The sequence below is a fragment of the Borostomias antarcticus genome (genome assembly GCF_949987555.1).
Source record: "Borostomias antarcticus genome assembly, contig: scaffold_318, whole genome shotgun sequence".
NCBI lineage: Eukaryota > Metazoa > Chordata > Actinopteri > Stomiiformes > Stomiidae > Borostomias > Borostomias antarcticus.
In genome coordinates this window covers 1-65000 of record NW_028176832.1, presented here as the reverse complement: position 1 = coordinate 65000, position 65000 = coordinate 1, and the positions used below count along the sequence as shown (strand labels likewise).

The following is a 65000-nucleotide window of genomic DNA, read 5'->3' as shown; positions in this document are numbered from 1 at the left end:
GGGTCTCAACCGGGTCCTCCTCGTTCGCGGCGGTGGCCGTGAGGTCATCACCATCTATTCTTAAGAGAGCTGCTCCCCTACGCCCCCCCCCCCCCCCACACACACACACACACCTTCACATGCACTCAAAACTGAACTCACCTGTCTTGTCTTATCACTCTCTCCACTAACAAACATATCCACACACACACAAGAATACTTACACACCAATTTGCGCACACACACATACACACACACATACATACAAACACAGACACTCCCACAGAAACCTCCCACCTTATTCTCTACCAGCCCAATCAGATTTCATTACCAGCCTCCTAGCTCCTTACCTTACATGTGTGTGTGTGTGTGTGTCAGAGAGAGAGAGAGAGAGAGAGAGAGAGAGAGAGAGAGAGAGAATGTGTGTTTTATGTGTGGGATTAGTCCCAGAGTGCCCCGATGGAGGGATGGATGGAGGGATGGATGGAGGGATGGATGGATGGATGGATGGATGGATGGATGGATGGATGGATGGATGGATGGATGGATGGATGGATGGATGGATGGATGGATGGAGGGAGGGATGGATGGATGGATGGATGGATGGAGGGATGGTGAGCGGTGCTATGTACTCTTCTTCTTGGTTCTTGGTTGTGTGTTGAGATCCATCATCATCGTCATCATCATCATCGTCATCATCATCATCGTCATCATCATCATCGTCATCATTATCACCACACTGAGAAGGACTTCCCAGGTCCAGGTCAGTGGTTGAGGGACCGTGTGGTTCTGGTCTGCTGTGGTTCTGGTCCTGCTGTGGTTCTACCGTGTGGTTCTGGTCCTGCTGTGGTTCTACTGTGTGGTTCTGGTCTGCTGTGGTTCTGGTCCTGCTGTGGTTCTACCGTGTGGTTCTGGTCCTGCTGTGGTTCTACTGTGTGGTTCTGGTCTGCTGTGGTTCTGCTGTGGCCGGAGGAAGAGGGAACAGGTCTCCATGACAGCACAGATCACACTGTACGAACTTTAACCTCCGACATTGTGACCTCCCACATGTCTCTCTCACGCCCCCATGCTGTGGTCTCTCTCTCGCCAGCCCCTGTCCTTCTCCTGTCATCATGTTTTTACTGATCTCATGTAAGTGGCTCCCCCCCCCCCCCCAGCCACTCTTAGTGCCAAAACAACAAGACTAGCTTGGTTGGTTGCAGAGATAAACACGTCGCTAAACTGTGAAAAGAGCGTTTCTAAACGTCGTGATCGCACAGCTGAGGAGCAGCTGAGAGAGTTTGGTCAGTGACATCGTAACCTTTGACCTTAGTGCGGATCACACTGTAAATAGTGTACCAGCCCTGACGCATTGTTCAGTATGAGTGTTCAGTATTTTTGTGACTTTACTAAATGCTCCTTCTCTCAAAACACTTAGGCTCCCGTCACCATGGTAACTGTCGCTGTAGCCTTGCGACCGCTCCGGCCTCCACTGAGCAACCAGTGACATCATATTTAATATTCATCTGCTCATCAAATTAACATATTTTTCCATTTAGAGAACAAAATTCTGTGTTATTTTAATAAACAAAGGTTGATCTGATAGATTTATATTATTTACTAGACTATCACTCAATATATATATTGTTTTGCCAAATTTAAATGGTATATGTGCCATATAAAAGTATTTTTAATGAAAAATAGTCAAAGTATAATCAATATTAAGTTATATGATTAAACAAGAGAAATTAGAGTTTAAGTTGTTGTAAAAGTTGAGAGGTTTACATGGAATTGAAATAGGATCAAAGCTTTAGCTGGATAGTAGATGGCCAATAGATATTCAGATCACTATGAAGGTATTGTTGACCCTTATAGCGGGTGACCCCTTCCAAACTGCAGGACAGAAGAACTAGAGCTGCCTGTTTGAGTCCCTGTTGGTCATCTACACACTGTATCCCTTCTCTCCTCTCCTCCCTCACCTCCTCTCCTCCTCCCTCTCTCTCCTCCCCTCCCTCCCTCCTCTCCTCCCTCGCCTGTTTGAGTACCTGTTGGTCATCTACACACTGTATCCATGCCCGGTGGTCAGATAAAGAATAGAATAAATAGCTGGAATGAAAGCCGGTTTCACAGCTGTGAAACTCCTTCTATAATGTTGAACTCTATGCAGTAGAATCTAACCCTGGGATGTGCGTTCCCTGGATTGGCTGTCCCTGACCATGAATGAACTGTTAGCCAATTAGAACTTGAAACATATAAAGTGCAACTTGCAAGGAATGTGCAATAGCTGGAATTTGGACTCACATTGTCATGTTATTTATTTTTGTATACATATATTTATTAGATTATAATACATATGTCTAATGGAGCCTCATCTATCTGTTTGACCGATGACTGGGGTGGTTCTGTTTCTGTTCTGAAAGAAACACGTTTGGTCAATTGCACTTGTAGTAGAACCAGGACTATAGACATGCATATACTGAATACAGTCCACTAGAGGGAAGAAAATGATTAGTTTATAGAGCTATCAAAACCAGTATTAATGTTTTAGTGTTGTTTGACAGTCAGAATCATATGTTGTGAATGCTGCTAGTATTAATAGATGTATTTGTATTGTACATAGTCATCTAAAGGAACAAGCGAACTATACCAGATATAAGGGTACTAGACATACTGTATAGAGGTGATATAATCTCCATCTCTAGAGGTATATCAGATATAAGGGTAGTAGTCATATAGAGGTGATATTATCTTGACCTCTATAAGGCATATAGACATACATATCAGTACTGGTGGTCTCCATGGAGATATGGGGCTGTTGAGGATGAGAACTCTCTGGAATATCTTGAGGCAATACGGTCAGGGGTCAGGGGTCAGTCGCCCACCCCTCGGGATCCTAGCTCTTTATACAAATGTCCCTCTTGATTATGAGTTATGGATTACTCCCCATCCATGTGCATTGAGTTATTGATTACTCCCCATCCATGTGCATTGAGTTATTGATTACTCCCCATCCATGTGCATTGAGTTATTGATTACTCCCCATCCATGTGCATTGAGTTATTGATTACTCCCCATCCATGTGGACTGCAGAATAACACAGGAAAAGTATTTGAATATTCTATTGAATTGAACTGAAATGAGTAGCAAGTAAACAAGAGTCCAGCTCTGAGTTGTGGAATCAGTTCATTCAAACAAGCTCTCAGTCACTCTTGAATAAAGCTGTCATTCTTGCTTTCATAAACAGAAAATGATTATCAGGACAGTCTTTCTGTTTACAAGTTCATTCACTCTCACATGCAGTAGTTGGTATGTGAGTAAATAAAAAAATATAAATAACGTTGTAAAATGTCCTTGATTACAGTAAACGTATATTAACTTCAGAAGAGCATCATTACCTTGGGATCTCAGAACATTGCCTGCATTGACTGAGCCTTTGAATCTATTTTAAAGAAAAGATCTCTCGTTAGGTTGAAAAAATGTTTATTGGAGATTAATTTATTTGGATTGCCGGTGTGTTTCATATAATTACTGTTTGCATGGTCTTCTGTGGCTAGATTTGTCTCTGTGGTTTCTATAGTGCAATATGTTCAAGGGAGGTTCTTAGTAAGGTTTGGTCGCGCTACATCGCCACCTGGGGGCCAGCCATCACCCTGCACCAGTGGATGGTTAAATACTACCCATCTTTCCTTCCAACATTATTTGAGATCATCTCTGACCAAACATGATTGGATTGGTGAAAGCATTTGATCCTCTGCACAGCAGTTAGGGTTAGGGTTAATCCATCCTGTCAGATCAGGGATTTCCCAAGGACGGCAGGACAGGAAGTTGGGCTGAACCTACTCACTGAGAGTCCTGGCTGCCTATTGGCTATGAGGTCATAGATGTTGAAAACAAGTCTTTTGCAAAAAAAAAAGAAAAAAAAAGTATGAGTTCACAATATTGTTACCTGTCCATGAATGTGGCGTCATGTACTGTATTAGGGGAGATGAGTGAATGGATGGTCCTTTGGGAGAGCTCCCTGTATATACAGACACTGTAACCTACAATGTTGTCTTTTGTTGTACACTGTTCTATCACTGTGGAGTTTTGTAAGATTATGTGCAATATTTGGTTTTACATGGGGGAATCACATTTTTTTCCTTCACTTTGTTGTACTGTGTTGTTTTATTTTCATTGGAGCGTTCAGCTACTCGTTAGTGAGCAGGTCTATTGGACCATGCAGGGCTGACCTGGGGTCAGCTATACTTGACTGAGCTGTGGGGCTCAGACCTGGTGCTCCACCCGGATACTCTGAAAACGCACCCTTCCTGTTTGAGGGCTTCTGGGATGTCGAGAGCCAGGATGGGTGACCGCTCCCCTCTCCACAGCTGCCACCAGATCCTGTCATCAGATCAGGGAGGCATGGAGGCTCCAGCGGGGCCAAGCTGTGCTCCAGGTGGACACCAGCTCAGTGAGGCGCTAGCTCTAATCTGCAGCGCCATCTTCTGGTGAGAGGCAGTATTGTTGCCCGTCTGAGGCAGTCTGAGTTCAGCGGGATCAGTCAGCTGGTGCAGTTTTCCACTTCCAACAACATGTTCATTTTGTTTTCATGTTATCATAGTGATTGATAGGATAGTTTCGTTTTTGTTTTTGATAAATTTCATAGTAATGTTGAATTTATAGTAGCCTACCTGTCATTGAACTTGTGAGGTGAGCCTCCCCCCACCACCTCCCCACCCAACTCCCCATCTCCCACCTCCACAACCACCCCCCACCCACCTCCCCACCCCCCCACCCAACTCCCCACCTCCCCAACCCCCCACCCCTCCCCCCACCTCCCGACCCATCCCATCCCACAGTACTATACTTGTATGTAACTGCAGTATAATTCTGAATATTGATCAAAGAAAACAAGCGCTTCCACTTCTGGCTCAGACTCTGCTTGGACTGAACGCAAACCCACACAGAACAAAACAGAGTTTGATTTATTAAACTGTGGAAATATCGATACACCGATCGCCTCCTGACACATCTGGCGTCATACGTGCACCTGCACAATTGTAGCATGAGACAAAGCCGGCTGTGATCACCGTCTCCATCCTCCAGAGGATATCAAGGGCTCTGAAACATATCTGTCCTTGGTTTGAAGGAGTTCCTCTCCTCAAGGGACACACATATATACTTAAAGAGAATCAAATAAACAAACCACAACAGCAAACTGATTGGTGATGGTCTCTGAGGTCAGTGGGGCCCCTGTGGTGCAAGCAGAGCCTCAGTCCAGGGCCGTCTGTGTAACTCAATGCATGCATGCACATTACCCTGACCAAGGTGTAGTATTGCAAATATATTGATGTCGTGATATGGCTGATTGGTTTATTTGATTGGTTGCTTTTTATTTGGTATGATACTTATTGTGTGAGGTACATTTTATTTTAATTGGAAAATCTGTCCAAAATGGATGAATACAGGACTCTATTTTATTGTTAATATTTATTTGTCAAAGAAGCCAATTTATGTATCAAATGTTTCATATTTAGGTACCTGCAGATAAACTGATGATAACCAAAGTATATTTCAGTTAACTTGGAAATGTGTGATGTGGAATACTCCACTGAATTAAATTTTTAACTCTGATAAGTAGGTGACCACACACACACACACACACACACACAGACAGACACGCACGCACACAAGCTAGTTCGCAGCTGAGGATAGAATTGGTCAAATACTAAAATGTAACAAGCAGTTTGTCATCTCTAGAACGTAAACATCTACTGAAAAAAATGTATAGCCAGGATAGATGGCATTTGCTTATAATTATACATACATTACATGTTGACAAAAATGTGTAGCCTACTGTGTGCTTGCACACAACTCAGTTTTGTTTTTAATTCACTGGAGTTGTGAACGATACTTTTTGTATGAATGTTTTAAAAGGAATGGATGTAGATAGACATGATATAAACACAAACCTTCTATTATTAACTGTTTTGCATTCGGACTCTACCCTCTCTCTTGGTCTCTTGGTGTAGTGGTAGGGATGTACCGTGCTCCTGTGTTCCGTGTGTGTGTGTGTACCTGCTGGGGAGGGGGTGGTAACCAGGGAGGGTAGGAGGGGCTTATCTACCTGTAAATAGCGCAGATACAGTTAATGTGGAGGTGCCAGTTTTTTGTGTCAGTGTAAGTTCAATATTTTAACAAAAATAAAATATGTATTCTCTATTGTGTTTCATGGTACATTAAAAAAATAGAAAAGTACTTTTATCTTACACTTCAAATGCTTATATCTCTATGGCTTCTGGCGATTCCCGTTCCATTTTATAGATTTGTCAGCACAAAATGCAATAAACCAATCCCATTTTATTACAGCTGGGTTTGACTCTTCATTCCAGCCAGCAGTTCCTCATCCACCCTCCTGGACAGTTCTGTTCAATCACCACAACATTGGGCATTCAAAAAGAAAGTTTATTTCAGGAGCACTGCAAGTATTTATTACAGTGACAAGTATAAAAGTTTTAGCTGCAGAAACACCCCAGAGTGGACTGAGACCAGGAGGAGACCAGCAGAGTGGACTGAGACCAGGAGGAGACCAGCAGAGTGGACTGAGACCAGGAGGAGACCAGCAGAGTGGACTGAGACCAGGAGGAGACCAGCAGAGTGGACTGAGACCAGGAGGAGACCGGCACAGGAGCCAGATCTCTGTCCTCCACCTGACCCCGCCCACCTGGGTACCCAGACCACTGAGGAACACTCACACTCAAACAGGGCCAACGATTAACCAAGATCTCTCATCACAACACAGAGAGTAAAACACAAACTTGTACATTGATTAAAGCAATGTAACAATGTGGAAACAAAAACAGTCCATCTAACAAAGCCAACTACACATCTCCACCTGGTGCTAAAAATGACTTAAATAGTAGTTGCTGGTAGGCAGACGTGTGTGAGGGGGGCCCCCACATTAGGGGATCAGGAGTAGTAGTGGTGGGAGTACATAGGGGGGGGCTGCCCCATGCCCTGCCCCATGCCCTGCCCCATGCCCTGCCCTGGTCTGAGGGGGGGCGCGCTGCCAGGGCTCACCATGTGATTGAGGGTGGGGCTGCTCTGGATCAGTGTGTCCAGGGCTTTCTGCACGCTGGGGTTGTCGAAGTTGATGCCGGCACCTGAGGGCCTCTGTCCCCCCTGAGGGGCTGGCATGCGTCCTGGGGGGGGCCCGTACCCCTGGGGGGGGCCACCGGGGGGCCCTCCGCTTGGATGCATGGGGGGCCGAGCTCCCATAGGGGGCATGGGGGGGGGAGGGGCGACGGAGGAGGGGGGCTGCTGGCCCCCCAGGGAGGAGGAGTAGCTCTGGGCCTGAGGGGGCATGGAGGGGCTGGGGGAGGAGGACACGGCCCCCGCACCACTGTTGAACAGGCTGAGGATCTTAGCCTGCAGCTCCTGCTGGTGGGTGGGGTTGACAGGGGGGTTGGAAGGGGGGGGCAGGCTCATGTGGCCGGCGTGGGAGGAGGGAGTCATGATCTGGGCTGGGGGAGCTTCATGGTGGGGGGCTACTGAGGGTGGGTGGGCCACAGCTGAGAGGGGAAAAAGACAAGAGAGCACAGTTACTATGAGCACTGCTGTTGATCATCCTCTGGTCAAGAAGAAACATTTTATTTTTATTTTAATTAACCAAGCAATTAAGAACAAATTCTTATATACAAAAGCAGCCTGAGGAAGGGGGAAATGGGAGGCATCATTTACATCAACAATAATAAAATATTGGGCAGGTCTCCTGGTCCATCATACTAACATGTCTCTGGGTGGACTTGGCCTGAAGCTGTTGTGAAAGCAGCCCTTTGCGTACGACGCTGTTCATGCTGGATAAAGGAGGCGTGGCCTATGAACCCAGTGAGGGGGTTGCTGTGAGAGTGCAGGAGGAGTGTACCTGCGTGGGGGTCCGCCGCACGAATCAAACGCTCCCTCTTGTTCCTCAGGTAACTGATCAGACTGTCCAGCTCCTCTGGGGTCACAAACCTGCCGGGACACCGAGGGACAGAGACACTTAGAGAAGGAGACGGACAAAGAGGCCGAGACACACAGACGTACCAGAGAAAGACAAGACGGCGATGATGCTCAGAGACTGAGGGAGTCGGGCAGACCGCCCACAGACTGACCTGCTCTCAGACAGCAGAGTGATGGTGGGAAGCAGGTTGACGGGGTGACTCTCTCTGTCTGGCTCCCTGAGCAGAACGTCGTCCGCCATTTTGGCCGCCTTCCTGGCGGTCTCCTCCCGCTCCTTGTCACGGTTCTCCACCTTGTAGGACTCGTAGTTGTGGGCAACCAGCACCATGGCGTCCTCCATCGGCATGTTCCGATGCTCTGGGAGGGGGACGCACACACCACTAGTTGGTTAGGGCGAGCTAGGTCAGAGGTCAGAGTTCCTTTAGTCCTGTTAGTACCACTTGAAAGGATCCCCCCCCCCCACCAACCCCTCCATCCAGCTGTCCCACCTTGTGGCGTTCCAAACAGGATGTTGACGGTGCACGAGCGGTGGACCTGGTGCTGCTGGGTGATGATGATGGCGAACGGCGTGCGGGCGCGGCCCACGTCCTCCAGAGCCTGCGTCAGGGACACCTCGGTGTTGAGGAAGATCAGGTCCACCACCATGCCCAGGTCTCTGACCTTCCTCCCCACCGTCTCCGCATACTCCCTACAGCATGGACCACGCACACGGGGACAAGGGGACACGCAGGGACACGCACACGGACACACACACACACACACACACACACACAGAAAGACAGACAGACACACACACACAGCAGGATATGAAATGAAAACATTCCACATGCTAGCATGCTGCTATCTAACATGCCATCTTATATTCTACAATGAATATGTTCCTGAATGAGTTGACTGGTGTGACCCAGTGTCCTGAGCCCAAGTCTTATATGGGGGAGCACCCAGAGACCCCCCCCCCCCCTACCCGTTCTCCTACTGCTGGACCGTGTGGTCATGTTGTGTCCAGGGGGGGAGTGTAGAAAGTGGACATACTTCTGAGCCTTGTTGACCACGATGACGGAGCAGTCGACGGGCCGCTCGCTGTCGTAGCGTCGCTGCAGCTCCTGGTAGTACTGCCGGTACAACTCGTTACGCCTCCGCTCCTCTGCTCCTCCTCGCTCCTCTGGAACACAACGACCAGAGGGTTCTACACTGTTCTCCTCTGGAACACAACGCCCAGAGGGTTCTACACTGTTCTCCTCTGGAACACAACGACCAGAGGGTTCTACACTGTTCTCCTCTGGAACACAACGAGAGTTCTACACTGTTCTCCTCTGGAACACAACGCCCAGAGGGTTCTACACTGTTCTCCTCTGAAACACAACGACCACAGGGTTCTACACTGTTCTCCTCTGAAACACAACGCCCAGAGGGTTCTACACTGTTCTCCTCTGAAACACAACGCCCAGAGGGTTCTACACTGTTCTCCTCTGCATGAAGGGGTTCCACACAACACCCAGTGTTCTACACTGTTCTCCTCTGCATGAAGGGGTTCCACACTGATTCAACCTGCCCTCAATGGAAAATACACATGGATACAATATGTCTAAATGTAGCACTATCACACCAAATACACTGGTCTAGATTATCACACCAAACACCAATTTTTTTTTTACTCCGTGACATCGCAAATGAGGGCTTGGTCACCCTTAATATATTTTCCGAGTCTAAATAAAGGTTATGAATGAATGAATTATGAAGTCTATCACTACGTGATGGCCAATTACAACAATTGGTGTACTTCAAAACGCTAGCGTCTGACTCTTCCAGTGCGTCTGGGGCGTATGACATTTTATTAAAAGGCTAAGCAAAGGCCGAACTACCAGCTTCTCACTTGGCTCAAGAAAATGACCTTCCTCTGGTGTCCTTTTTCCTGTGTGTTCAAAATGTCTGTGATGAATATTTCCGACGACTGGTCTAGTCTATCACACCAAATAGACCGCTCTTCTGTTTGGTGACGAGTTGCAGTTCCAGTTTGAGTTTCAAGGACCACAAAGAACCTTAGAACCATAGAAAACTGTGCTCCTACCTTCCGGTTCTCTGCGCCCATTCCATGGGTCCCTGTAAGGGTCCTCCTTCTTGTGGTAGTAATCGTCTGGGCCAGCCCCGCGGTAGTACCGGTCATACCCCTCATCTCTGAGAACACAACATGCATTAAGCAGGTATGGGCCGGGTTGAGATGTTGACAGGATGATAACTTAGGGCGCAGGTAGACCCTGGTTTCACAGTATCACAGTATATCTGGACAAAAAATAAATCAAAATAAATAAATACATACATTTCTGGCATTGAACAAAATGTTTTCCATTTTAAAATAACATTTGGAACATTAGTCAACGTTATAAAGTAGTAAAGAAACTTCTAAAAAATGTGTAAAATAAATACAAGCTGTCTTGAGTGAGCCTAAACCTGCAGCTCAACCAGCCTAGCACTTCCTACATATCTGCTCACTTTCAGAGGCTATGATGCACAAATTCGTCATGTTCATCTTTCCTGGATTAAGTTTGGAATGCCGAGGTGAGAGCATTGCACTGCTAATGTTTTGTTTAGCATGTCATGTATTATCCCTTAAATGTTAGCTGAAGGATTGCACACAAACTCACTGCTACACCATATTTTGGGGATTGGTAACGTTACTGTGAGAACTCGAAATTCAGATTTTGAAGTTATGGAACACATACCGTCGGCACATAGTCAGAAAAGAATATTAGTGCTTTTGGAACCGTGACGTTTTCAAACTGAGGTATACCGTGAAAAAGGTAACCGGCCCATAGCTAGCATCAAGACATTTCAGAAATTCAGTAACCCCTGCACAGTTCACTCTGGGAACCAGGCATATGGTGGGACAGACCATGTTAACTGGGAACCCTGGTCTGGCGGACAGACTGGTCACTGGGAGACTGATGGACAGACCGTTCTCCATGACCTCCTGCTTCAGAACACAGTTCCATGGGACGTCCTGCTGAGAGCGCAGACTGGTCGTCCATCAGGACACACTCTCACCTGAATGAGGGATCCCGGGGGTCTCCTCTGGGGTCCTTCTCCCTGCTCTGGGAGCCACGGTAGCGCTCATAGGAGGGGCCTCGTGGTTCGTGCTCACGGGGGGGCCCCACTGGGCGAGACTCGCGGCCATCTCTGTGGTCCCGGGAATCGCGCCCGTGCATGGGAGAACGGGAACGGGGGCGTGGCTCCCGGGCTTCCCCATAACCGCCGTACGGGTTCCTAGAAGGACACACTGAACACTTAGTGAAAAGGGAAGAGCAACGGCTGGGCCACTTACAATTCCTTTGTCTATATTGTGGAAAATCATTTACAGTAGTTGTTCTATCTGTATTTTATTGGAGAGTGGGCAAACCAACCTTCTTTAAGTGATTTTGTTTGGACAAGTTTTAATGAGAGAGGTGGAATTATAAGGACAGGCCTTTGAACCTCGGTCCATAGGGGCAAGATATTTAGTTTCCAAACCGGCGGCATTACTGCCTTCACCACGGTCTCCTATATGCAACAGGCCTACTTGGGCAGCATTACTGCCTTCACCACGGTCTCCTATATGCAACAGGCCTACTTGGGCAGCATTACTGCCTTCACCACGGTCTCCTATATGCAACAGGCCTACTTGGGGCACAAGCAGCAAAACGCAACTGACAAGTTCCATCCCAATAGCACAGCAGGACTGAGACCATTCCTGAGAGAAATCACAAAGGAACACATGCTTGAAGAGTTGATTCTCATTGAGAGAGCACGGTGAGTGTGGTTTTGAGTCCATGATGGTGGGGACGACGACTATTTTTCCAATGATAGGCTATCAAGACTTACCGCGCTCTCCAGAAATGAATTATTTCATGTCACAGCCAAGATGTTTCCAAAGAAATTACCCATCACTCTATATATATGTTGTTTTTAAGGACTTTGAAGAATGTTATCGCACTTTGAGGAAGAATATCATCGGAATTAAGTCGGAAAGCTTTGAGTCATTTATTGACATGTCCGCTGTAGGAGTTTGTAAAATGTCAATACATTGAAAACATAAAGAGTATGCTTTATTGCCAATGCAAAATTAACTAAAACCACCATCGCATTTTTCTTCTGTCAAGTCCACTAAATTTAAGAAAGATATTTGTCACATACCTCTTTAAGGCAGGCCATCTTAAAAACGCAAGCAGATTTTGGTCCCCTCAATCTTTCAACACCGATATTTGTTTGTCAGTCACCGAGTCTCCCCCATTGAAAACTTTTTTTTTTCTTTTACTTTTTAGGAGACGAAAACCTGTAATCTACCGAGACCAAAGGTCTTTTTGCCGCAGATCGTAACGCAAAGAACACAAGAGAAGGAGAATAAATTGTGAAACAAAGATCTTTGAGAAACAAAGACACTTGGTTTGCATACAGTTTGTCCTTTCGGTTTTATTTCAACAAATTAAAAAGAAGCTAAATGTTTATCTGCCGACATGACCCGACCATGAAAAGCCCTGGTGGAAATGACTGTTGGGAAAAGACCTTTTTAGCAGAGAGCAGCTGAGACGTTGGTAGATCTTCACACCCACTTAGCGTTACTTTACCTGCGTGGAGGGCTCGGCCGGGATTGAGGTTTATTCTGTCGTCGCTCCGTTGCCGTATTTACTCCTGAAAATAAACCAACCCAAACGTTGAACATAACACTTATATTTACTCAATCGGCGAATGGTTGTTTTTTGAAGTGACATTAACAGTAACACCGCGCACTCTTCCATGATCCATGAAAACTGAGCTCCAGAGAAGTTATGAAAACCCAAATAGAAAATTGGCTGAGATGGCAAAATATCGCAGAATTTCTCGGCAGGGTTCTTTGGTCAATTTAATTTCCTTCTAATTGACACATTTAAGTCACAAAGGAGAGAAACTGAACAATGATTAACATTCTCATCTGAAATTAAACTAACTGGGTGAAAACGCCCCATTTCCACAATAATCCAACCACAATCGCAATTACTTACATATTGTAAGATACATTTTTAGAGGTTTTAAATTGTTTATTAGGTCCAACTTCATTTTACACAAAACTTAATTAATAATTCTCATAAAATCTCAATGACACGCTTTCAGCAAATAATTTCAGTGCAGCAATACTGGAGCAAGGATTCCTACAACAATACATTTCTTGTCTCAGAGACTGAAGAGGGGTGCCCTTCTATTGATCTGGTAATCTAATGTGCTATATGTTGCTAAATTGCCATGCTTGAACCATGATAGTGGAAACCCTAGTATGGAAACCTGAGTACAGGTAACCCTAGTACAGTAACCTAGGGTTCTAAAGATTCCTTTAGACATGCAGTAGCACCAGAAACTATGGCTACATCCACAAAAATACGTTTTCATTTTAAAACAACTTTTTCTGTTTATGCCTAGCGTCCACACTATTTTGCCGTTTCTGAACCCCTAAAATTGAGACTTTTGAAAACACTGCAGCTGACCCTGCTTTAGATGGAAAACTCTGGGATTGATGTTTTAGTCTGGATGGGTGGAAATGGAGACTTCATTTTCAGATGACAAAGACACCCTTATTCGCTTCCTGATTGGCTCATCAGTCATGACGTGTCCTTCCCTGATTCCTCACGTTGTACCCTTTTCCGGAAGAAAACCAACGACATCTGCCGTGACCCGACTAACCCACCCTCTACGATTGAGGCAGAGCCGGAAGATGATGGGAGGTCATCGTCAATTTCCCTGGAGGAGGTCACTGAGGTAGTCAAACAACTCCACAGTGACAAAGCCCCAGGGACTGATGAGATCCGTCCAGAAATGCTGAAAGCGCTGAGGGGCTGTCTTGGCTGACCCGCCCCTAACATTGCGTGGAAGTCTGGGTCAGTACCAAAGGAGTGGCAGACTGGGGTGGTGGTCCCAATATTCAAAAAAGGGGACCAGAGGGTGTGTGCCAATTACAGAGGCATCACATTACTCATCCTCCCAGGGAAAGTGTACTTTAAGGTGCTGGAAAGGAGGGTCCGGCCGATAGTCGAACCTCAGATCGAAGAGGAACAATGCAGATTTTGTCCTGGTCGCGGAACCACCGACCAGCTCTTCACTCTCGCAAGGATCTTGGAGGGGGCTTGGGAGTTTGCCCAACCTGTCTACATGTGTTTTGTGGACTTGGAGAAGGCTTACGACCGGGTCCCTCGAGAGGTCTTGTGGAGGGTTATGCGGGAGTATGGGGTGAGGGGGTCCCTACTTAGGGCCATCCAATCCCTGTACACCCAGACCGAGAGCTGTGTCCGGGTCCTCGGCAGTAAGTCGTCTTCCTTTCCGGTGGGTGTTGGCCTCCGCCAGGGCTGCGCTTTGTCACCAATCCCGTTTGTGATTTTCATGGACAGGATATCGAGGCGTAGCCGGGGGGAGGTGGGTTTGCAGTTCGGTGAGCTGGGGATCACGTCACTGCTTTTTGCAGATGATGTGGTCCTGATGGCATCAGCTGCCTGCGACCTCAAGCACTCTCTGGATAGGTTCGCAACTGAGTGTGAAGCGGCTGGGATGAGAATAAGCACTTCTAAATCTGAGGCCATGGTTCTCAGCAGGAAACCGGTGGCCTGTCCGCTCCGAGTAGGAAATGAGTCCTTACCCCAAGTGAAGGAGTTCAAGTATCTGGGGGTCTTGTTCACGAGTGAGGGAACCATGGAGAGGGAGTTTGGCCGGAGAATTGGAGCAGCTGGTGCGGTTCTGCAGTCGCTTTACCGCACTGTTGTGACGAAAAGAGAGCTGAGCCAAAAGGCAAAGCTCTCGATCTACCGGTCTATCTTCGTCCCCACCCTCACCTATGGTCATGAAGGATGGGTCATGACCGAAAGAACGAGATCACGGATACAAGCGGCCGAAATGAGTTTTCTCCGGAGGGTGGCTGGGGTCTCCCTGAGAGATCGGGTGAGAAGTTCAGTCATCCGGGAGAGACTCGGAGTAGAGCCGCTGCTCCTTTGCGTCGAAAGGAGCCAGTTGAGGTGGTTCGGGCATCTAGTGAGGATGCCTCCTGGGCGCCTCCCTAGGGAGGTGTTCCAGGCGTGTCCGGCTGGGAGGAGGCCGCGGGGTAGACCCAGGACTAGGTGGCGGGACTACATCTCCGCACTGGCCTGTGAGCGGCTAAAGATTCCCCAGGCAGAGCTGGTTGATGCTGCTAGGGAAAGGGATGTCTGGGGCCCCCTGCTGGAGCTGCTGCCTCCGCGACCCGACCCTGAATAAGCGGATGAAGATGATGATGATGATGATAAACCTATCCGTGGACCACGGATAACTAGATGTCAGAACCATCTAGCCTAGATCTGCACCCCCCCCCTCTTGTCCTCCCATCCTTTATTTCCATTCTCTCCTTCCTCATCTCTTCTTTCTCTTCCTCTTCTGTCGGTTTTTTTATTATTATTATTATTATTATTATTTTTAGACCTGTCACTTCTTTCATCCAGTCTCCTGCCGTAGAAGCGCAGCATCATAAATCAGACCTGGGCTCTTTGCTCAGCCTCTTTCCCTCTTCATCTCACTGCTCAACACACCATCTATACCCACAGACCTCCTCTATCACTGCTCAACACACCATCTATACCCACAGACCTCCTCTATCACTGCTCAACACACCATCTTACCCACCGACCCTCTCTATCACTGCTCAACACACCATCTACACCCACAGACCTCCTCTATCACTGCTCAACACACCATCTATACCCACAGACCTCCTCTATCACTGCTCAACACACCGTCTATACCCACAGACCTCCTCTATCACTGCTCAACACACCATCTATATCCACAGACCTATCACTACTGAATTGTGGTGCAACAGATCATCGGATCATCGTTGATCCGTGATTATAAGGAAAGCAGAAGCACTTTAAATTAAAAGAAAAAACTGTACACATCAGAAATGTGTTTAATAAATGCTATGGTGTTTTTTCCAAAGTACAAATCTTCTTCCTCTTTAAATTTTGTGTTTTAAAACTGTGTTTAATACCGTGATATACCGTACCGTGGACCTTGATACCGTGATATTACCGTACCGTGAGTTTTTGATACCGTTACATGCTTATACCACAGAGTAGACAATCTTCCTGTTTACACCACACGCCAAGTGTACGTGAATGATCATGTGATATGCATTTTCAGATGTACGTTAGCATGGACAGAGATAATATCTGAAACGCTGCTAAAACGCTTGTGTGGATGTAGATAGTATTCGTTTTAAAATGAAAACATCTTAGTGGACGTAGTCTAAGAGTAAGCCAAAGTAATATATAACTCTCCCAGACAGAAATGCCACTAGAGGCTATACAGCTGGGTAGTCACATCTATTGCTGTTAAACCTTACCTATTTTATAACCTTTATACATTCGACCATCTAGTCCCGCCTTTGAAGCCTCTGCATCCTCGACTCGCTCAAACTGCACAAATCCGTACCCAACGAACATGGACAGTGCTGAAAGAGTAACATTTTAGGGAGGGTTGGACCTCATGTCAACAAACAACTTCCAGACTGGATTTAGAATGTTTGATAACACCGGGCATCAGGTTACTCTCATATTTTGAGACCATAAGGCCGTGTTCACACTATACCTCTTTTTTTTCTTTTTAACTGCCAGGGCCTTTTTTAAATGCAACCCTGTGGGAAAAGGCGCACGCCTTTTTAAAAAGCGCAGCTGCCACCGCCTTTTGAATTGAATTTTGTTTAACTTTTCAGAAAAGCGCTGTATGATGTCAAGCGCCTGACAGCTGACCAAATGGACGACGAGAGTAAGTGTGCCGTCCCTAACTTAGTTACCATTGCCCCAAAAAGACGTTTCACACTACATGGAGTTATATGACGGGTCACAAACGATACATTTACGAGGTTGTGGTCGCCCCGTGGACTCCTGTACTATGCCGTACTGCTGTCGGCCGCATGTAGGCTTGCTATGCCCCGTACTGCTGTCGGCCGCATGTAGGCTACCCACAAACGGTGCCTTGGCTGGTCAGCTAGCCTACACCCTCCTCCTCCACTTCAAACGTGAAAGCCAATGCGAGTACTAATTAATTTGCCATCATTTTAGCTAATGGCATTAATTTATAGTAGGCTAGGCCCTGTATAATATGACTAATTTAGGTGACGTTAAGGATGATTTTGCTAACGGTTGAGTCAACGTTGGTTAGAAAGTAGGCTATGATTCCTGTTAAGGTGACAGAAAACTTGTGCACTAAGCGCTGAAAAGGCGCAGAAGGCAGCACATTTTCTAAAGAAAAGAAAAAAGAAAAAAAATAAGTCTAGTGTGAACACGGCCTAAGAGATTTAAAAAAAGAACTGTGAGCAATAGCTAATTTGTCATGCTAGCCACATCACATTGAATAGTGATACAAGAGTAATTACAGCATTATTATGCCGCTTATGCTTGGGTGAGGCTGATTTTTAAAGGAATTGGGGAGATTAGCTTATTTAACATCTTATCTAGAGTCAGACAAGAAGATGCATACGCTTCTCATGTCTGTGCGAGCAGTAGTCAGCATTGAGATGCATGCCGTTAGCCTAACTTAGCCGCAATCACTGGAAGTGGCTTTGAACCATTATTCTAGCTCCCTCAAAAGCGACTCAGTGTGTTGGCACACAGCACCTGTTTGTTGACAGAAGTTACCACAGGGTAATGTATCTGCTTCAAAATGTATAATGCCTAATTTATATATTTTATTTCCACACGTGATTAATACACGTGACCAGTTTTGAGTTGTTGGAAAGTGTATTTCGTCACAGGGAGCTAGGCTACTGGTTCAAGCCCACTTCCAGTAATTGCAGCTAAGCTAGGCTAACGGCGCGCGCCTCAATGCTGACTACTGCACAGACACGAGAAGGTTATGCATCTTCTTGTCTGACTGGGGAAGATGGCAAATAAGGTAATTTCCCCAAATCTTGGCCTGGTCCTTTAAAGACCCAAACACTCAGTGATCCCGGGAAACATCGTTAATGATGTGTTGAAGAGCATCAAGAGATTTTGTCAGATTAAAAGTATAAGAGTAACTTGGTGTAGCCTAAATGTTTCCAAAGGCTTCATACATCACATGTAAAGATAAGGCTCTCCTTTGACTTAACAGGCCTAAAATTTCCCAAATCCCTGATGATCAACATTGAGTGAAACCGTTCCTCCCTGGTGGATATCGTGTTGATTACTGACCATGTATCTTCCCGTAAGGACTGAACATGTCTTCAAGGTCCTTCCGCTCCATGTGAGTGGTCGGCAAATTCCCCACAAAAATCCTCCTCTCCAATTCTCTGGGGTCGTTACTGTTGGTGGTTGAGCGGTGACCGGGAGATCCGCTCTGGCTTCGTCTGTGTGACATGGCTACAGCCTCTTCCTCGTTCCTCTCTGAGCAAGTTTGGTGTCAGTTCGTTTTCACTTTTCTAGGTTTGTGTGCGTCTTGATATCTCTTATCCCAGGTCCTACAAATGTCAGTGGGTGACAGAAAAAGACAGGAGAAATCCCATGGGTAAAAACCTTCAGCAGGATAAAGATGTTAGTGATGTGGCTGCGCTGCCCTCTGCTCCTGGAGGACAGGGGCAGCCAGCTAACGTTTAGACGGAGCACTACAGTGTATTTCATAACAGTTGCCATTCCAGACAGTGGCTGTTGTGTAAGCCAGTAACTAGCCAGTAACTAAACCAGACCAGGGGCTCTGGTCTGGGAGCTGGGACACGACCGCTCTCTCTGCTCAGGCTATAGCTCTCTCACTCACTCAAATGACTGGCCTTTCTTGAAGTGTTAAAAAAAACACATCAGTAGCAAAAATAGGCCTCCTGTAGTTTCCATGTAGGTTTTTAACATAAAAACGCCACTGCTCAAGAACCCTTCCGTCCCTAGAAACTGCTTGCATGCTTTGCAAGTGCACCCCCCAAAAAATCCCTAAAAATTGCACACGCGCATTAGGTCCTCCATTCAACATGCAAAAGAAATATTATATTGTTAATCGCGATTATTTCTGAGACAAATAGCCACATGTGTAATCGTTATAGCCCTACTGTTGACACCACGTATTTGTGACACGTCTGCCCCGCGACAACACGGAGCCTGGTGACGCAAGGTTAAGATAAGTGACGGCAAGCAGAACGAATCCAGCGCTATGATTGGCAGAAACTCTGCTCTGTTCTTTTTTGGTTTCTAGGCAGGCGAGAGGCTCATTGGCGTAGACTACTGCAGTTGGTCGAACTCAGAAAATACTTTACTTTTTGTGTACTTTAGTGAAATCGCACCAGCATACTTTTATGTCAAAATGAGTACCTGCTCCTCAAAATGCGTACAAGTTAGCAGGTCTGGAACAGTGTTGTTGTTGTGGTTGTTTTGTCTAAATCTGGAAGCGGTAAGAAGAGTTCTCTGTGACTTTCAGTTCTGTTGACCTAAACAAGGAATTTTAACAGTATCTAACTCCTCTTGACATCTCCATGATGACTTAAAATCATTTTGATAAAATGTGCACATTATTGTTTTCATTGACTTTTGATCATTTGAAAATAAGGGTAGGCTACTAGATGACATGAGAAATTTCAACCCGAGAAAGGAAAACATCCAGTTTTCTGCAATACTGATCAGTCTTATTACATTACATACATTGCAACTCACAGCAATATGAAGACAGAGTATAATCCCATGCCACTGTGCTCTTGGGGATGGGCACAGATGGACTCAACCAAATGTGCTGCATTGGTACCAACATGGGTACCAACCAATATAACAACATGGATATTGCCTGATATCTACCTGGATATGACCTACATTCTTACTTGAATTTTGCACAATCTAGGCATGTTTAGTGTTACACTGTAGCTTATTTTGAATTTCTTGTAATTATTGATTTATTGTAATACTTTTAGCCTACGCTGTATTTATTGATTACTTACTCTTCTTGATCGATTACTTATTGTTAACATGCAAGCTAGCTAGCAACATTAGCTGTATTATTCTCCATAATCTTCACATAGCATGGTTATAGCTACAGTAGAACACCTAACAAATGTTTCTCTCTTCTGATGGGGAACTGATACAGCTAGCTAGGTTAGCTAGACTGTTCACTTTGTATGTTGGCTAAATTAAGTAGCTAGTTAATAATTAACTTGGGAAAACGTTAGCCACACCATGGTCTAATTATTAGCTAGCTAGCATTAGCCAGCTGGCTAGCACGCAAAATGACAATGCTAGTTTCCAGCGAGCTCGCAGGCACTAGCTAGACTCAACTAAAAACACAAACGTCCATGGTGAGCTAGCTACTATCCGAGTTCCCAGAAGCTAGCTAGCTACTATCCGAGTTCCCAGAAGCTAGCTAGCTACTATCCGAGTTCCCAGAAGCTAGCTAGCTACTATCCGAGTTCCCAGAAGCTAGCTAGCTACTATCCGAGTTCCCAGAAGCTAGCTAGCTACTATCCGAGTTCCCAGAAGCTAGCTAACTACTCAATAGTTGAACCAGCAAGCTAACGAATCGTCCGAACCTGTTTGCTAACGTTAGCACTAGGTAGCTAGCCGGATTAGCTCAGGGGATTTATCTAGGCTACATAGCCCAAGCTTGTTTGCAGTGAGTGTCTAAACTCGCCGACAAGGTCAGGGATATAATCTAATCTTATAATAGTCATAATCTACACGATTCTTTACCGTCAACATGAAGATTTTCGTGAATTGAAGTACCTTTTCTTCGTTTTGGTTCAAGTTCGCTCTTGACGTGTAGGATAAATATTTCCCGGGCGGAGAATCGGGTCGGCGAAGGCCCCCTTGTCGCATTTTTAGGTATCAAATGTTCTGCCGGCTTAAAACAAATTAAAACATATATACAAATTAAAAAAAACATGAAAAAGTATGAATACATAAATATACAAAATAACATTTTATAGATAATTAATATTTTATTCACGTTTTAAAAAGGCAGATATATTATATATTTAATAGGTTTCAAAAATATACACTGACAAATACAGCTGTCAAAAGGGGTTACAAAAGGGTTAAAAATGAACCCATGGACATTATTTCAGCCTGTTACCTGACAGAGTCTTAAAATACACACTTCAAGGATTACAAAAAAAAACGGTGGCAAAAAAAATCCACCCTATTGCATCTAGTTGGGATGAGCCTGTGGCTGAAGGAGCTCCTCATCTGTCACAGCTCGTCATGGACCCAGCTCATCCTCACCAGCTTGTTCAGTTTGTTTGGCTCCTGAGACCCTGCGTTGCTTGCGCAGAAGGCCATGGCAAAGAATAGTGTGCTGGCAACCATAGACTTATAGAACATCTGCAGCAGCCTGCTACACACATCAAAGGAACTGAGCCTCGTAAGGAAGAACAGTCTGCTCTGTCCTTTCCTATAGAGGGCCTCAGTGTTGTCCATCCAGTCCAGTTTGTTGTTCTGGTGCACTCCCAGGAACTTGTATGAGTCCACCATCTCAATTTCCTCTCCCTGGATGGTAATAGGGCTTGGGGGTCTTTCTGAAGTCCACCACCAGCTCCTTGGTTTTGCTGATGTTAAGCTGGCGCTGGTTCTCCTCAAACCATCTGACAAATCTACTGACCACATCCCTGTAGGCTCCTCCTCCTCCTCATCTGCCCTGATGCAGCTCACGATAGAACGGTCACCTGAGAACCTCTGGAGGTGGCACGCTCCAGAGTTGTGGCTGAAGTCAGTGGTTTGGGTGAACCGGAAAGGCGACAGGACGGTTCCTTGGGGGGCACTTGTGTTGCTAATCACCACCTCAGACAGACAGCCCTGCAGTCAGACACACGGTGGCCTGCTGGTGAGGTAGTCTGTGATCCACGACACCATGTCATGGTCTACCTGCATGGCTGGGAGCTTTTCTTCTAGCCAGAGAGGCAGGATGGTATTGAATGCACTGGAAAAGTCAAAGAACATGAATCTGTGCTTCCTGGACCCTCCAGGTGTGAATAAGCTCTGTGGAGCAAGTACAGGTAGATGATGGCATTGTCAACGCTGGTACGCTGGTACGCGAACTGCAGTGGGTCCAGGAAGTCATTCACAATAGGCCTAAGGTTCTGCAGAATAAAATAATAATAATAAAAATAAAACGGATCGTGTATCAGGTTTGTCCAAGTCATGTTGCCGTACATGACGGACCAGACGCGCATGCGCAGATGCTTTTGGAACCGATCGGGTACTGACGGCCACCATTGTATGAAGGCGAGAAACCAAGTGGAAACCCGTGATCCTCAGGACACAAAACCGGAGAAAAGGCACCATTATAATTCACGAAAATCTACATGTTGAAGGTAGGGAATCACGTAGATAAGATTTAAACATACATATATACTGCTAGATAAGATTAGGAAAATCGATTTGATTTTGTCGGCGAGCTCAGAAGCTCTGCAAAAAACCTTGGCCTTGAGCTGCTAGCTCTACTAGCTAATCCTGCTAGCACTAGCTAGCTAATCCTGCTAGCTCTACTAGCTAATCCTGCTAGCTCTACTAGCTAATCCTGCTAGCTCTACTAGCTAATCCTGCTAGCACCAGCTAGCTAATCCGGCTAGCTATCCCTTACGAATGATTCATACTAAATTATCCAGCTAGTTTGTTCGCTGGTGAGGGTTAGGGTTAGGGTTAGGGTTAGTATAATCTAAGGGTTAGGGTTAGGGTTAGTATAATCTAAGGAATAAGGCTAATCATGGGCAAGTGTTAGTTAACCAGCCGAACGTTACTTTTTTCAGTGTTTTCCCATTGGCTAATTTTTGTCTCGTTTATGAAGTCAATGTGCTCTACAGCCAGCTGGCTAGTGCTAATGCTAGTGCTAATGCTAGTTACTACTTGTTGGAGGAAAAGCTAATGTTTTGCTATGTGGCGATTATGGAGAATATTACAGCATGTTGCTAGCTAGCTTGCTAGCTAATGCATGCTAGCACTAGTTAGGTGTGTTGAATAATGCGGCGGTCCTTTTGTATCGGAGCTTTGGCGCCTGGGATGACGTCTAGGGGTTAGGGTCTAGGGGTTAGGGGTTAGGGTCGTCTAGGGGTTAGGGTTAGGGTTCAAATAGGTCCTAGGCTAATAGGGTTAGGGTTCAGATAGGTCCTAGGCTAATAGACCCGGGCTAGAAGCGATACATGCTGCATTCACCTGCTCCTCGGAAGCTCCTTGTGAAGTCGTTCTTCCGACTTCGGTGTGTTCATGTGCTTTTAAGTCGTAATATGGGAACAACTTGGATGCTACAAAGAACGTTGACTTCAAAACATATCTCTTACTATTGTGGGTGTGGGTCTTTTTATTTTACTTTTCAATTTTACGTGATGTTTTGTAGACCTAGGCTACATGTCTATTAATTTTGGGCTGAGTCAAATCACCTTTACATTATCACAACCCTCTCTGTTACCCTCAACACTTCTGTTCAACTTGTTGAAATCATTTCCTGTTGTGGTCATAAGCGAACTACAATATCCTACATTACTGCCTGTGATTCTTCAATTGTTTGTGATGAATCTAAAGTATTTACTCAAGAATGACAACACACATTTCTGCACCTCACAACTTTTTCCATATTCATGTTGGGAATCTCAATTCAAAGAACACTGCACCAAGATGGATGATTAATGTCATGCAGCTTTTAACTGGGGAATCATATGATTTAGGGCAACATAAATTGATGTAATTTATAACCTACATATTTTCAAACAAATCCAATTATACAATTGATTGATAACCTATACGTAAAAATATTTAAACCAAAATAAAGATAAGGCTACTTGTGCAGATAAGCAAGTCCAGCGGACTTCGCAGGAGCTCGCCTCTTAAGTCTGTGAGTCTGCAAGGGTGGACATTGGGACTGGGCCAATGTGTTCTATCGCCAGGGCGTTTAAACAAACGAAACCGGAAAAATATGGAAACCGTGTCATCTTATTGATATAAAATGGCATAAAATGATATTTTGTTATTCTGTTTATAGTATCTATCATTTGCACACTTTCGTGTATTCAGCTATTAACTGTAGCAAGCAAGAAAACTTTTTCCTATTGAAGCACTCATTCTCACTCGCTTACTTGCTTTTGGTGATCAGTCATAAAAAACAGCCTTCGTTCTGGTGTCCATGTTTGTTGATGTTTTCTCGCACTCTCCGACCAAGAGCACTTGAATGCATGTATGTCGTAATTACGACTTCACAACTGGTAAGTACGAACTTCCAAGGTGCACTTGAATGCAGCAATATCCCAGTTGAATGGGTTCCAGAAACAAAAGATGAAAAACGCCTTTTGCCCCATCTTTGTAGTTCTAACCAAGTTAGCAATACCAGTTGATAACAACGAATAATGCTATTTTGCGCATTTGAACACCATAGCAACATTGCCCACTGATAGAATTTAGACAGCACTGTGTGTACGGCTTATAGGCACAAATAAGACATAAACGCTAATCAACTGTCTTATTGCAGCTTTCACTTATTGTTAATGCGTGGAGTAGCCGTCTTGATTGACAATTTTTTTACACCAAGTAATATGCCGGAAACGTGAGTTCAGGTGACGTATTTGATGACGATTTTAACGTCGCACTCTGGAATCTCCGGTATAATTTCCGATATAAAAGGAACGCAGCGTAATGTTGTATCGGAGGTTGGGATTCGGCGCCCCTGATGATGTCACATCCCAGTTAAATGCATTCCAGAAACAAAAGGCGAAAAAACACACAAAAAAACCTTTTGCCCTATCTTTGTAGTTCTAGACAAGTTAACCATTTTTAGCGATACCATTTTGCACATACGAACGCTGTAGCAACCTTGTCCACTGATAGAAGTTGGGCAGTACTGTCTATGACTGAGATAATGAGACACAAATAAGACAAGCGCTAATAAATGGTCTTATTACAGCTTTTATTGTTGATGCACAGAGTAGCCATCTTAATTTGACATCAGCAGCTGATGTCGAAGTTGGTTGATTTTCTCCCCTGAGCAAAATGGGGGACAACCGAATTCAGGTGACGCATTTGATGATGATTTTGACGTTGACCTCTGGAAAACTCTTACGATTGCTGAGTTACAATGCATTTAGATATGATTGATATGATGTGATATAACTATTTGATGATTATTGCATAAATCTGGATGTGTTTTCCTTTCTCAGGTTGAAATTTAAAATGTTAATTTAATCTATTAGCCTACCCTAATTTTCAAATGATCTAAAGTCGATGAAAACAATTGTGCACATTTTACCACTGATTTTAAGTCAGCCAAATGTCCTGTTATTTGAGTGAACAGAACTGAGAACTCAGAACTCTTCTTACCTTCAGAAAAACTTAATTAACTTTGTCATTAGAAGACTTTAATGACAATATTTGCATTTAGATTGATTGGGGGACACAGGCAGGAGCTCCTTGGCCTTTTATCACAGCCACTTCTGGTGAAAATGTAGTGAATGTCTGTGTCTCCCTCAATTGTGTATAGTCCCCTATTTTGAAGCTGATCTGCCATGCACTGGTCATTATCAGAGACTGTCCTGCCCTCAAATCACTTGTGGCTATTTTTCACACAGTTGGTACATCATTTATCCACATTTTATAGGCCAGGACGTCTATGATAATATGGAGGACAATCTTGTATCTTTGCACCAAAATAAGTTGATTATTTATAGCTACTTATAAACCCTGTGCGTAATTAAAATAAAAAAAAAATCCTATATTTATTTTATTTGTTTTATTAATGGACCGACTTCTTCTCTTCCCCATTCTCGGATGTTTTAAATCTTCCAGGATCATCAAACCCAACAGGTTGTTTCAGATGGAAAAGCCTTTTCATCACAAGAGCATGAGATCATTAATTGATTCTTCTGAGTGCATCAAAAATACACGCGTCACATTTTCTGTTGCGTTTTGAAGAAATTTGATTCTGAACGTTTTCTCTTCTGTACAGAATCTAGCGTAACTATTTGGTAACATCTTTATCCTGCTGAAAGTTTTCACCCATGGGATTTCTCCTGTCTTTTTCTGTCACCCACTGACATTTGTAGGACCTGGGATAAGAGATATCAAGACGCACACAAACTTAGAAAAGTGCAATCGAATTTACACCAAACATTTGCACCTAGAGGAACTAGTAAGATTAGGCTGTAGCCATGTCACACAGACGAAGCCAGAGCGGATCTCCTGGTCCCCGCTCAACCACCAGCAGTAACGACCCCAGAGAATTGGAGAGGAGGATTTTTGTGGGGAATTTGCCGACCACTCACATGGAGCGGAAGGACCTTGAAGACATGTTCAGTCCTTACGGGAAGATACATGGTCAGTAATCAACGCGGTATCCATTAGGGAGGAAGCGATTTTTCACTTCTCACTCAATGTTTGCATCATCATGGTTTTGGATTTTTAAAGCCTGTTAAGTCAGATGTGATTGTATGAAGCCTTTGGTAACATTGAGGCTACAGCAAGTTACTCTTATACTTTTGATTTGACAAATGTAACTCTCGATACTCTACTATTATAGAGACAATTCATTAGTGATGTTTCCTTGGATCACTTGAGTGTTCGTGTCTTTAAATATCATAGCCTTCTCACCCATGCAACCCAGCCAAAGATTAATCAGAGTAGGCCTCGGCTATATCTTCTTGGCCAAGTAAGCAGCATAATAAATGCTGTAATTAGCCCATTCTTATACAATATATTAGTGATATGTAGCTATGACAAATTAGCTGTTGCTCACAATTGCGATTAAAGGGGTAGTGTGCTATTTTTGATATTTAGATCTGTTTTGTGTTGTCTGCCATGAACCTGAAACATAGAGACCATCATTTCACTGATGGTTCCAGTATTGAGCTAGCTGCAGTTTGTATGCAGGCTCTCACTGGGCCACAATGGAAGTCAATGGGACATACGTGAGTGTGTTGGAAAAACTACGAACGTGGTTTTCCGAGACTGGAAGCACGGTGTAATCTTACTAGTCATAGTATTCTTTCGTGTGAAATGTATCGTAATCCAAATGTTTTTACATGTTTGGCATGGCTTGGACATAAGCATTCCCCTGGCGCTTGTTTTCACTGTTCCCACTGAGGATTATGTCCAAGTCATGCCAAACACCTACAAATATTTGGATTTGGAACCTGTGCTTCCCGTCTCAGAAAAGCACATTCATCATTGCATTGAAAAACCTTTACGTATTCCCCATTGTCCTCCATAGTAGCCCAGTGAGAGCCTGCATAAAAACTGCAGCTACTGTATCTCAATACTGGAACGATCTGAAATTATGGTCTCTGTTTCAGGTTCATGGTAGACAGACCACAAAGAGAGCTAAAAGTCCAAAATGGCACACTTCCCCTTTAAAAAAATATTTTACTGTCTCAAAATATGAGAGTAACCTGATGCCCGGTGTTATCAAACATTCTAAATCCAGTCTGGAAGTTGTTTGTTGACATGAGGTCCAACCCTCCCTAAAATGTTCCTCTTTCAGCACTGTCCATCTTCCGTGGGTACGGATTTGTGCAGTTTGAGCGAGTTGAGGATGCAGAGGCTGCAAAGGCGGGACATAAGGGTCGAATGTATAAAGGTTATAAAATAGGTAAGGTTTAACTGCAATAGATGTGACTACCCAGCTGTATAGTCTCGAGTGGCATTTCTGTTTGGGAGAGAGGGCTGTGTATTAAAATTGATACAGCTGAGTATCACAATATTTTTTCCCACAATACTTTATAAATTTTCCAGCCCCTCGTATCAATACAAAAAAAAAAGAAAAAAAATCATAAATTATATTTTAGCACAAGGAAAGTATATAGAACAAGACATGGAATAGATATAGGTATACAAAATGAAGGATAAAGTTAAATCATTGATACATTGTTTTAAACAAATTCAGAAAGTCTTTAAATTTCCTCCGCCCTCAGGACCACCTCCAGGGAGCGGAGGATGGAGTTGTATTTTCAGCTCTATCTTTACATTTTCTGTGGAGTAGAGCAACGTATCGTGATATGTATTGTATTGTATCATATCACAACGTATCGTGATATGTATTGTACTGTGAGGTCCTTGCTACTGCATGACTAAAGGAATCTCTAGAACCCTTGGTTACTACACTAGTTACTATACTAGTGTTTCCATTAGGGGTGTCACGATTCTCAAATCCACAGTTCGATTCAATTTTAGATCTTAAGGTCACGATTCAATTCGATTTTTGATTATTATTTTTTTAATTGCACTGACGTTTATGCCACTGCTGTTGAGGCTGTCTTGATTTGTAAAGAAATGTATACCTTTCAACAAAGGTCCAGGTTGAAAGAAAATTCATTTTTCAGTGACCTTCAGCTGTAGTCAACTGAAAGTAACCAAAGTAACTTTGGCTAGGCAAGCTAATATTTAGCTAAAAGCTACCTTTTGAATTATACCATTAGTGTATCATGTATGAAATTATCTAAAACACAGCTAACGTAAGCTAACAAGGACCTGACTAAACTTAGTCTAGTTGCTGGGACTGAAATCGGTAACGAAGCAAAACAGCTAGCTAATGCTAGCTATAAGTGATCTATGCTGTATTCCAAATTGCAGGGCTCATCTCTATGGCCACTCTTAAGTGCATAGTTTTTTCCCCCTTAATTCTTACATTTTTCAGGGCTGTCGCATGTGTCAATCCTGTCACAAGCTGGTTAACCCTATCTAAACTTGTGCTGCTGCTTCTTATAGTTATTGGGGTTGGGAGGGTGAGAAGCATGTGTTGTGGAGGGATTATTTTTCGGGAATCAGCCGTATTCAGACATACCAGGCTGGTACTGTCCACTGACTTTCATTGTTGGTTAGTGATGAGGGGCAGGATCCCAGCCGACTTATTCCTCTCCAGCGACGGAGGGGTTATCAGCCGGGATTCTGTCTCATCGCTAGTCAGCAAGTGGGGCAACTTGAGCTAATGCTAGTTAGCGAGCTACATTGTGATTCTCAGAACTGAGTAAATAAATTACAGATTAAAACTAACAGATTTAGCTACAGTGTCTGCCAATTTTTAAGGTAAGTAGCCAAATTACTGTTGCCTCAACGTCCACTATCTTTGTTGATAAATTATTGACCGGAAACTGGTTTGACTTCGCAAGAATTGTCGGAGCATAGGGAGCAAAGTGACCATCACTTGTTCACTTCGAAAATGACCGTTACAAACGGCCCTTTGAAGGAGGAGTTTACACACTTCGGATTGGAATGCTGCTGATATAGCTAGCATAGTCTAGGATGTAGACTTACTAGCTACTAGCTCACTAGCTAACGTTAGCGGGCTGTGTTTTGCTTTGTTCCCAATTTCAGTCCCAGCAGCTAGGCTACATGTATGGTCTACCTTACGTAGGATAACGTTCTCTTGGTCGTCCGCGGATGAACCCTCCCTCCAGCAGCCTATTATCTCAATTCTCCATGCATGCACCAGTACAGTACTTCACATAAACCATCCAGTGTTTCCAATATATAAGAACCTTTTGTCTGATTGAATACAACCAGTGATAGCTTGGCTATCATTCAAATGAAAACTTTAGGTTATCTTTCTCAACTAGCTTGGCTCAAACGTAAACATAGCTACCTCTTGGGAGAGATGGGCAAGTAGTTTTGTTTTATCCGCATCGCATGATAATGTGAGGGAGGCAGGGGCAGGGAGAAAAAATAATACTGGGAGACTCGCCATCCTGCTTTTGATTTCGATCAAAATCAACCGCTGATCTTGATCAATTTTGAACCGAAAAGTGAAACCCCTAGTTTGCTTAAGCAGAGCGGCACCCACTAAGGCTAATGCTGCTGCCATCTGCCTTTGAGAACAATTTACGTTTGTAGGCTATTGGCGTCATTTGGCCTGAATGTATGTCAGGGGAAAGACTGCTGTATACTTAAACATTTTAGCAACAGATTTAGATTACCAGATCAATAGAAGGGCACCCCTCTTCAGTGTCTGAGACAAGAACTTCATTGTAGGAATCTTGTTCCCGTATTGCAATAAACTGTACTAAAGGATTAGCTCAAATCGTGACATTGAGTTTTGAGTGAAGATCTTGAAATTTAAATTATTTGGAAGTTTTTGTTGTGTGTAAAACAAGTGCACAGTGAACCTGTCTTCCCCCATCCACGATGCATGTCATCAGCATGTAGCCTGCAGTTGTTGAATGTGTAAGTGGAGTGGGCGTTTCTAGTTTAGATTTATAGAGCTGGCCCATATAAGGCCCATCATATTCTTTTTTCACTACTTTCAAATAAATGCTTACATTTCAGACCAGACAAATATAATGGGCCTATACGCCGGTTCTATAAATCTAAACTAGAAAAGCCCACTCTACTTACACATTCAACCTCTACATACTGACAAGTGTGCATCATGGGTGGTGGACGACAGGTTCACTTCTAAGCTATAGTGTTGTTAAGATTTGCATATTTGCCTATAAGGGCTTCTTACCACGGGCGGTACCCGCCGCCAGGTACTTCTCCTAAATTACATATTGGCTGACACTGTCCCTTTAAATGCAATTCACCTCAGCAAATCACTTGGCAGGAAAAGCTATCTGAACTTTAAGGACCTAACCATTACAAGATCAAATCAAACTATAATTGCACTGTAAAGCAAATATCAAGGCTAGACAAAAAGCATAACATTATTTTTACAGAGTTATAGGCATGTATCACTGTTTTCTTGTCTTGCTCTGCATATAAACGTTTGACATGACCCAAAGCGGAACACACTTCAGATTCCATTGCGGTCATTGTCATTGACTGACATTGATCAGTGTGCATCAGCCCTCAGGAAATGTTACTGTACAACTTTCACCTTTTAGGGCTACAATCAAAACATACATTCATGAATTATTGTTTCATATTTTGCACATGGTGTTTACCTTGACATGAAAATGCTAGAAATTGATCCTTAGAGTCAAGGTCATTTTGAGTCCATCTCCGTCGTGTACTGTCAATGTTTCAGCTCAGGACACACTTTTATATTCACCAGGATTCATTGCGCAGTATTGGAACACACACTTTCATATTCACCAGGATTCATTGCGCAGTATTGGAACACGCCTCGTTCTTCTGTCCATGTAGTTTTACTGCAAATCAAACCGTATTTGGCAATGGAACAAATGATCTGTGGTGAGTGCCCCCATGTGAGGGGAAATTAATACCTTCCCACACCTGAGTTCATCGGGTGGGAGACAGTTAAGACTTTGTAATTACTGAATTAAAAAACATTTACAAACCTTTCCTTAGACTATAAGTAATTGCAGGTGTGGTTACAGTAGCTATAGGCACTGAAATGGGGCTTTAATGTACTCACCCAGTTTGTTTCATTGCAGAAGAGACCATTAATCTTGCCTTGATGTTCAAGGTTGAAGCTTCCCTTCACTTCTGTCCTTTGTAATCGAACAAAATTAAATTTTCTAAAGAACACCGCGCTGCCGAGAAATTGACATCCTGCGACATTAATGAATCTCACAATTTTCTATTTGGATTCTTCTCTGGAGCTCAGTTTTCATGGATCATGGAAGAGTGCGCGGTGTTACTGTTCATGTCACTTCAAAAAACAACCATTCGCTGATTGAGTAAATGTAAGTGTTATGTTCAACGTTTGGGTTGGTTTATTTTCAGATGTAAATATGGCAGCGGAGCGACGACAGAATAAACCTCAATCCCGGCCGAGCCCTCCACGCAGGTAAAGTAACGCTAAGTGGGTGTGAAGATCTACCAACGTCTCAGCTGCTCTCTGCTAAAAAGGTCTTTTCCCAACAGTCATTTCCACCAGGGCTTTTCATGGTCGGGTCATGTCGGCAGATAAACATTTAGCTACTTTTTCCTAATATTTTGTTGAAATAAAACCAGAAGTACAATCTGTATGCGAACCAAGTGTCTTTGTCTCGCAAAGATCTTTGTTTCACAGTTTTTTTTCTCCACTTTGTGTTCTTTGATTTCCAGTCTGCATCAAAAAGACCTTTGGTCTCGGTAGATACAGTTGTTCGTCTCGTTAAAGGCTTTTTGCGACGGGGGAGACTAGGTGACTGACAAACAATATCGAATGAAAGATCGAGAAATATCGCGTAGAAAGACTGAGGCAACCAAAACCAACTTGCGTTTTTAAAATGGCCTGCCTTAAAGGGTGATGTCACTGTTTGCGTTCACAAATATCTTTATGTTCAGTGGGCTTGACAGAAGAAAATGCGATGGCAGTTTTAGGTAATTTTGCATTTGCAATAAAGGATGTTTTGATGTGCTTCCTTATGTATTGACATTTTTAATGGATTCGCAGTGAGGAATGTCAATTAAAAACTAAAACGAACTACAAACTCGACAATTCAATCCAAAGTACGCATGCGTTGTTTATAGGACAGGTCAATACATGACTAGCAAAGGTTTCCGACTTGCGATACATTTCTTCCTCAAAGTGCGATAACATTCTTCAAAGTCTTCAAAAGCAGCATATTTCTAGTGTGATGGGTAGTTTCTCTGGAAACGTCCCGGCTGTGACATGGAATAGTTTGTTTCTGAAGAGCATGGTCAGTCTTGATAGCCCATCATAGGAACAATAAGGTTAACCATCACAGACTCACAAGCACCACCTCGATGCTCGGTTAATGAGAATCAACTTGTGTTCCTTTGCGATTTCTCTCAGGAATGGTCACTCATCCTTGCTCTGCTATTGTAATGGTACTTGTCAGTTGCGTTTCGCGTCTTGCGCCCCAATTATGACGGAGACTGTGGCAAAGGCAGTAATGCCGCCGGTTCTGAAACAAATTATCAGCAGTCTTGCCCCTACGGACCGGGGTTCAAATACCTGTCCTTGTAATTCAACCTCTCTAATTCCAACTTCCAAACAAACAAAGTCAATGAAAGGAGGGTGGTGCGCCCACTCTCCAATCAAATACTGACCCAAAACGACCGCTGCGCATAAATGAGATCATCAGATTTTCCACAAAATTAAGGCAAACACAATTTGGATGTGGCCCAGCCGTTGCTCTTCCCTTTTCACTAAGTGTTCAGTGTGTCCTTCTAGGAACCCGTACGGCGGTTATGGGGAAGCCCGGGAGCCACGCCCCCGTTCCCGTTCTCCCATGCACGGGCGCGATTCCCGGGACCACAGAGATGGCCGCGAGTCTCGCCCAGTGGGGCCCCCCCGTGAGCACGAACCACGAGGCCCCTCCTATGAGCGCTACCGTGGCTCCCAGAGCAGGGAGAAGGACCCCAGAGGAGACCCCCGGGATCCCTCATTCAGGTGAGAGTGTGTCCTGATGGACGACCAGTCTGCGCTCTCAGCAGGACGTCTCATGGAACTGTGTTCTGAAGCAGGAGGTCATGGAGAACGGTCTGTCCATCAGTCTCCCAGTGACCAGTCTGTCCGCCAGACCAGGGTTCCCAGTTAACCTCTGGTGTGCTGTCTGACCCCAGTATCACGGTTTCCAGTGAACTGCGGGGCTTAGCGGGTTTTTGAAACATCTTGATGCATGTGGTTCTTACAGAGATGAGGGGTATGACCGGTACTACCGCGGTGCTGGCCCAGACGATTACTACCGCAAGAAGGAGGACCCTTACAGGGACCCGTACCGAGACCCCTGGAACGGACGCAGGGAACCAGAAGGTGGGTTAACCCTAACCCTCAGCTGGTGTTGGAGCAGAGTTGTGTTTATGCTCTGGCTGCAACTCGTCACCAAACAGAATACCAGTGTCTCTGGTGTGATAATCTAGACAAGTGTATTTGGTGTGATAATCTAGACCAGTGTATTTGGTGTGGGGCAGGTTGAATCAGTGTGGAACCCCTTTATGCAGAGGAGAACAGTGTAGAACCCTCTGGTCGTTGTGTTCCAGAGGAGAACAGTGTAGAACCCTCTGGTCGTTGTGTTTCAGAGGAGAACAGTGTAGAACCCTCTGGGCGTTGTGTTCCAGAGGAGAACAGTGTAGAACCCTCTGGGCGTTGTGTTCCAGAGGAGAACAGTGTAGAACCCTCTGGTCGTTGTGTTCCAGAGGAGAACAGTGTAGAACTCTGGGCGTTGTGTTCCAGAGGAGAACAGTGTAGAACCCTCTGGGCGTTGTGTTCCAGAGGAGAACAGTGTAGAACCCTCTGGTCGTTGTGTTCCAGAGGAGAACAGTGTAGAACCCTCTGGTTGTTGTGTTCCAGAGGAGAACAGTGTAGAACCCTCTGGTTGTTGTGTTCCAGAGGAGAACAGTGTAGAACCCTCTGGTCGTTGTGTTCCAGAGGAGAACAGTGTAGAACCCTCTGGTCGTTGTGTTCCAGAGGAGCGAGGAGGAGCAGAGGAGCGGAGGCGTAACGAGTTGTACCGGCAGTACTACCAGGAGCTGCAGCGACGCTACGACAGCGAGCGGCCCGTCGACTGCTCCGTCATCGTGGTCAACAAGGCTCAGAAGTATGTCCACTTTCTACACTCCCCCCCTGGACACAACATGACCACACGGTCCAGCAGTAGGAGAACGGGTAGGGGGGGGGGGGTCTCTGGGTGCTCCCCCATATAAGACTTGGGCTCAGGACACTGGGTCACACCAGTCAACTCATTCAGGAACATATTCATTGTAGAATATAAGATGGCATGTTAGATAGCAGCATGCTAGCATGTGGAATGTTTTCATTTCATATCCTGCTGTGTGTGTGTGTCTGTCTGTCTTTCTGTGTGTGTGTGTGTGTGTGTGTGTGTGTGTGTCCGTGTGCGTGTCCCTGCGTGTCCCCTTGTCCCCGTGTGCGTGGTCCATGCTGTAGGGAGTATGCGGAGACGGTGGGGAGGAAGGTCAGAGACCTGGGCATGGTGGTGGACCTGATCTTCCTCAACACCGAGGTGTCCCTGACGCAGGCCCTGGAGGACGTGGGCCGCGCCCGCACGCCGTTCGCCATCATCATCACCCAGCAGCACCAGGTCCACCGCTCGTGCACCGTCAACATCCTGTTTGGAACGCCACAAGGTGGGACAGCTGGATGGAGGGGTTGGTGGGGGGGGGGATCCTTTCAAGTGGTACTAACAGGACTAAAGGAACTCTGACCTCTGACCTAGCTCGCCCTAACCAACTAGTGGTGTGTGCGTCCCCCTCCCAGAGCATCGGAACATGCCGATGGAGGACGCCATGGTGCTGGTTGCCCACAACTACGAGTCCTACAAGGTGGAGAACCGTGACAAGGAGCGGGAGGAGACCGCCAGGAAGGCGGCCAAAATGGCGGACGACGTTCTGCTCAGGGAGCCAGACAGAGAGAGTCACCCCGTCAACCTGCTTCCCACCATCACTCTGCTGTCCGAGAGCAGGTCAGTCTGTGGGCGGTCTGCCCGACTCCCTCAGTCTCTGAGCATCATCGCCGTCTTGTCTTTCTCTGGTACGTCTGTGTGTCTCGGCCTCTTTGTCCGTCTCCTTCTCTAAGTGTCTCTGTCCCTCGGTGTCCCGGCAGGTTTGTGACCCCAGAGGAGCTGGACAGTCTGATCAGTTACCTGAGGAACAAGAGGGAGCGTTTGATTCGTGCGGCGGACCCCCACGCAGGTACACTCCTCCTGCACTCTCACAGCAACCCCCTCACTGGGTTCATAGGCCACGCCTCCTTTATCCAGCATGAACAGCGTCGTACGCAAAGGGCTGCTTTCACAACAGCTTCAGGCCAAGTCCACCCAGAGACATGTTAGTATGATGGACCAGGAGACCTGCCCAATATTTTATTATTGTTGATGTAAATGATGCCTCCCATTTCCCCCTTCCTCAGGCTGCTTTTGTATATAAGAATTTGTTCTTAATTGCTTGGTTAATTAAAATAAAAATAAAATGTTTCTTCTTGACCAGAGGATGATCAACAGCAGTGCTCATAGTAACTGTGCTCTCTTGTCTTTTTCCCCTCTCAGCTGTGGCCCACCCACCCTCAGTAGCCCCCCACCATGAAGCTCCCCCAGCCCAGATCATGACTCCCTCCTCCCACGCCGGCCACATGAGCCTGCCCCCCCCTTCCAACCCCCCTGTCAACCCCACCCACCAGCAGGAGCTGCAGGCTAAGATCCTCAGCCTGTTCAACAGTGGTGCGGGGGCCGTGTCCTCCTCCCCCAGCCCCTCCATGCCCCCTCAGGCCCAGAGCTACTCCTCCTCCCTGGGGGGCCAGCAGCCCCCCTCCTCCGTCGCCCCTCCCCCCCCCATGCCCCCTATGGGAGCTCGGCCCCCCATGCATCCAAGCGGAGGGCCCCCCGGTGGCCCCCCCCAGGGGTACGGGCCCCCCCCAGGACGCATGCCAGCCCCTCAGGGGGGACAGAGGCCCTCAGGTGCCGGCATCAACTTCGACAACCCCAGCGTGCAGAAAGCCCTGGACACACTGATCCAGAGCAGCCCCACCCTCAATCACATGGTGAGCCCTGGCAGCGCGCCCCCCCTCAGACCAGGGCAGGGCATGGGGCAGGGCATGGGGCAGGGCATGGGGCAGCCCCCCCCTATGTACTCCCACCACTACTACTCCTGATCCCCTAATGTGGGGGCCCCCCTCACACACGTCTGCCTACCAGCAACTACTATTTAAGTCCTTTTTAGCACCAGGTGGAGATGTGTAGTTGGCTTTGTTAGATGGACTGTTTTTGTTTCCACATTGTTACATTGCTTTAATCAATGTACAAGTTTGTGTTTTACTCTCTGTGTTGTGATGAGAGATCTTGGTTAATCGTTGGCCCTGTTTGAGTGTGAGTGTTCCTCAGTGGTCTGGGTACCCAGGTGGGCGGGGTCAGGTGGAGGACAGAGATCTGGCTCCTGTGCTGGTCTCCTCCTGGTCTCAGTCCACTCTGCTGGTCTCCTCCTGGTCTCAGTCCACTCTGCTGGTCTCCTCCTGGTCTCAGTCCACTCTGGGGTGTTTCTGCAGCTAAAACTTTTATACTTGTCACTGTAATAAATACTTGCAGTGCTCCTGAAATAAACTTTCTTTTTGAATGCCCAATGTTGTGGTGATTGAACAGAACTGTCCAGGAGGGTGGATGAGGAACTGCTGGCTGGAATGAAGAGTCAAACCCAGCTGTAATAAAATGGGATTGGTTTATTGCATTTTGTGCTGACAAATCTATAAAATGGAACGGGAATCGCCAGAAGCCATAGAGATATAAGCATTTGAAATAAAACCCAATAATATTACTTTTTCATTTTTAATGTCCCATAAAACACAAGTGTTAATGTATTTCTAATAGAACAAAATACAAAGTCCAGTGAATTAAAAACAAAAACGGTGTTGTGAACTAGCACACATTTTACATTATCATTACAGTTAAAGCAAATGCCATCTATTCTGGCTATACTATTTTTTCATTAGAAGTTAACATTTTAGAGATGACTTACAATAGCAATCATACTTAGTATTTGACCAATTCTATCCTGTCCTCAGCTTTGAACTACAGTAGGCCTGTGTGTTTGTGTGTGTGTGTGTGTGTGTGTGTGTGTGTGTGTGCGCGCGCGCATGTGTGCGTGTGATCACCTATGTACTAATCAGTTAAAATTTAATAGTTTTTTCCCCCACACATTTCCAAATGATCTGAAATATATTTTGGTTATTAATTAATCTGCAGATGTAATACCAAAGAAAAAGTAACTAATCAAATAAACCAATGAGCCATATCACGACATCAATATATTTGCAATACTACACCTTGGTCAGGGTAATGTGCATGCATGCATTGAGTTACACAGACGGCCCTGGACTGAGGCTCTGCTTGCACCACAGGGGCCCCACTGACCTCAGAGACCATCACCAATCAGTTTGCTGTTGTGGTTTGTTTATTTGATTCTCTTTTAGTATATATGTGTGTCCCTTGAGAGGAACTCCTTCAAACCAAGGACAGATATGTTTCAGAGCCCTTGATATCCACTGGTAGCCTGGTGTCACCATTATCCTTTTCACGTGAGCTCACATTCTGTTCACCTGAAGAAAGTTGTTGGACTGAAATGTCGTTATATTAAAGTGTATTTGCATGTGTAGACAGTGTGCTGGAGCTTCTCTTTTCCTAGGGGTGGGCGGCTGTATCTCAGGAGTTAGAGCGGGTCTTCCAATGATCATAGGGTCAGCGGTTTGAATCCCGGCGCCTGTCCACATGTTGAAGTGTCCTTGGGCAAGACACAACCCCAAATTGTTCCCAACGAACAGGCTAGAACCTTGCCTGGCCATCGGTGATAAAAATTCAGTCGGGTCAATTTTGACCCACGCTGTGCATCAAAGGGAGAGTTTATGTTTGATTGAACCCTCACTGGTGCTAAGATTTCTGCCCTCATTTGACCCTTTCAAGTTTTGACCATGGATGTATTAATAGAACTTTCAGGTTTTGACCCTTAACGCGACCAGTAGATCAACGCGTCAGAGGGTTAAGGGTTAAAGCCGTGTTACCATTTTCTGTGAAGGTCGCGAGGCGCATTTTCGTAAGTAATAACGTCGTTAGCCATCAAACCGATATTTATTTGTCTTACAGCGTTACATGAAAGTTATTATGTGTCAGAGTACCGTTATTTTGTATGTCTTCCAATACTTAAACTGTACGAGTCCCCGCCAGCGAGCTAGCATTGTCAATGGAGGTTAGCTAGTGCTAGCTAGCTAGTCATTTATGCTAGTAACTTTTAAGTAGTTTTAATTTAGATTGCTAGCTATAGCTTGACATCGTGTGTGCTCAGATATATATATATACACTATATATACACTATATATATATCTATCAAGCTATTCTAGCGAATGGTTCAACGGTCCTAATGGCTAGGTAGCTAGCTAGTCAGGCTAATGCTAGCCAGTGAATCTGTTATGAACCAAGCTTAGCACATAGCAGGCTAAGCAAAGGCAATTTACAAACAAGCCTGGTGCCTGTTATCCCAGCATATAGATACACGTGTAGCTAGATAATGTTGTTGCATTTCGTCTGGGAACACAGGTCTTGTTTGTGTAGCTTGCTAGTTATGGCTTCTCAAAGCGTTAACTGTCCTTCCTTGTAGGGTGACAGCCAGTTTGCATATAATCATAATTTATCAACAAAAGGGACTGCGTTTTCACCAATTTTTCTCTCTATCCACAGCTAATCGACGATGTCTCTGGCAAAGCCAGCCATGAGGGGCCTTCTGGGGAAGCGTCTGAGGTTTCACTTGCCCATCGCTTTCACCCTCTCTATCATTGCAGCTGTAGCCTTCAAGGTGAGGCCGCTGACCAGGCAGTTTAATACTCATCTTTCTCCCCTGTGGGTTTTGATGGTGGTTGGCAACGAACTTGATGGTATTGTTTATTCTCTTGGTCTCTTCTGGACCTTTAAGATTTGTATTTGAGTACCCCTGGTCTGACCATTATAATACAACAGCTAGCATACTAGGAGTGTAGTACAGGAGTATGAACCAGCCTTTTGTAATCAGTACTTTTGTAAATCACTCTGCTGCTGTAACCTCCCTGGGGATTAATGAAGTGTTATGTTATATTGTATTTGCCCTATTGATGTGTGTGCTATTATATCTTGTACTGCCCTATCTGTTGTACTGTCCTGTTACGTCTTTGCACCTTGTCTATGGTTGTCATGCAACCAAAAGAACAAAGCACATTCCTTGTGTGTGTGAACCTACCTGTCTAAATACACCTGGTTCTGATTCGGTGCTGCCATACCCCTGTTAATCCTCCACTCTGTCTGCTCTCCTCACAACAAGGTCCTCCTGGGGTAAATGTGCTTCAGACAGGAGGAGGATGTCTTTGTTACTGTATTCAAGATAATCATGAGAAATAATAATGGGACACATTTACAATACATTTTTCAAGATGCTCTTTATTCTACATTGTAGTTTGAAAACTGGTGTCTCTCTCTGCTCCTCAGTATACTGTCACAGAGCCCAGGAAACAAGCATATGCTGATTTCTACAAGAATTACGACGCCACCAAGGAGTTCAACGCTATGAGGGAGGCTGGCGTGTTCGAGAGCGTCAGGCCCACCGGCGAATGAACCCCCATGTAAGCACCCCCCCCCGAAGGCAGAAAGAGGGCTACAGTGAATGGGGTGTTTCCACAGGGCATCAGTAGAAAAACATGTTAACCCTTATCCACAGGGATGTTATAAATAAACAAGATGCCCACACGCACGCATACTTTAAAAGTGAAATCACACTCAGAACCAGTACATGACTAGTAGTTATCACAGGAAATGGCTCAAGGCTGCTCTGCTTAAGAGTCCAACACATATTCCAGAGTAGGCCGACATTTCAGCAGGTACCATCTCAAACAACTTGTTTTGCTCATGGCCGCCGGCCGCCATGTTAACTGTCCTCTCTGTCCTAGGTGTGGTCCCTCTGTGCATTCCTGGTTTGAAGTCCCTGCTCCTCCACGCTGTCCCCATGTGAACATTGCTGTTATGTTCTCATAAATAAACTATTCTCAGTGCTCCTATTGTGTGATTTTTAGTAAACTGTGTGCATCTTATTATTTCAGGATGCAATGTAACAGTTAAAACTATATTTTTGTAATGATGGAAAGCTCATTTTTAATTGAGGTGGTGGAGATTGTGCACCTGTTCATTCAGCAGAACATATGTTTACTCTCACCAACACACAACGGTAATGGTGGGGATCCATTTCCTAAATGGAAACAGTGGCTGTGCTTGAATACTGAAAACATGAATGGTTCTGTCCTAGGATATGAGGTCCTCCTCTCTGAGGTAATCTGAACTGCTACCTTGCCAGATTCTGTTTATATGATACGTCCATGAGCCAGACAGATGAGGTGTCCTTGAAGGGGCAGAATGAATGGTTCGGCAATTCAAACCTACTTGTAATATATTATATTACAGCTATATATATTACAATATATATAGCTATATTCAGTAACCTCCTTCCTTCTTGATAAGGCAGGTATATATACAGGTATCTGCATGCGGCCAACAGCGCCCTCTGTCTGTTGTGCCCTGCCGGTGTCTTTGTTCAGTGCCCCCCTCCTCTCCTCCTCCCCTCCTCTCCTCCTCTCCTAACCCCCAGGCAGCGCTCTTCCGGGTTTGAACTGACTCAAGTCGACCGACCACAACCAGCAAAATGGCAAAATAACTCGTACGAAGTTGAACAGCGGCAAGATGACGGAGCCAAGGATGAAATCCCAGTGTCCAGAGGAACTAGTCAGATTGTTTTAACCTTTTATGACTTCATGATAAACGAATGCGAAGTTTCATGAATGAAGAAAACTGACACGGCAGACAGAACAGACAGAACAGGTTGACTTCCATCGCTAGCTTGGTTAGCTAGCCCGCTAATGTCAGTTAACCCAGGCGAGCATCACCAAACCAGCTTCACAGACTGACAAACTAGCAGAACTACTTGCTAAACCAGCCAGCACACTGGATAGTGTAAGAAGTTGCCCACACTGGTACCCGAAAAAAACATGGAGAGCAAAGACAAAGTCCAGATGAGGAATCACCCACGCAGGTGAATATGAGCTAACGAGCTAGCCCTAACGAGCTAGCACTAACCCTAACCCTAACGAGCTAACCCTAACTAGCTAGCCCTAACCCTAACGAGCTAGCCCTAACCCTAACCAGCTAGCCCTAACCCTAACCAGCTAGCCCTAACCCTAACCAGCTAGCCCTAACCCTAACCCTAACTAGCTAGCCCTAACGAGCTAGCCCTAACCCTAACGAGCTAGCACTAACCCTAACCAGCTAGCCCTAACCCTAACCAGCTAGCCCTAACCCTAACCCTAACTAGCTAGCCCTAACGAGCTAGCCCTAACCCTAACTAGCTAGCCCTAACGAGCTAGCACTAACCCTAACGAGCCCAAGCGAGCTAGCACTAACGTGAGTTATTTGAGTTAGTTAGTTAGTGCTAACTATAGCTTAAACATGCCGCTTTAATTCCTGATGCCGTTACCGATGCTTGTGTGAGGATAGAAGACCTGGCCGTTGACTCAGTCTCTAGCTGGTCTCATGGCCTCAGTCCAGCTCTGTGGGGGCTAACCCTAACCCTAACCCTAGCTCTGTGTGGGGGCTAGCTTGCTAGCTAATTCAGGTGGGGGCGAAAGCCGCTGTTTGTAATCTACCAGGTTAGCTATCTAACTAACGTTACCGTGGGTGTAAACAGCTTAGCTTCCTACCCAGTTGGTTATGCAACTCAAAGCGGTGTGGCCTAGGGTTAGGGTTAGGGTCAGTCAGACACCCAGTCAGGGGTATCATCCCCAGCAGTGACACGGGGCTCTGCCATTTCCTGTGGGGCTGAGGCTAATCCCAACTGTCCAATTGTCACTTTATATTCTCTATTGAGAAGCGATAATTTCATACAACTCATATACTCAAGTGAAGGAATTAAAATTACACTTTTTGTGGCTTGGACTGAAGTGAAAGTTAATCTTTTACTTGAGGTGTAAGCTGTCTTAACACAGAAGAGCTGACTCTGCGACTTTAACTTGAAACTGAAAGTTGAAGATTCACATTTCTATGTCTGTGTTTATCAACCAGTTCAGTAAACCCATGTCCCTTACCAACACACTCTCACATATGAAGGGCTTGTCTAACAGAGGCTCTTGGTTTGTATACTATAGGTTCTCTTGAGACTAATGCTTCGAAAACCAGAGGACGTCTGGGATATGATGTTACTAATTGTTTTATTGTGTCAAAATGTTTCTCCATCCCTTTTTACCTCCCTGGTTCCTTGCTCCCTTCCCTCCCTCCCTTTCACAGGCAGTTGAAGAAGCTGAGTGAAGACAGTCTGACCAAGCAGCCAGAGGAAGTGTTTGATGTGCTGGAGAAGCTTGGTGAAGGGTGAGAGCTCCCTCTCTCTCTCTCTCTCTCTCTCTCTCTCTCTCTCTCTCTCTCTCTCTCTCTCTCTCTCTCTCTCTTTCTCTCTCTCTCTCTCCCTCCCTCTCTTTCTCTCTCTCTCTCTCTCTCTCTCTCTCTCTCTCTCTATCTCTCTGCCACTAGAGGAAATGCTTCAGATGTCGGTGTCAGTCATACAGTCAGTAAGCCCCTCCCTCCTCGTCCGTCGTCATACACACCACTTCCTCATTTCCTTTTTCTCAACTTCCTGCTTGTCAACCGGTCTGAGAGCGACATGATTCAGCCTACAGGAGGTGTACCTACAGGGACACTTATGAGTCACAGACAGACGGTACTAAGTGTGCCATGACACACCACCATATTGATGTGACTGGTCCAAACGGTAACATGTTAGAACAATAGCAGAAGTGCACAGGAAGTTCTCAGAGTCAGTCATTGGTCATTATTGGTTTGTTTTTACCTTTCTAATCAGCCACTTCCCCTTAGGAGGAAGCTGGGCTGTTGATGTGTGACTGTGAGGGTCTGATCACCAGATGGACATTAACATACAAAGAGCAAAAACGTACAGACAAGTTCTCGCTATTTCTCACATGGCTGCTTTCCTCGGTCTGAACATAACTTTCACCGGAGGAGATCTAATTTACTTTAGGATCTGTCTAGTTTAGGACTGGGAGATGAACTGTGTGTCAAATGGCTTTTTGTTCATATCGATCCTGTGTGTTATCAAGCCTGGTTAGTTCTCCTTCTGTAGACATGCATGAAGCAGACTACACAGATGAGCTTTAGGTCCTCATATTTCTTATTGTGTTCGTGCGTGTGTGCGTATGTGTGTAGGTCCTATGGCAGCGTGTTCATACCCATACCTGTGTGCACATCACATGTGTGTAGGTCCTATGGCAGCGTGTTCAAGGCCCATTATAAGGAGACGGGGGAGATCGTGGCCATCAAGCAGGTTCCTGTGGAGTCAGACCTGCAGGAGATCATCAAGGAGATCTCCATCATGCAGCAGTGTAACAGGTCTGTGTGTGTCTGTCAGTCTGTCCGTCTGTATGGGACTTTCAAACAGTTAAACATTGACTATAGGATTGAAAATTTCAAGGAATTTCATTAATCGATAACTATTAACCTTAACAAACAATAGTCGATTAATTTAGAAGAACGTCCCGCGCTGGACTGCACTTTGCTCGCTTCATTATTGTGTTTCTTCCACTGTGTCGTTGAAATTTCCCGCCATCCCAATAAGCCGTCACTACATGGCGTGGCGCCCTCATGTGCAGTCAGACCCTAAATCATGATCACATTTCACACAACTCTCGTTGATAACGTTTGTTCAAAAAAAAAAGTTCCATTCCATTAACAAGCAATTAATCGAGTAACCAAATCTTACTTGAGTAAATTCTTACTGGTCGATGAACTGTTAGCATCCCTAATTGACTGCAAGCTGAACGCGTGTCCCTGTCTGCAGTCCCCACGTGGTGAGGTACTACGGCAGCTACTTCAAGAACAGCGACCTGTGGATTGTCATGGAGTACTGCGGCGCTGGCTCGGTCTCTGACATCATACGGCTACGCAACAAAACGGTAACACACACACACACACACGTCTCTCCTCCTATGACTGTTTTACAGATAATAGCTCATCTACCTGAGCATGACGTTGCCACTGTTTTGTTTGTGTGGGGTCTCACCCTTGTGTGTGTGTGTGTGTGTGTGTGTGTGTGTGTGTGTGTGTGTGTGTGTTCGCAGCTAACAGAAGAGGAGATCGCCACCATTCTCCAGTCCACGCTGAAGGGTCTGGAGTACCTCCACTTCATGAGAAAGATCCACCGGGACATCAAAGCTGGGAACATCCTGCTCAACGCTGAGGGCCAGGCCAAGCTGGCCGACTTCGGAGTAGCAGGACAACTCACCGTAAGACTCTCTCTCTGGTCTGGTCTCACTAAGACTCTCTCTCTCTGGTCTGGTCTCACTAAGACTCTCTCTCTCTGGTCAGGTCTCACTAAGACTCTCTCTCTGGTCAGGTCTCACTAAGACTCTCTCTCTCTGGTCAGGTCTCACTAAGACTCTCTCTGGTCTGGTCTCACTAAGACTCTCTCTCTCTGGTCAGGTCTCACTAAGACTCTCTCTCTGGTCAGGTCTCACTAAGACTCTCTCTCTCTGGTCTGGTCTCACTAAGACTCTCTCTCTGGTCAGGTCTCACTAAGACTCTCTCTCTCTGGTCAGGTCTCACTAAGACTCTCTCTGGTCTGGTCTCACTAAGACTCTCTCTCTCTGGTCAGGTCTCACTAAGACTCTCTCTCTCTGGTCTGGTCTCACTAAGACTCTCTCTCTCTGGTCAGGTCTCACTAAGACTCTCTCTCTCTGGTCTGGTCTCACTAAGACTCTCTCTCTCTGGTCAGGTCTCACTAAGACTCTCTCTCTGGTCAGGTCTCACTAAGACTCTCTCTCTGGTCAGGTCTCACTAAGACTCTCTCTCTGGTCAGGTCTCACTAAGACTCTCTCTCTCTGGTCTGGTCTCACTAAGACTCTCTCTCTGGTCAGGTCTCACTAAGACTCTCTCTCTGGTCTGGTCTCACTAAGACTCTCTCTCTCTGGTCAGGTCTCACTAAGACTCTCTCTCTGGTCAGGTCTCACTAAGACTCTCTCTCTGGTCAGGTCTCACTAAGACTCTCTCTCTCTGGTCAGGTCTCACTAAGACTCTCTCTCTCTGGTCAGGTCTCACTAAGACTCTCTCTCTCTGGTCAGGTCTCACTAAGACTCTCTCTCTGGTCTGGTCTCACTAAGACTCTCTCTCTGGTCTGGTCTCACTAAGACTCTCTCTCTGGTCTGGTCTCACTAAGACTCTCTCTCTCTGGTCTGGTCTCACTAAGACTCTCTCTGGTCTGGTCTCACTAAGACTCTCTCTTTCTCTCTCTCTCTCTCTCTCTCTCTCTCTCTCTCTGTCTGTTTGTTTTTCTCTCTGCCCCCCCTCTGTCTGTCTCTCTGTCTGTGTGTGTCTCTCTCTGCCCCCCCCCCCCCCCCCAGGACACCATGGCCAAGCGGAACACGGTGATCGGTACCCCCTTCTGGATGGCCCCGGAGGTGATCCAGGAGATTGGCTACAACTGCGTGGCAGACATCTGGTCCCTGGGCATCACCGCCATCGAGATGGCCGAGGGCAAGCCCCCCTACGCAGACATCCACCCCATGAGGGTGAGTCTGGGAGGACTGGGGCTGGTCAGGGCTGGTCAGGGCTGGTCAGGGCTGGTCAGGACTGGTCAGGGCTACAGAGGTGTGGCTGGGGCTGGGGCTGGACTGGGCTGGGCTGGGATGGGCTGGGCTGGGCTGGGCTGGACTGGTCAGGGCTACAGAGGTGTGGCTGGGGCTGGACTGGACTGGTAGGGCTGGGCTGGGCTGGGCTGGGCTGGGCTGGGCTGGGCTGGGCTGGACTGGACTGGTAGGGCTGGATTGGGCTGGGCTGGGCTGGGCTGGGCTGGGCTGGGCTGGACTGGACTGGACTGGACTGGACTGGACTGGGCTGGGCTGGACTGGACTGGTAGGGCTGGATTGGGCTGGACTGGACTGGACTGGACTGGACTGGTAGGGCTGGACTGGTAGGGCTGGGCTGGGCTGGGCTGGACTGGACTGGGCTGGGCTGGGCTGGACTGGACTGGACTGGGCTGGGCTGGACTGGGCTGGGCTGGGCTGGGCTGGACTGGTAGGGCTGGATTGGGCTGGACTGGACTGGACTGGTAGGGCTGGATTGGGCTGGGCTGGACAGGACTGGGCTGGACTGGACTGGTAGGGCTGGACTGGGCTGGACTGGACTGGACTGGACTGGACTGGTAGGGCTGGATTGGACTGGACTGGACTGGACTTGACTGGTAGGGCTGGATTGGGCTGGACTGGACTGGACTGGACTGGACTGGACTAGACTGGACTGGACTGGACTGGACTGGTAGGGCTGGGCTGGACTGGACTGGTAGGGCTGGACTGGTAGGGCTGGATTGGGCTGGACTGGACTGGTAGGGCTGGACTGGACTGGACTGGACTGGACTGGACTGGACTGGGCTGGACTGGACTGGACTGGACTGGACTGGACTGGACTGGACTGGTAGGGCTGGACTGGACTGGGCTGGACTGGACTGGACTGGACTGGACTGGTAGGGCTGGATTGGGCTGGATTGGGCTGGACTGGACTGGTAGGGCTGGACTGGACTGGTAGGGCTGGACTGGACTGGTAGGGCTGGGCTGGACTGGTAGGGCTGGACTGGACTGGTAGGGCTGGGCTGGACTGGTAGGGCTGGGCTGGACTGGTAGGGCTGGACTAGACTGGACTGGACTGGACTGGACTGGTAGGGCTGGACTGGGCTGGACTGGACTGGTAGGGCTGGGCTGGACTGGACTGGTAGGGCTGGACTGGTAGGGCTGGATTGGGCTGGATTGGGCTGGACTGGACTGGTAGGGCTGGACTGGACTGGACTGGACTGGACTGGACTGGACTGGACTGGACTGGTAGGGCTGGACTGGACTGGGCTGGACTGGACTGGTAGGGCTGGACTGGACTGGTAGGGCTGGACTGGACTGGGCTGGACTGGACTGGGCTGGACTGGACTGGACTGGTAGGGCTGGACTGGACTGGGCTGGACTGGACTGGTAGGGCTGGACTGGACTGGTAGGGCTGGACTGGACTGGTAGGGCTGGGCTGGACTGGTAGGGCTGGACTGGACTGGACTGGACTGGACTGGGCTGGACTGGACTGGTAGGGCTGGATTGGGCTGGACTGGACTGGACTGGTAGGGCTGGACTGGGCTGGGCTGGGCTGGGCTGGGCTGGGCTGGGCTGGGCTGGACTGGTAGGGCTGGGCTGGACTGGTAGGGCTGGACTGGACTGGTAGGGCTGGGCTGGACTGGTAGGGCTGGACTGGACTGGTAGGGCTGGGCTGGACTGGTAGGGCTGGGGACAGAGGATACCCACTATGTATTAATGGAGTTCTGATGGACTTTGACAGACGCATTATGAAGAGTGTTGTCTAGTGGTGTGGATCTGATCCGGGTTGAACAACATGTTTCCTCGAAATGATGTGCAATGGGCTTTGAGGGAGGTTTTCTCTTGTGTCGTGGGTGTGTCAGAGGTGTTACCCAATCAGCAGACTGATACGGAAACGTTTTGCAACGTTTCACACTGTTTCTGGAAACATGTCGCTCAACCCTGAATAGATCCACACTACTAGACAAGACTCTTCACTCTGCTCAACCCTGAATAGATCCACACTACTAGACAAGACTCTTCACTCTGCTCAACCCTGAATAGATCCACACTACTAGACAAGGCTCTTCACTCTGCTCAACCCTGAATAGATCCACACTACTAGACAAGACTCTTCACTCTGCTCAACCCTGAATAGATCCACACTACTAGACAAGACTCTTCACTCTGCTCAACCCTGAATAGATCCACACTACTAGACAAGACTCTTCACTCTGCTCAACCCTGAATAGATCCACACTACTAGACAAAGCTCTTCACTCTGCTCAACCCTGAATAGATCCACACTACTAGACAAAGCTCTTCACTCTGCGTGCGTCTCCATGCTGTTTGTCCTCAGGCCATCTTCATGATCCCCACCAACCCCCCGCCCACCTTCCGGAACCCCGACTCCTGGGCAGAATCCTTCGGAGACTTCGTCACCCAGTGTTTGGTGAAGAACCCAGAGAATCGGGCCACAGCCACCCAGCTACTACAGGTACTGGGATTACTACTAATACTACTAATACTACTAATACTACCCACCTACTACAGGTACTGGTATTACTACTACTAATACTACTAATACTACCCACCTACTACAGGTACTGGTATTACTACTACTAATACTACTAATACTACCCAGCTACTACAGGTACTGGTATTACTACTACTAATACTACCCACCTACTACAGGTACTGGGATTACTACTACTAATACTACCCACCTACTACAGGTACTGGTATTACTACTACTAATACTACTAATACTACCCAGCTACTACAGGTACTGGGATTACTACTAATACTACTAATACTACCCAGCTACTACAGGTACTGGGATTACTACTAATGCTACTAATACTACTAATACTACCCACCTACTACAGGTACTGGTATTACTACTACTAATACTACCCAGCTACTACAGGTACTGGGATTACTACTAATACTACTAATACTACTTATACTACCCAGCTACTACAGGTACTGGGATTACTACTAATACTACCCAGCTACTACAGGTACTGGGATTACTACTAATACTACTAATACTACTAATACTACCCACCTACTACAGGTACTGGGATTACTACTAATACTACTAATACTACTAATACTATTAATACTACTAATACTACCCACCTACTACAGGTACTGGGATTACTACTACTAATACTACTAATACTACCCAGCTACTACAGGTACTGGTACTACTACTACTAATACTACTAATACTACCCAGCTACTACAGGTACTGGTACTACTAATACTAATACTACCCAGCTACTACAGGTACTGGGATTACTACTACTAATACTACTAATACTACTAATACTATTAATACTATTAATACTACTAATACTACTAATACTACCCACCTACTACAGGTACTGGGATTACTACTACTAATACTAATACTACCCAGCTACTACAGGTACTGGTACTACTAATACTAATACTACCCAGCTACTACAAGTACTGGTACTGGTACTACTACTACTAATACTAATACTACCCAGCTACTACAGGTACTGGTACTACTACTATTAATACTAATACTACCCAGCTACTACAGGAACTGGTATTACTACTACTAATACGAATACTATCCAGCTACTACAGGTACTGATACTACTACTACTAATACGACTAATACTACCCACCTACTACAGGTACTGGTATTACTACTACTAATACTACCCACCTACTACAGGTACTGGTATTACTACTACTAATACTACCCAGCTACTACAGGTACTGGTATTACTACTACTAATACTAAAACTACCTAGCTACTACAGGTACTGGTACTACTACTACTACTAATACTACCCACCTACTACAGGTACTGGTACTTCTTCTACTAATACTACCCAGCTACTACAGGTACTGGTACTACAACTACTAATACTACTTATACTACCCAGCTACTACAGGTACTGGTACTACTACTACTAATACTACCCACCTACTACAGGTACTGGTACTACTACTACAAATACTATAATACTACCCACCTACTACAGGTACTGGTACTACTACTACCAATACTACCCACCTACTACAGGTACTGGTACTAATACTACTAATACTACCCAGCTACTACAGGTACTGGTACTACTACTACTAATACTACCCAGCTACTACAGGTACTGGTACTACTACTGCTAATACTACCCAGCTACTACAGGTACTGGTACTAATACTACTAATACTACCCACCTACTACAGGTACTGGTACTACTACTACAAATACTATAATACTACCCACCTACTACAGGTACTGGTACTACTACTACCAATACTACCCACCTACTACAGGTACTGGTACGAATACTACTAATACTACCCAGCTACTACAGGTACTGGTACTACTACTACTAATACTACCCAGCTACTACAGGTACTGGTACTACTACTGCTAATAATACCCAGCTACTACAGGTACTGGTACTAATACTACTAATACTACCCACCTACTACAGGTACTGGTACTACTACTACTAATACTACTAATACTACCCAGCTACTACAGGTACTGGTATTACTACTACTAATACTACCCAGCTACTACAGGTACCTTACTACTAGTGCTACCAATACTGCTCCTGCTCCTGCTTCTACTACCGCTATTACTGCTGTTACTACTACTTACTGCAATCTACTAGCATTATCACATGCATTAGGCCTCATTCACACTGCAGTCAAAAGTGGCCCAAATCCCTTTTTATTGCTTTTATGTGACTCAGGTTGTTTTTTTCATGACAATGTGAACAGCACAACTCACACTCTGATGTTCTTAAATCAGATTCACACCACGTCCATGTGATCCTAAATCAGATATGCATCCTAAATCATGTTGGATGTTTTGCAATGTGACCTCAATGTGAACAGCCTAGTCTAGGTTGTCATCAACTGAATATGATTGTGTGTGTGTGTGTGTGTGTGTGTTTGTGTGTGTGTGTGTGTGTGTATTTCTCTGTGTGTGTGTGTGTGTGTGTGTGTGCGTGCGCGTGTGTGCGTGTTTGTGTGTGTGTAGCATCCCTTCATTAAGGCAGCCAAGCCCAGCAGCATCCTGCGAGCCCTGATCAGCGACGCCATGGAGATCAAACTGAAGAGACAGGAGGCTGAGCAGAGAGAGCAGGACGCTGAGGACGACGACAACTCAGTACGCTCTCTCTCTCTCACACTCACACACACACACACACACACACACACACTGAAGAGACAGGAGGCTGAGCAGAGAGAGCAGGACGCTGAGGACGACGACAACTCAGTACGCTCTCTCTCTCACACACACACACACACACACACAGAAATACACACGCACACACACACACACACACACACACACACACACTCATACATACTCAAGCACACACAGCTCTACTATTTACTGCACTGGGAGTCAAGTGATGTTATTTTGTGCAGCCGGTCACATAATGACACCCCTCTCTGCCTCGGCCAATCAGGATGAGGATGAGGTGGACCAGGGGACCATGGTGCGTGCTGGGACGGGGGACGTGGGCACGGTGCGAGTGGCCGGCTCCCTGGGAGGCACGGCGAGGACGATGGTGGAGTACTGTGACACGGGCACGATGGTGGACACCCAGCTGGGGACCATGGTCATCAACTCGGACGAGGAGGACGAGGACGAGGCCGGCACCATGAAACGTAAGACGCACACACACACACACACACACACACACAGGCATGTAGAGAACCAGTGGAGCCTGTGGCCCTCCAGGACCCTGGTGTAACTGACTCCCAGCTGCAGTTCCTCGGTCAGCCAGCAGAGGGCAGCCTCTACCTGCAGTGTGTCTGGGTGAGAAGAGAGTTTCAGTCCTTTGTTGGTAAATTGACTGCACTGGCCTCTAAATTTAATATACAATGGCCTCTCATTCACACATTCACACACATTCACACATTCACACAGCTGCCATGCAGTGTTTGCTCATTTTGCTCTAGTTTGCTCATTGGGGTTCAGTGTCTTGCCCAAGGACACTTCGACATGTGGACAGGAGGAGGTGGGATTCGAACCGCCGACCCTATGATCGTTGGAAGACCCGCTCTACCACTGAGCCACAGCTGTTCTAGGGGGGTCCTGGGCTAGGGTAGACAGAGGTACACAACTACACCCACTTCTATTCCCATGGACACATAAAACCCATCTCTTAACGACTGACTGTAAAAACTGGACAGCAGACTATTTGAGTTAAACCACTTCTACCGTGGCCCCCACACCTCTGGAGCTCAGGTCCTGGGGGGCTGTTAGCCACAGACTCAGGACTCCAGGAACACTTTCTCCACTGTCTTCATTCTGATGACACCATTTTTGTCTCGGCCCGGAGGGGCTGTTGAGACATAGGGATTACACTTCCTGTCTGACCATCTGTCGTCCGCTCCATGGGCATGTATTGATAAGGTTTTTAGCCAATCACATGGCATCGGGCGGGTGAAGCCTCTAACGGCGCTGGGCAGGTGCAGACAGGTAAAGTCTTTAGCTTGTAAGAATGGAGGCTGAAGATCAGGTCAAGGACAGTGTGAAGATCAGGTCAAGGACAGTGTGTAACCACCTCAATAACAATACCCAACCTCATACCAGGTTTGTAGGGCGGCCATTAAGAGCGCTTAAGAGCCCTTTCTGTGTGGAGAGCATGTTCTCCCCGTGGTCACGAAGGTTTCCTCCCAAAAGAACCCATTACCAAAAACATGCAGAAGAAGAGATCACAGTCCTGTCCCTGACGAAGACGCACAGGAGCGCTTGGTTGGTCCCCGGGGGCGTCCCCGGAAGGTCAGGATGGTAGATGAGGTCAGGATGGTAGATGAGGTCAGAGGTCAGGATGGTAGATGAGGTCAGAGGTCAGGATGGTAGATGAGGTCAGAGGTCAGGATGGTAGATGAGGTCAGGATGGTAGATGAGGTCAGGATGGTAGATGAGGTCAGGATGGTAGATGAGGTCAGAGGTCAGGATGGTAGATGAGGTCAGAGGTCAGGATGGTAGATGAGGTCAGGATGGTAGATGAGGTCAGGATGGTAGATGAGGTCAGGATGGTAGATGAGGTCAGGATGGTAGATGAGGTCAGGATGGTAGATGAGGTCAGGATGGTAGATGAGGTCAGGATGGTAGATGCAGGTTTCCTGTCGATGCAGCTGATTACCAGGGTAGAGTGGCCATATGGTATGGTTCTTTAATGTAATTTCTATAGCTACGCATATGCACACACACACACACACACACACACACACACACACACACACACTCCCCTCCAGTTGGCAGGCAGCCATATCCTGACTAATGGACTTATATTGTGTTAGTATGGATCGCTCCTCTCAGCTCTTAAAGTCACATTAACCAAGAAGATTTAGCTCTTATAGTACCTCCCTGCTTCTCCTTGCTCCTCCCTGCTCCTCTCTGCTTCCCCGTACTCCTCCCTGCTTCTCCTTGCTCCTCCTTGCTCCTCTCTGCTCCTCTCTGCTTCCCCGTACTCCTCCTTGCTCCTCTCTGCTCCTCTCTGCTTCCCCGTACTCCTCCTTGCTCCTCTCTGCTCCTCTCTGCTTCCCCGTACTCCTCCTTGCTCCTCTCTGCTCCTCTCTGCTTCCCCATACTCCTCCTTGCTCCTCTCTGCTCCTCTCTGCTCCTCTCTGCTCCTCCCTGCTTCTCCTTGCTCCTCTCTGCTCCTCTCTGCTCCTCTCTGCTCCTCTCTGCTTCCCCGTACTCCTCCTTGCTTCTCCTTGCTCCTCTCTGCTCCTCTCTGCTTCCCCATACTCCTCCCTGCTTCTCCTTGCTCCTCTCTGCTCCTCTCTGCTCCTCTCTGCTCCTCTCTGCTCCTCCCTGCTTCTCCTTGCTCCTCTCTGCTCCTCTCTGCTCCTCTCTGCTCCTCTCTGCTCCTCCCTGCTTCTCCTTGCTCCTCTCTGCTCCTCCCTGCTCCTCTCTGCCCCTCCCTGCTCCTCTCTGCTCCTCTCTGCTTCCCCGTACTACTCTCTGCTCCTCTCTGCTCCTCTCTGCCCCTGTCTTCCCCTGTCTGCCCCTCTCTGCCCCTGTCTGCTCCTCTCTGCCCTTGTCTGCCCCTCTCTGCCCCTGTCTGCTCCTCTCTGCCCTTGTCTGCCCCTCTCTGCCCCTGTCTGCTCCTCTCTGCCCCTGTCTGCCCCTCTCTGCCCCTGTCTGCCCTATCTGTCCTGTCTGCTCCTCTCTCCTAAGATAGAAGACACCAAAATAAAGTTATTGATCCTCACTAACAGTGCACTAATGTAGAATTAAAAGCCTATTCCTTACACCACCGCAATCCACACACACACACACACACACACAGACACACACACAGACACACACCTAGTACTGTCGCCTCACAGCAAGAAGGTCTCTGGGTCTTTCTGTGTGGAGGTTGCATGTTCTCCACGTGTTCACAAGGCTTTCCTCCCAAAGAACCCAATATGAAAAACATGCAGAGCAGATGCTCTTCAGGCCGGTCCCTGACCAGGACCTGGACTGAGCACTTGGACTTGGTCCCCGGGTTGCCCACTGCTCCTGACTGCCCCTGGAGGAGGACGGCTTGGATTGGAGAAATGCAGGGAACAATTTCCACCAGGGACCACTGAAGACGTGTGTGTGTGGGGGGGGTGGTTAGGGTTAGGGTTAGGGTCAGGATGGTTTCACAAGGCTACCTTGCGATGACACCAAAGACACATTTTCAACCTTGGTTGGACTATAAAAAGTAGTATCTTATCGTATAGGGTGATGGCTGTTACTGCTGTAGTAGATTAGAATGAGCCAGAAGACATGTTTACTGCTGAGCTTCATTTACTATTCTCAGACAGAATGTTCAGAGCTGTTAGGGCTAGCCCTCTGATTGGACGAGTGCAGGGTGGCAATAAGGAAGTGGTTGAATAATCGTAGCAGGTTGTGAATTAGTTATGTGCAGAGTGAGGGTCTGTGGCCAGTGGTGGTGGGGGGACATCTATCCATGACCCCCATGTTGAGACAGGCAGCACCACAGCCTGCATCACAGGCTCAGGAACAGCTTCAGAACTGACAGACTTTAAGACCAGCTGCAGTCTGGATCTGGATGGATAGAAGCCTGTTTCTGGACAGGTCTAGTCCCTCACACTAGGGTGGTAATGTTTGAATGTCGTGATGTCATATTTTAATACACATCGCTCAACCCTACCTCATACCCTATTGTACTTTGTTTTTTGGTGTGTGTGCGCGTGTGCGCGTGTGTGTTGGCGCGCAGGGCGGGATGAGACCATGCAGCCAGCCAAGCCCTCCTTCCTGGAGTACTTTGAGCAGAAGGAGAAGGAAGCCAACAGCCGTAACCAGGCCGGAGAGCAGGGCCACAACGCTGACAACCGCAAGCTGCCAGCAGAGGGCGACCTTGAGGTGGTGAGTTACTATGGGGGGGAGTTCTACTGATTTTCTACTGAAAATCTACCGTCCGCCTGATACACGTGCACCACAGCCCACCACCAGGGGGCACTCATCACAATTCATTTTTCCCATTGCCAGATACGTTTTGCTGTGTGCACAAAAAACTATTTGTGTCTCAAACAAAGTACAAATATAGTCTCCTCTACTCAGGACCCTGTTTACTCCACCAGGCTCAGAGCTTGAGGTGTGTAGTAGCTCTTTCGGTGCTTGTCCTAAATGTGTGATTCTCATAGGTTAGCATCAAGGTTAGGTGGATTTTGGGTACAATTATCATTAGTTATTATAGTCCTTATATTTCCAAACATAGATCAGATGACTTTTATTTTGGTAGTGTGATCATGTTGGATAGATCAGAGAGAGTATGGCTACAGTAGGTCACCGTCATATTACGTGTCGAACTGTGACGAAAGTTTGTCTGTCGTTAGGTGGGGAGTCGTGGGGATCAGTTGTAGAGTTGAAGCTGAGCTCTTGACCTCTGCAATCGTAGTGGTCATGTTAGGTTTGGAGGATGTTGAGTTTCAGTGTGCTTAGTTTGGATGTCCTCTGAAGTGCTGTCGCGTCCTGGACTCCTCTCACGACATGAAGATGAAAGCAGCTGATGGTCTAAATATAGATCTGTCACAATTACAATGGTTAGCCAGGCTGTGAGTCCTGGAAGCCTTAATGCGCTCAGAATGGGCTCAGCGTGTGTTCATTCCTGGGGAGTTGGAAAGTGGCCGGTGCTCTGGTATTTATAAGAGGTCTATCTGAGAAGAGGAAGACAGAGCACACACACACACACACACACACACCCCGTGGTTGGTTTGTGTGACCAGTCAGTAGTGTAAGATGTGTGCTCCAGTGGTAGAACATCTGGAGAGGGCTAAGAGCTTCCATCTCCATTATAGATGAGCCAGTCAAAATGGCCGCCCAGTCTCCAGACTCCCCCTCCATTCTGGGGTCAGTTTATTTTAAAGGTAAAGACACATACAGTACACATACAGTTAGGTCCATAAATATTTGGACATTGACACAGTTTTCATCATTTTGGCTCTGTACACCACCACAATGGATTTGAAATGAAACAATGAAGGTTCTGTGAGGTTCTGTGAGGACTGAGGACTCTGTCCCTCCTGGTTCTGTGAGGACTGAGCAGTCTGTCCTCCAGGAATGTCTACTGTCCTCCAGGACCACCCTCCTGAGGACCGGTGGCCTCCAGGACTTCCTGGACGCTGTGCGAGGACTGAGACTCCAGGGTTATTTATAGTCCATTGATCTGGTGTGTGAATAGCTGCAGAGTGCTGCTAACAGCCCAGTAGATCCCAGAGGGAGAAACTAAAGCATCCCAGCATCAGACGGGCATATCAGACGTATCAGGCTGATCAAACAGATCACCCTCGCACAGTCCTACTCAAGACCACCGATCGTTAGCACGAGTCATCGTCTTCTCTGATGACAAGGAAATGCTTCTTCAAAGAGCTTCTCCACACAAAGACAGTAAAACAAACAATAACATAAAGAAAACAAAACTAATAAACGTAGCATTATATGAAATATAGAATATTAAATATAGCCGTGAGCAGCAGTGACACAAGGTCATACAGGGGTCAGACTGACCGACAGGAGAAGGAGACGGATGAACTGAAGGAGTGATGAACTGAAGGAGTCAAATGAACTGAAGGAGTCAAATGAACTGAAGGAGTCAAATGAACTGAAGGAGTCAAATGAACTGAAGGAGTCAAATGACCTGAAGGAGTCAAATGACCTGAAGGACTGATGAACTGAAGGAGTCAGATCAACTGAGGAGTGAGTGTTGCGGTCATCTCGGAACCCAGCAGATTTTGTGTCACATTCATCTTGGGCACAATGTTTATACCACCTGGCAGCCAGAGGGTGCTGTGGGCACCTTTAAAATGGCACTGCAGTAGTTAGCATAAAGTGCTCACTTTGTCACTCCACAAGTCACCACATTTTTAATCAAGATATCTGCAAATGTTCTGACAAGGTGCAACATGGTGTCCTGGTCCTGCCAGTCCATTCACATCCCTAGATCATTCTTCTAAGTAAGTTATAAGCACTTGAATTTTGTGTCCAATTATAATTTTTTGTACAAAAATGCCAATTTCTCCACTGTCTTGGATTTGATTTCTTAGCTGTTAACACCCTGTAGGGAGGCATGCACCTTAAACATACAATGACATTTCAGACCGATCGGGACTTACGGTTTATGAGAAGAAACTTTTTTGTAGGTTTTGCCAACCTGCAGAAAAATCCATCATGGTAGACATCATGGGTTCAATGACAGATTTACTCCCCATGAGGAAAGACATCAGTGGACCAAGTTTCATACATTTTCGTCAAATGGTGAAAGAACACTTACAGCACAGGAAGAGAAGAACCGGAAGGTTCTCTGAGTGTGGAGGTTCTCAGATCTGGAAGGTTCTCTGAGTGGGGAGGTTCTCAGATCTGGAAGGTTCTCTGACTGTGGAGGTTCTCAGATTTGGAAGGTTCTCTGAGTGGGGAGGTTCTCAGATCTGGAAGGTTCTCTGACTGTGGAGGTTCTCAGATTTGGAAGGTTCTCTGAGTGGGGAGGTTCTCAGATCTGGAAGGTTCTCTGACTGTGGAGGTTCTCAGATTTGGAAGGTTCTCTGAGTGGGGAGGTTCTCAGATCTGGAAGGTTCTCTGAGTGGGGAGGTTCTCAGATCTGGAAGGTTCTCTGAGTGGGGAGGTTCTCAGATCTGGAAGGTTCTCTGGCTGTGGAGGTTCTCAGATTTGGAAGGTTCCCTGAGTGGGGAGGTTCTCAGATCTGGAAGGTTCTCTGAGTGGGGAGGTTCTCAGATCTGGGAGGTTCTCTGAGTGGGGAGGTTCTCAGATCTGGAAGGTTCTCTGACTGTGGAGGTTCTCAGATTTGGAAGGTTCTCTGAGTGGGGAGGTTCTCAGATCTGGAAGGTTCTCTGAGTGGGGAGGTTCTCAGATCTGGGAGGTTCTGTGAGTGGGGAGGTTCTCAGACGCTCCTTGGCTTATCTTTGTATCTCAGAGGACATCGTGGTCCCAGTCGTGGTCAGAGTGTAGACGTCCACGCCTACAGCCCGCCTTGTACTGTCTGCTGTGTGTAAATGGCGTGTGTAGGCCAACGTGCACAGGATGGTATGTTTCTTTGTGTACATATTGATGTGTGTGTGTGCCCTGCAGATGCGTTGGTGGAGCGTGGAGGAGCTGAGGGTGCGCTTGGCGTCCCTGGACCCCCAGATGGAGCAGGAGATGGAGGAGATCCGTCAGCGCTACCAGGCCAAGAGACAGCCCATCCTGGACGCCATCGAGGCCAAGAAACGACGCCAGCAGAACTTCTGACCTACCGACTCTCAACCGCCCTGACGCTGTACTGTCGGACTCAGACCGCCCACACTGGACTGGTCTTATACACTGGTCTAGTTTACTGGTCAGATTTGGACTGGACTGGACTGGTGAAGGTTGTTGGTCACCTTACACTGGATTATAGCATGAACAGTTCAATGCTTCCGTCACAGTCCGCTCCTTGGCAAGTTTGCTTTGTTCAATTCTTCCAACACAACCACCTGACGCTGCGCAGCACGCATGTCCATGTCCTAAGTTATTGAGACGATTGTTCAAGAGCACTTCAGACCTCTAAAGTATTCCTTCTCCACCTCCTTCTCCTCTTCCTCCTCTCGCTCCTTCTCCTCCTCCTCTTCCTCCTCTCGCTCCTCCTCTTCACTCACACGGTACCTTGTCACTGTTGGTACTCATGGATCAATGGTTTTATTGCTTTGTGACATTCAATAATAATTCAAATGTGTAGCATAGCTAGCATTGCTAATACAAAGCAAACTGTGTAGCATAGCTAGCATTGCTAATACAAAGCAAACTGTGTAGCATAGCTAGCATTGCTAATACAAAGCAAAGCTAGCATTGCCAACATGGATTCAACTAGTGTGGCATGAAATATTTTACTGTACCTTGTTTCATGTTGTTTCTTTTGATTTATGATTTATAAATGCTTATTTGTGATGTGGTACTTTCTTAGATGAGCATGTTGGGTCTCATAGTGGTCATCTTGATGCACCAAGTCTCTTCCAGCCAAAGGGAAGGAGTGTGTAGTTGTCCCTCAGCGAGGTTCACCCCCCCCCCTCACACAGGAACCAATCCCAACTTGAGAAACACGGAGCTGTGATTTTTTCATTGAATCGTTGAATCAACTTGACTTCGTGTTCAGTGGAAGATTTGCATGAAAGTTGAATGTGTGCGTGTGCGTGTGTGTGTGTGAGCGTGCCTGTGTGAGCGTGCCTGTGTGAGTGTGCGTGTGTGCGTGTGTGTGTGCGTGTGCGTGCATGCGAGTGTGTGTCTCAGGTTGGGATTCAGCTCTTGGTGGTGCTGTTGAAGATGCACCATGTTGAAGATGCACCATGTATTCACCATGTATTCTATGATGAAATGAACAAAAAGTGCGGAGCCTGGTTGAGGTTGAAGCACTGGTACCACGTGTTTGACTGATCTCTGATCAGCCTCCAGCATCGCTCCATCACTCAGGCTCCACCCTCTTTCTGTTCCCAATGCAGCCTCAACATTCCACAACAGCTTGTACTTATGTTTATAATCGTTCAAACTTTTGGTATTCATTCATTACCTGTGGGACAGTTGTTTTTATATATAGGGAAGAGGTTACAGAACAGTGGGAGGATCAGGAGGAACATGTGTTTGTCATACATGTGATGCGTGGAATGTATATGGTTGTGCAAACACTTGATTAGGTGTGGCCCTTTAAATGTACAGATACACAAACTCAATCAACAAACTACCAACAGCAAGTATAATGGTTCAGTTGATTTTTAGGGTTAGTGTTGAGGTTGGAGGATGGATGGATGATAGTTGAACATCCTCTGAAGACCATGTATGAAGAGCCGCTCCAAATCAAGTGCTCTTCAAGCGACTCAGGGGCTCCTCTCGGGAGCGAACAACGACATCAGCGTGATTAACAAACACCCTCCTCTCTCCTTACAAGCACAATTGTCAATTCTGAACAAAGAGGAAATAACTTCCATAATTGAAGTTAAGTAAATGACTCATGATTGATCAGAGGATTTTGCAGTATAATACAAGCTTACTTCCTCGTTAAGTGAACTGCAACGGAATTGACCCAAACCGTGTGAGATATGTTTGATTTGTGTGTTTGTTGTGTGACTATTAATAAAATAAAAATTATTTAAGGAGTTTGAATGTTGTGATGCTGTAGCCATGGTCATGTTTCTCATTGATCCTCTAGCATGTCCTCTAATATACCAGGGTCAGCAGTCTCTGATCTCTCCTACCAGGAGACACTGGTTCCCCCTCTCTGCTACCAGGAGACACTCTGGTTCCCCCTCTCTGCTACCAGGAGACACTCTGGTTCCCCCTCTCTGCTACCAGGAGACACTGGTTCCCCCTGGTTCCCCCTCTCTCCTACCAGGAGACACTCTGGTTCCCCCTCTTTCCTACCAGGAGACGCGCTTCTCCCTGAGAAATCCCTTACCAAAAAAGTGCTTAAAGTTCATTAGTCAACTTAGGTCAAGTTCAAGTATATTCCCCAAGTATACTTTATGTAGTATGTACTATGTAGGATACTTTTGAGTGTACTATTTCAATACTTGTTGGGACTAAATTAGGCCACTTTTAATTTATTAAAGTACTTGAAGTACACTGCAAGTAAATGTAAATATATACTGTCAGTTTACTATTATGTAATACAGGTTCAATTTTTGTTTATTAAAGTATACTTCAAGTAATCTTTGGGTGCAAGAGTAGTTAACTTGAAGTACACGAAGTTTTATTTTGTATTGCAACTATACTCTATACTAAACATGAACTTGTATACTGTTAGTTAATAAAACAGAAACAAGCACACTAGATTTACAGGGAGACCCATAACATGTCTGCATTATGATCAGTAAAAAACCAAGGGCCCCGGAGTATCCGGGAAATATCCCCAAGGAAGGAGGATGGATTCACAACAATTGGAAGCCCTGAAAAGTAAACGCTCGGTTGCGCAGGCTGCCTTCAGTAAAAGGGCCAACAAACTTGCCCACACAGTTGGCCTGCTCGGAGAGGAGGCATTAATTAATGAAATAAAGACTCTTGGTGTGGACTTTGGAAGGGTCTGTGACACAGGAGTCGATTATGTTGATGCCCTCGATGCAGTGGAAAGTAAGGAGGAGGCAAGAAAGGAGAAAGAAGAAGCGGCACGCATAAATGATAAAACTACAGAATGCTCCGCCAAATATAACCAGACACTCGAGCTCGCCAGAGAGGCGTTATGGTCTAGGTTCGCAGAAGATGACATTAAGTTGCATGCTGAGAGCGCGGAGGAGAAGTGGGAAGAATTGCTGGCAACCAAACTGTTGCTGGAGGAAGAATTCAATGTCTTGAGGGAGAGCCAGGGGGAGAGGATCCACATGTTTAAGCGGAGAGTGGCCGACTGGGGGGTTCTAGTCTCTGGCGCCAGGACAAAGAAATGCAACCAACAGGTACTGAAGCTGAAGATGCAACTGAGTGACTGGGAGCGAAATTGCAGGCTGAAGCTGCAGCCCCGACAAGGTTCAAAGTCCAGCGAGTCGTCTGAGGACGAGGACGGGGAAAAGGGTGCGACTAGCCCTGATGGATTGGGTAAAGGGCCAGGTGACCCCGACAAGGTGGTCCAACCAAGTCAGCCACAACCTCAACCCAGCGGTGTCACAGGCATGCACCCCGGCCACAGAGCCCAGTTCCCCCTCGAGAGAGCACGCCTCCCCACATTCTCCGGAGATATGACAGATTACTACCGGTGGAAGGCTGAGTGGGAAGAGCTGGAGCAACTGGGAAACCCACAGAGGGCTGCCGGTGTGACAAGGTTCCACCTCCTTGCAAGCCTCAGCGAAAGGGTGAAGAGAGACTTAGTCCTGTCCAGCTGCAGGTCCGCGGAGGAAATGTTCAGACGCCTCGACAACCGGTATGGAAATAAAGCGAAGATTGTTCTGATGATAACAAGGGAGGTGCAAGACTTACCCCCTATTAGAGGAAACAACCCCAGGCAGGCGATCGAGCTAATCCAGGCGGTGGAAAGGGCTCTGAGCAATCTCCTGATCCTGGGAGAGGAGGACGCAGTGAAGAACCGCGTGGTGGCTCAGTCCCTCGAAAGTAAGCTCCCGAGCTCTCTGAAGAAGGAGTGGATCACTCATAAGAGTGACCCCACAAACAGGTTTTCCCCTCAGAACCACTTTGATTGCCTGATGCAGTTCCTAAAGAGGCAGGAAACGATCCTCGAGGAGTTGGACCAGCTGGAGGCAAGCCCTGGAGAGAGGAGCCCTGTGGATAAAGGCCTGGTAGACAGACCAGAGAGAATGGTGAAGAAAGCTTTCTCCAAAGCCACCTCGGGCCTAAGAGGGTTTCAACCGAAGGTGCAATTAGGGTCGTGCACCGTTTGTGGTGACGAGGCACACGCTGGCAGGCTGTTCGCATGCAAGACCTTCAGAGACTTGGACCTGCCGAGGAAAAGGGCTCATTTAAAAACCCATGGAACATGTGATCGGTGTTTGTGCATCCACTCCAAGGATGGCCGTTGTAACCCAAAGTTCCTCTGCCTTAAACCTGACTGCCGCAAAGAAGGGCCTGCCCACAACTACCTGCTCTGCTCCAAGTTCACTAGCCACAAAAAGGACACTGACAGCGGAGAGCAAGGTACCACAAGAGTGGAGAGGAAAGGGCTTGGCCTCACCAGCAAGCAAGAGGAGCTCCTTGCTAAGGTCGCTCCAGAACTGAGAGCTGAGCTAAGGAAAGCATTCTCGAACAAAGCCTCAACAACACTTTGCACCAATACTGGAAGCGGACCAAAGGAGTACCCTGTGGTGATGATGTTGCTGGAAGTGACAACCAATTCAGGCCAGCTGATAGGCACACTAATTGACCTAGCCTCGGATACCAACTACATTACAAACAATGCTGCAGAGCGCCTTGGACTAGGTGGTGAGAGCATCAAGTTGATCGTCCACGGGATCGGAGGAATGAAGAAGACAGTCACAACCAAGAGGTATACCCTGCGGCTGAGGGTGAGAGCCTCCAAGGGAGCTGTGGCTGAACACAAACTGCTCTGCTACGGCCTGGAGAGTATCGCGGAGATAAGCCAGTCTGTCACCCCGCAGCAGCTGAAAAGGATCTTTCCTGATGTTGCCACGGAAGATCTAGTCCGCCCGGAAAGCATCGATCTCCTGATCAGCCACAGGGAAGGTCGCCTGGTCCCACAGCCATCCAAAGTGGAAGGGGACCTCGTCCTCTGGGATGGCACACTAGGCAAGACTGTTGGCGGAACTCATCCTGACCTCTTTGAGCTGGTCGACCTAACCCTGCACCAGTCTGATGCTCACTTTGCAAGGTCCATGAGAACGGCCTCAAGGGTGTATAAGGAGATCCTTGTGGACTCGAAAGACCAGAGTGAAGGCCTAACAAGGAAGGAAGTGGCCCTCAGCAGCACCTCTGCCACCAACAGGGAGGTGTTTGAGTGGTTCAAGTGGGATAGCATCGGAGCGGCATGCGATCCTAAATGTGGGAGCTGCAGGTGCAACAGGTGCCCCCCAGGAGGTAAGGAGATGACCCTTGGGGAGGAGAGGGACTTGGAGAAAATAAAGGACTGCCTCACCTACGTGCTAGCGGATAAGCACAGTGACTCTCCTCACTGGGACGCAGCCTACCCCTGGAGAGGGGACCCAGCAACTCTGCCGGACAACCGTCGAGCAGTGGAGGCAACTTTCCGGAACACAGAGGCTCGATTGATGAAAGAACCCTTGTGGAAAGCGGCATACGGAGAGCAGATCCGTGAGATGGCCTCAAGAGTGCCACCATCAAGCTCACGAGAGAGGAGATTGGTAGTTGGACTGGGCCGACATGGTACATCAGCCATCTGGTTGCACCGAATCCTCATTCGACCACGACCCCGGTGAGGATCGTATGGAACAGTAGTCAGGAGTTCAGGGGGGTGAGTCTAAATGACCTCCTACACAAAGGCCCTGACGTCCTCAACCCGATCAGAGGGGTCCTCCTGAGATTCAGAAGCGGATTATACGCTGCGTTAGGGGACGTGAGAAAAATGTATAACTCCGTGTGGCTAAAGGATGAGGAAGTCCATCTCCACCGCTTCCTTTGGAGAGACAACCCGGAGGATGACATCGAGGTCTTTGCAGTCGTCAGGGTCAACATCGGCGACAAGCCTGCGGGATGCATCGCTCAGGTTGCCATGAGGGTTAGGGTTAGGGTTAGGGTTAGGGTTAGGGTTAGGATAAGGGATGAAAGCTACTTTAGCTATCAGTCAAAACGTGTTTTTTGGGAATAACTTTCCAATGGAAGGTGATAGAGACCTAAATTCTTTTTCCGCCTCCCCATAATCGGGGTCTAGCTTTCGAACGCGACCGGCCGCGAGTCTCTACGACAAACGGAAGTGGGTGAAATTGCAAAAAAACAAAAAGACTGACGTGGTTTTTGGCTAATAACTCCCGAACGGAAGGTCGTAGGTCAAATCTTTCTTTTTCCGCCTGCCTATTTTCGCATACGGCCTTTCCAACGGTACCAGGCTCGACCCTGTACGACCTTCCGTTCAAAAGTTACAGCCGTTTCAAAATTTCCAAATTGTGTTTCACCAAGTTCCCGACATCCGATCGACTCGCGGATGGTTCCATTGGATTCCCCGTATGTGATTTAGTGGGGGTAGACGTTGGTTGTGAGTCGCTGGGTTAGGGTTAGGGTT

General features: G+C 46.7%; 4 protein-coding genes across 5 annotated transcripts; 3 read left to right on the top strand and 1 right to left on the bottom strand.

Annotated features, from left to right (window-relative positions):
- Window positions 1-6398: 6398 nt before the first annotated feature.
- LOC311328116 (nuclear receptor coactivator 5-like) lies at window positions 6399-20693 on the bottom strand. 2 transcript variants are annotated; one of them, XM_084462142.1, is made up of 11 exons: window positions 20592-20693; window positions 18129-18394; window positions 16301-16408; window positions 12537-12600; window positions 10981-11199; window positions 10007-10113; window positions 8971-9100; window positions 8427-8638; window positions 8091-8295; window positions 7862-7950; window positions 6399-7508 (listed from the first exon to the last, which is right to left on the bottom strand). In XM_084462142.1, exons 2-11 carry the CDS (start codon window positions 18292-18294, stop codon window positions 6907-6909), a joined length of 1902 nt encoding a protein of 633 aa, XP_084318268.1. In that variant the 5' UTR covers window positions 18295-18394; window positions 20592-20693; the 3' UTR covers window positions 6399-6906. The 2 variants fall into 2 exon arrangements, with proteins under 2 accessions (XP_084318268.1, XP_084318269.1); XM_084462143.1 differs by lacking the exons at window positions 12537-12600; window positions 16301-16408; window positions 18129-18394 and having other exon boundaries at window positions 20625-20686.
- Window positions 20694-22110: 1417 nt separating this feature from the next.
- Window positions 22111-36781, top strand: LOC311328118 (nuclear receptor coactivator 5-like). Its single transcript, XM_084462144.1, has 11 exons — window positions 22111-22210; window positions 25922-26192; window positions 27355-27462; window positions 31494-31557; window positions 32893-33111; window positions 33356-33474; window positions 34129-34258; window positions 34594-34805; window positions 34936-35140; window positions 35281-35369; window positions 35723-36781. The coding sequence occupies exons 2-11, from the start codon at window positions 26027-26029 to the stop codon at window positions 36322-36324; spliced, it is 1914 nt and encodes a 637-aa protein (XP_084318270.1). The 5' UTR covers window positions 22111-22210; window positions 25922-26026; the 3' UTR covers window positions 36325-36781.
- Window positions 36782-38193: 1412 nt separating this feature from the next.
- On the top strand, window positions 38194-40233 carry cox6c (cytochrome c oxidase subunit 6C). Its single transcript, XM_084462141.1, has 4 exons — window positions 38194-38252; window positions 38894-39008; window positions 39671-39804; window positions 40129-40233. Exons 2-3 carry the CDS (start codon window positions 38904-38906, stop codon window positions 39794-39796), a joined length of 231 nt encoding a protein of 76 aa, XP_084318267.1. The 5' UTR covers window positions 38194-38252; window positions 38894-38903; the 3' UTR covers window positions 39797-39804; window positions 40129-40233.
- A 665-nt stretch (window positions 40234-40898) lies between these two features.
- Window positions 40899-60416, top strand: LOC311328119 (serine/threonine-protein kinase 4-like). The gene is made up of 11 exons (XM_084462145.1): window positions 40899-41261; window positions 42509-42589; window positions 43493-43621; window positions 44070-44184; window positions 44350-44514; window positions 45628-45795; window positions 48191-48328; window positions 50873-51001; window positions 51306-51507; window positions 55068-55216; window positions 58433-60416. The coding sequence occupies exons 1-11, from the start codon at window positions 41218-41220 to the stop codon at window positions 58589-58591; spliced, it is 1479 nt and encodes a 492-aa protein (XP_084318271.1). The 5' UTR covers window positions 40899-41217; the 3' UTR covers window positions 58592-60416.
- Window positions 60417-65000: the final 4584 nt, after the last annotated feature.

What these genes read in the sequence shown, in the direction of transcription:
- LOC311328116 (XM_084462142.1), bottom strand. Translation starts at nt 18,294, where the DNA reads ATGTCACACAGACGAAGCCAGAGCGGATCTCCCGGTCACCGCTCAACC. An exon ending in ACTCTGCTGTCTGAGAGCAG is followed by an intron (nt 7,951 to 8,090) that starts GTCAGTCTGTGG and finishes GTGTCCCGGCAG; the next exon opens with GTTTGTGACCCCAGAGGAGC. An exon ending in TGCGGCGGACCCCCACGCAG is followed by an intron (nt 7,509 to 7,861) that starts GTACACTCCTCC and finishes TTCCCCTCTCAG; the next exon opens with CTGTGGCCCACCCACCCTCA.
- LOC311328118 (XM_084462144.1), top strand. Translation starts at nt 26,027, where the DNA reads ATGTCACACAGACGAAGCCAGAGCGGATCTCCTGGTCCCCGCTCAACC. An exon ending in TCCTTACGGGAAGATACATG is followed by an intron (nt 26,193 to 27,354) that starts GTCAGTAATCAA and finishes TTCCTCTTTCAG; the next exon opens with CACTGTCCATCTTCCGTGGG. An exon ending in CGGACGCAGGGAACCAGAAG is followed by an intron (nt 33,475 to 34,128) that starts GTGGGTTAACCC and finishes GTTGTGTTCCAG; the next exon opens with AGGAGCGAGGAGGAGCAGAG.
- cox6c (XM_084462141.1), top strand. Translation starts at nt 38,904, where the DNA reads ATGTCTCTGGCAAAGCCAGCCATGAGGGGCCTTCTGGGGAAGCGTCTG. An exon ending in TTGCAGCTGTAGCCTTCAAG is followed by an intron (nt 39,009 to 39,670) that starts GTGAGGCCGCTG and finishes TCTGCTCCTCAG; the next exon opens with TATACTGTCACAGAGCCCAG.
- LOC311328119 (XM_084462145.1), top strand. Translation starts at nt 41,218, where the DNA reads ATGGAGAGCAAAGACAAAGTCCAGATGAGGAATCACCCACGCAG. An exon ending in ATGAGGAATCACCCACGCAG is followed by an intron (nt 41,262 to 42,508) that starts GTGAATATGAGC and finishes TCCCTTTCACAG; the next exon opens with GCAGTTGAAGAAGCTGAGTG. An exon ending in CTGGAGAAGCTTGGTGAAGG is followed by an intron (nt 42,590 to 43,492) that starts GTGAGAGCTCCC and finishes ACATGTGTGTAG; the next exon opens with GTCCTATGGCAGCGTGTTCA.